The following is a 68,293-nucleotide window of genomic DNA, read 5'->3' as shown; positions in this document are numbered from 1 at the left end:
AAAAAAACCAACAAACTAGTAAGTTCCGTGGCCTAAAGTTTAAAACATTATAATGTTGTAGATTTTGGGGGCAGAAACTTCTGTGCTGTTTCAAAAACAAATTTCATTTGAGTGGGGTAAGAAATAATGAGGAAAAAACATGATTTAAGTACAGGGGATGAAGATTAAATATTTATATATCCAGAAATCAGTTCTTGCTGTTTTTTGACATATATTTACATCTTTTCAATTAGTGCATTAAAACTGATTTTAAATTTGGTTAGCCAAAGATTTGCCAAAGATCTGAAAGAGCTATTTCTGTCAGAGTAACCATGTATTTTGAAAAAGTCTAGATCACTGTGATTGAGGGACAACGCTACGACCTATGCATTTCCATCAGACTCGCTCATCTGGATTTGTCACACTGAACTTGCTGCTCATACTAATGTTTTAGTCTTAAAACAAAGTGATAGACTTAAGAGAGCGCCTCAGTGGGCCACAAATACAAGCTTCATACCCGTATAAAAACCTGTATAAGCACCTTTACTATTTGTCGTTTTATTTTTGCCAGCTACACTCTAGAGCTTTTATCTGTATCTGCTGTTTGATGGATAATAGGTAGGATAGTACACCGGAAAAATCTGTGAAATATCGCAAAGTGCTGCTTTAAATGTTACTGGATAGTCTTCAGCACCTGGAGTCATATTTCCATTAGAAGTCAGAGTTTCTGGTTTTCTGCTTTTCTGTTTGGGGAGACTGGATTGTTCTTTCCTAATGAACGGATGGATCTTAAAGATTTCAAGGCTCCCAAATGTAGCAAAATAATTGAATTTCTGAAGTCAGGGAATAGGCAAGATACCCTTCTTGGTATCTGACTGAAGTTGTTTGTTTGGGTTTTTTAAATTTTGTTTTTGGTTGGGTGTTTTTTTTTTGTTTTGTTTTTGTTTTTTTTTTTTTTAAATCAACAGTGTTCTACAGCATTTGAGGTAGACTACCCCCTTGTAAAGTGCCTACAGACTTGGTTTTTTTTGTACATTTAGTGAAGTTCAGCTCTTTCTCTAGAGGATTTGTCAAGACCTGCTTAAGTTGTGAAGCTGTAGTGGTAACTCATTAGTTAACACATTCAACCAAACCTTTTCTTGTTTGTTTTGTTTAGATATAACTTGGGATTGATGATGGAAACCTGAGTAGTAGAATGAATATGGTGAAGTCAATCGTGCTGAGTGTTGATTTTTATAGAAACGTTTTCTTTGTATAGAAGTATTTCTCCTGGGAGCCCTTGAAATTACACTTTTACTGCTGGTAAGTAATGTCAACTGTCTCAAGCCAAAAGTTAATGAGGACTGAAACTGTAAAACCAGAATGTTATTGTTACTTATTCTGATACAATTTTAAATACCTTTGTTTCTACAGAGGTCAATGACTAAAGCTTTTACCTTCAGAAGACATAGCTGGTGATCAAGACAGTGAATAAAGTCTGTCATTGCCAGGGCTCATAGTATTCCACCTAGCAGCCAGCGAATAGGACAGTTTGCTTTGTCTAGATTAAGGTCTGATTTCTCTGAAGCCAATTATATTCAGTCTTTAGAATAAGTGCTGCAAATTTTTGAAGAATTGTGTTTGGCTTAATAGATCTATTTATCTGTACTGCTCCTGCTGTATTTGCTTTGATCTTGGAAAAAAATACTTTACTCTGGAACATATAAGTCAACTAAAAGAACAGTATACAAAGAGTCTGCTTGTTTGTGATGCTTTGCCCCAAAGCTTATTTCTTATAAGAAATGTTTTACTTGCCGCAATGAGCGTGAGTGAAGTTCCCACCTATACTTGGAGAATGTGGTATTTATCCAGAAGAAACATTTACCCTTTAATTACACACCTTGGTGGTAAGTCATAAAGATGCAAGTCGCCTTTTTGTTCTGGTAAAACTAAAAGCCAACAAAACTCTAGAAACTGCTACTCTGATCTCCTAAAATAGGATCCGGGCTGTGGAAATGTGGTTTAACTGGGCAGCTTTTTCAGGCTAGTGTTAATTTGAAAAAGATACTAAATCATGTCCTTCGTTCCTAAGTTGTTGATTTCTAGTTACAGAAGTTTTGCATTTTTACAAAAGATCTTTGAATAGATCCGTTACAGGTCTGGCCCATTAAGGATTTTCCTGTGCTTGACTAGCACTCATAGAAATTGTTTTGAATTCCATCACGTGTCAGTCACTGACCAGAGCTCTTCCCATGTGGTCAAAATGCTCCTACTGAAGAGGCAGCTAACCTCTGTGTTCCCACCGAGTTACATACCTACTGAGGAAGGAGAGCTTCAAAGACTCTGCTTGCCGTGCCAACTATCCTAAAAGTGATGTCAGAACTGGGTGGCGCAGCTGAGGTTAGCGTTGAGAGGAACCCTTTTGCTTCTAAGTCCGTCCATGTTCAGCCCTGGCCCACTGGGGCGAGGGGGGAGAAACAAAACCTGTGAGCTGTGCAGTGCGCTACTGCAAAATGAGTTGGTTATATTCCCAAGACTGCTGGACAGCTGTGCCTGCCATAAAATTAAGCACCACAAGTGATGCTGAATTGCTGTAGTCTTAGGAGGGAGACGAAGCATTAAATGGGACATGGCATCTGAATGATCTCTTTCTCCCTAGGCTTTTGCAGCAGCTCAGAGAAAGAGGTATTAGTGAGATGCTTTGGGAAAGTGCAAAAACATTGTATAACGTACCCGTTCTGTGGCTACATTAAATTATTTTAGACACTGGTTCTGTTGATCCATTTTCTTCAGTACTAAGAGGATTTCACTTAAGGAGTTCAGTTCATACAGAAAGCAGAAAGAGATTTCATCTTGTACATCCGACACTTACCTTATGAGCGTGGTTTGTAAGGGGAAGTGATGCCTACTAGACCAACTGACATATTTGGAGAGAGGGAGGTAAATGTCATGTTTAGTGCTCTTGGTTCAGATGTAAGACGTTTCCTCTCCACACAAACCTTGCCTTGCTTATGTATTGACAATACAGGGCTGCTGCTATGAACTGGTAGCTTATAGACTTTTCAGTAACGTTGCCAGTAGTAGCTTTCTTATTTTAAAGTAGATTTTAAATAGCACTTCCTATAGTAATTGAGGAGGAAAATGCCATTTGTATGGATTGAATGCTTAATATATGTAGTGTCTAGGAGATGTAGGAATAAGGCAGAATTCCCTGAGGTGAATGTGTTCAGTACATTAAAAAAACCACAACAACCTCAAAAAGAGGACCATTCACAAAATGAAAAAACTGAGAAAGTCAGAAATGCTTTAGCAGGCCTCGGGATCTATATATGTGTGTGTATATATATATATATATATTATTTTTTTTTTTTACTATACTCAAAACTGTTTTCCACCGTGGCAGGTACAATATCAAGTGTGTGTGTGTATACACACATATTTATTTATTTAGTCCCATGTTTTCTGTTGCCTCTAATTTCAAAGAATTTTAAACGGTATAGAATGTCAGCTACCAAACTGCAGTAGTATTAGTATTTTTACCAGAACTATGATCAAATGAATGTTTTCACTAATTCTTTTGTTACACATTTTAATTGACAACAAAATTGTGCTGTCAGTACTCTTAAAATACTGTATTTAAGTTCTTTTCCACTTGGCTGGAGCATTCAGAGATTTCTAAATTTTTTCTGCACTGATACTAGCTCTCATTATATCTTACAGTTCATGGCTCGAAGAAAAAACCGAGTATCACTCTGTGCCAGACTGTTGTGGTTCACTGAAAAAGACTCTAAAAGACTGGGAACAACACAAAAAGAAATCTCTAATCTGTTAAATGTTCCGTGAAGCCTGCAGCTCCAGTCATGAGCTGAAGCACTAAAGCACAGGTTATAGTACAACCTGAGATCTTAAAGATGCTATGTTGATTAATCAGATCAAAATGTGCATAGTGGTAGAGGACAGAAAGGAAACCATATGTATAAAATGAGGTAATTTTTTTTTCTTAATTAGCTACACAAATGCTAGATTTTTCACTATTTTACCTGCATGGAGGAGTTACACTGAATGGGCTTAACACCTGAAATACTTAAGTCAGACGGTCAGGTGATAGAAATGGCTGCAAGTAATAGGGCAAAAATAGGGCTGATTTTTGGCTAGAAGCACCAGTTTTCTTTTTCTAGAGAGGAGCAAGCTGCTTAGATTTGCACACCTTGGCCATGGTCCTGCTGTTAACTTCTAACCAGTTCAGCTGCTGAAAGTGCACATGCTGATTTTAGTGAGGTCTAAATTAATGCCTCAGCTGATGTAGTGACATATCTTTAAGTATGTATCTGTGCTTCTGAGGGTTTTCAGGTGGTGCTGCACTTTGGGCTTTTGGGATCCTTGGTCAAGACTTCTAATGATTCAGAACTTCCAGTGCTCTCCTGGGAAAAAATGTTGTCTTGGTGCTCCCCAGTCTGTCATCCAGCCTACTGTGGGAAGGAGGCAGGGTGATCCTCTCTGCGGCCTGGGAGTAGCTTTGTCCTATGCAGGAATTCATTTAACGGGAACGCTTTGGATTGTGCTGCTGCATCTTAACATTTTGCTAATGTGTTGAGGGCCTCTGGGGTGTACTGGTGAGGGAAGGGAGCAGCAAAGGTCAGAGTAATTGGCCAGTCAGGAGAGGAACATGTACCCTTGAGGAGACTTGAAGCAGCAGTCTGCAGGCATCACCAAGGCACCTACAAAAGCCAGAAGGGATTTCTCCTGTTTCAACTGGTTGACGTGCCAGATCCTTTGGGGCTGTTCTTTTCACCTCTTTCCTCATTTATTCAAACCCTGTAAGTCCGTGTGGTGAAGAGCATGGAAGTGCTGAGACCTCGAAAGATGGACATCATTGCTTTCCCCTGTGGGAGTAGCTGGACTAAGATCTGAGCAGTCTCACCAAGATCTTAGAGGATGGCTCCCATCCATAGCCGCTGCCCACTGTGAACTGTTTCCAGACAGGGAAGGGTTCTTCTGTGGTTCCCTGGATTGGTGGCCTCCCTGTCCTTTGCATGGATGTCAGGTTTGGAGATGTTAAGCATGTTTCTGTGATAAACAGGACAGAAAATAATATGGAGGTATCCAAGCTGATGCCTGGAACGGTGTGAACTTTCTTATAAATGTAACCCCTCTAGGGTCAACTTGAGTTTGAGTATTTTGAAGTATTATTTAAATCTTGCTTTTCCGAAGTATGAAGCGAACCACTTAATCTTGCAATTTTGGAAAAGCTTTTCCTAAACCATTGTCATTTTGCTGTATTTCAGTACTCTGTCATTACTTCGAATGGAATTGAGTGGAACATAGCTTTGTCCAATGTTTCAGTCACCTAAGAATGTAGCAGCTTAGCCTGGAAAGCAGTGTCCTGTAGTGACAGGATGGAAGGAGGTTGAACAGACACATTTCCTTTTATATAAAAACATCTAAACCAAACATCTAAACCATGTGACTTCTTTGAGAATTGTTGAAGATCTGTATCCCTCTGCTTGAATTTCTTTATCAGCTGCCAGGAAGACTGGACTGTAATGGACCCAGATTCTGACTGGGTTTGCAAAGGATCTGAGCTGGAGGATATTTATTTATTTAGTTAGTTAGTTATATTTTTTTTTTGTAGTCTATTTCACTGCTTTCCTATGTTTAGGCTTGTATTCTGTTGCAATCAATCTTGATGCAAGTTAAACATCACAAGTCTGAAAAATCTTAAATGGATTATTTCTATAGATTTTTAATTTTTGTAGCTGAAGGCTACAAAGTCTTATTGGGCATTTTAGGGAGCTATACTGATTTTTACTTTTTTTTTCTCCACTGAATTTTTTGGCTATGCTTTGCAGTTTCTGCATTGAAGTACTTAGTCCTTTTCACTAATGTAATTACATATAAAGTAAGATACTTCTGGCATTCCATTTCTAGATTTTTCAAAATCTCCAAATCTCTGAGAGTTTTTTTGGGTGCAGCTGTTGCTAGCTGCTTTTTCCTGTCTCTTCAAATGATACTGATATCTTAAGGTGCTGATTAATGATGCAGTGCAAGCCCAAAGGTTGCCATACCTGAAGAAAGTGTCTGATGCCCAGTTCTGAAAGTTTGAAAGCACATCAAGTCAGTTTTTTGACAGCAGGGCTCTGGGCAGAGGCAGATCTGACACCAAGATTTTGCTTCTGCTACCTAGCTACCAGAGTGTGTATAAAGAATTCATATAAATTCATTTATTCATATATTTACATAGTCATGTATTTATACAAATTCGTGTTATAAAGAGATCAGAAGATACTCTGCAATGCCGTAATACCATATACTAATGGCCAGCTAAAAGGGGAGTGGAGACCATTGCTACTGCCAGTCTTTGCAAAAACTCTGGTATTGTTTTCTCTCCCACCTTTTATTTCACTTGGGTGTTGCTGCTTGTTCTTTGCGATGTGACCTTTCTGAGACAGCAGCTATTGGATGCTAAATGCTTATACAGTGCCTAACAAACTGATCTGGTTAGTGCCTTCAACCGGGATTATTTATAATTTAGCTTTCTGTAGTATTTTTACCCATTTGAGTAGAACAGAATTTCCTATTCTATCCATTCCATCCCCATTTCAGAAAACAATATGGATAACTCCTTCCTCTTTCCCTCTTGCTGACCTGCGGACTCAGCCTGGAGAAGGCTGTCTTGAACAGACATAAATAGTTAGGAAGGATGTATTTCTTTGGCTGTGGGTTGCACAAGAGAGCGGAATCTGCAGGAAACAAAATTATTTATTCTACTAGGGAAGAAAATGCGAAACTCTTGTATTTTAGTGAAAACAAATATCAGTGTGAGGTGTAAGGATGTGTTCATTCCCAGTGAGGAATCACTCTCAGAATATATGCTTAATTTTCTGTTTCCATTTTAAAATGCGTTCCTTGAGTATAGAAGAAAAGAAGAGAAAAATGTTCAAAAGCTGTGGTTTTATTTTTGAGCTCAGACGCAGGGGACGTTAATACGATATTGATGGCCACCAGGAGGAGCTCACGATACAGCCTGCAGCGTCTGGTTCCTGCCTCGCAGCTTTGTCGGAGTCTCACCAAAGAAGGAACTTAAGTCCAAAGCCCCTTAAAGCTGCCAGTGCTGGCATTTGACACAGGAATGCACAAAATAAAACTACATCTGGAAAAGGCAAAGCCAACCAAAGGGCAGGTGGGACAACTTGCCATGGGCAGATGCTGGGAGGTTAGAGAACGTGATCATCTGTCGTGCTGCGAATGGCATCGTTTGTACAGGCAATCCCAGCTTCAAACTTTGCTTCCAAAATCTCTGTTTTTCCTGTGGTAAAAAAAGGAAGCCAAAGTGGCATAAAGACCAGCTGACAACCAGAAGGGAGGAGTGCTCACATGGTACAGTGCTTTTAAAAGTTTTAGTAAAGCTCTTTATAGGTGGGTCAGTAACTCCACTCCGCTCACTAATTTGGAGGTTCCCATCTATCCAAGGGCAGCAAAACAAATTTGTAAGCAAAAAGCTGATAGTTTTTGTTGTGATTGATTGATGCATTGAGATGCTTGATTTCAGAAAGCACAAAACTTCATCTTGCAGTGGCTAAGTTTCCTCTTTCCAGGACAAAGCAGGACCGAGCGACCAGCATTGAAATTGCTGAGGAAATTATTTTTAACAACTTCCTGCAAAATGCCAGGATGAATGAGAAGAACCCACTGTCACATCTGTTCTGCTCTTTGTCTATTTCTGTACTCATTTTAAAATCCAGTATTTAACATTGCCTCAAGACTAACCAGTTCCCGTTTCACTGAGGCAAGAGACTAACGTCTGTAACCCAGTGACTGTGAGCACCTTTCTTCTTGCTAAATTAAATTAATACTGAACAGAGTCTTTTTATCATGGCCATGTTCTTATCAGACCATCTCCCTTTATATTCCTTCCTTCCCCAGCCATTGTGGAAACAGACATCCTGCCCAAGGCATCGAAATCCACAATCTGCTGCTTCTTCTATGGAGCCTCTGGATTTTTGCCAAGAGCCCCTTGAGATGGTCCCAGATGTGATTGCTTTTTCTGTGCTACCCTGAAAATATCCGGTAAAAACAAAGGGCTGCACTCACCACAGTTACAGCTTTGGAGGCCAGCACTTCCTTTCCTGTCAGGGATGTACAGTGGGAGATGTTAGTCATGATGTACCCCAGAGTAACCATGACAAAAATGGCAGGGTCACAGTCAAAGGGATGTTCCTACAATAGAATAAAGCCAACCTTTTTATTGCATCTCTCAGCTGTTCCTTGAGTTTACTTCCAGTTCCCATGAATCCAGGAGATGTGTATGGGATGTCTTTCCCACAGCATTCCTCTGTGGGGAAAATGCAGATTCCTTGCACCTAGATTCTATGTGAAAGGAGATGAGGTTTTGACACTGTTTTTCTTCAGGGGAAAAATGCAAACAAGACTATTTTTATTTCAAAGTAACTTGGTCTTAGATAGTAAAACAGCCAATGCCTTAAAATAAAACCAAAATGACTTTTGACTGACTCAATAACGTTTTCGGGAGAAGATTGGAGGAGAGAGGACAGAAGTGGAAATATCAACTTGTGACAGTTTTTGTGGCTTGGGTTTGTGCTACTTTGGTAGGCTTGGAAATTTTTAGTAGTCCTGTCTATCAGAAACACAACATTGTAGTCCTGGCTGTTACTGGAAGTGGTTGAAGGAGCCCATGAGGAATCATGGGCATGAAAGCATAGCAAGTGCACCTGGCTGCTGGGTTTCCTTGTGTAAAGTCTTGTGACCTTTTCCTTTTTTCTTGTTGCTTAGATTGTCCCTGCAGCTTCCCTGCTTTGAAGTAAGCTGCCAAACTGCTAGAGTTCCCATAACCTAAGAGTGCACTTGTCTCCATGTGTTTTTTGTGCATGCAATAAAACATTCAGAAGGATTTTAGCTCCTTCATCAATTTTTAGGCATTTGCCCATTGAGGGAGGACAGATGGGAATCCAATGAGATCTCTTGCGTGAGTCTGTACTTATTGGTTAAAGGCTTTACTTTGGTGTCACAGCAAAGAAAAACTTCAAATGTCTCTTTATTGGGATCCATCTTGCAATCTGTCTGCCACTGAAATGAAGAGATTGGAGGGAAGTGAAAAGAAGAGAAGAAAACAAGATGGATCTCGATGAAATCCACACAGATCATATCTCAATCACTCTAAGAAGACATGTCGTGTTCAGTTGGGCTGAAGAATTGTTACCATTGAAGGCACTTTATTGCTACTTTAAATCAGGAAAAACCTCTGCTCTGTAACTTATTTTTCCAACAGAAAGTAATTCAAGAAAGTTGATGTTGCACTTGTCCTTCGGAGTTTGCAGTGTCTTCTGGAAGAACGTTTATGTAGAACTTGAAATGATTACAACTTTTCAGGATTGCAGTTAATTAGGTTACTCTCCCCGACGTCTCCTCACCAGTCTGCAGATAAATCCAGCCAGTTTTCCGAGATCCAGCTCACGGCTGTCCGCAGGGCCATGCAGTAAGTTTGTGTCGTGTGTGGGCATGTTGAATATGGCCTTCATGTTTATTTCCAGAAACAGAAGTGTATCTCTGTGGTATCTGTTTTTGTCAAATATTGACTTTCTTTCAGCAGTGTTAGAGGTAAGGAATATCTCTGGTAAAATCAGGTCACGGGGATTGCATGGCATTTCTATGGCCGGAGCACAATTTTGTTAGTTTGTTTTTTAAGTAAATTGGGGCAGAGATGACTTTTGAAGCATCCCTTCATAGGAGGCAGGAACATTGCTTTGACAAAACATGGGGGCTGATACTCACTCCTTTGTATGCAAGACTGATAAAGCAGAGTGCTTCAGTGATTGATGATCTGAGACCCATTTTAAATGGTGTCTGCCTTTTTGTTCTTACTCTTCAGAAATATCCTGACCTTGCAGACTTACAGACAGGCTTTTCTTAACAATACGTGCAATGTCAGCACCAGCCAGAAACATATCACCCTGTGTAAGAAAATGTCCTGAAATAAAAGGCCGGAGGTGGCTTGTAAAGCATCAGCAAGCTTGAGTCCAGAGCACGACGAAAACTTTTGTAGGAGATGAAAATACAAGAACTAGATAAGATGGTCCCTGAAAAACTAGTGATAACAATTAAATGGATATGCAACCAAGAAGGATGTAAGTATATTCATGCCTTTTGCCAGCACAGTGGTAACACAAAACCAGACTACAATGGTTCCATGTGGCAGGGGCTCAACTTTATTTTGTGTCACAAGTAAGATTGCCTAGCCTGGTGTTTCGAGTAACACGCTGTAAAATCCATTAGGTGAGCCACCATCCCCCTACCCTTCACATCAGCCTACAGCATATCTCTTAAGGAGACATTTTCATTTGAAGTAATTTACTGCTGAGGATGTCCCATAGCAATCGATCATCTTTCTGACAGCTAACACCTCTCACTGCTTCGGCACTGGTGTGAAGTGTTGGGTTTTGATCTACAGGCCTGGCTCCTTGCAGCTGTAAGTGACTGTAGATGCTTACTGGTGCAAATACTTAACACAGGCAAAGGTAAATGGAGCTGGTTACAGAGATTTTCTATGTAAAGTAGGAAAACTCATGCTGATAATTGTGGCAAATTTGAGTAATTTGACTGTAAGAGGGACAAAATTTGGGATATTTGTTAATTAACTACTTACAGAAACTTTCTTTCCAATAGGAGGGAGAACATTTCAAGGAATGGTTGTGCATTTAAAAATCAGTGTATTGTAGTGCCATGTCAGAGAATATATATTTTATAAAGCAGGAGCTGGAGTACCTTGTCTTTAGGCTTCTGCCTGCAGGCAGCTGCTGCCCTGCTGGTGGTGATCTGGTTCACGTGCTGGCGCTGTGCTGTTTGCTGTGTTTCCAGAGTGAAAGTGAACTCCAGTGACGTTTCTGGCCGTGAGTTAAGTTTGTGGACAGGTAGGGGAGAGCCCATGTCTGCTGATGGGAAGGGTGAGTCTCAAAGGGCTGACCCTTCACTTGATGAATTCCTCCTTATCCAGGCTCCTCTCATCGTCTTGTCCTCTTCGTGGAGGTCCTGGGTCTGGGACTGCCACTGACTGCACAAGGGGTAGCAGTGCAAAGCAGAGAAATGCCTCAGGGGCCTGGCAGCCCCCAGCTTCTGGGGTGCAAGTGTGTATGTGGCTTGGTCCAAGCAAACCAAGCCTTTCATCTTCTTGTAACCAAATACTGTGAGGGGCATTTTGTGTCTGTGTGCTTCCTTCCCTGCAAATGGTAGGAGAAAGGACATCTCCCAGCGAACGTTAGCAATGATTTGTGTCTTTATAGAGCTGAACTGTGTGGGCCACCGAGTGCACTGTGGCCACAGAACTATTGATTATGCTGAATTTCTCTTTGTTCCTTTGTTTTGGAGACTTTAATACTAAAGGCAAGTATCTGTCTGATAACTCTCGGAATTGTAACTGCTTTATCCCATAGGAAAGAAAACAAATGGGCCCCCTCTGCCTATTTATTCTTGAGTACTTCTGCCAAGGCTTCCATGAGGAAACCAAACATGTGAGTGGGAGCTCTTGTCCCATCTTTCATGCACTTATGTTCCCCAAACCACAGCAAAAGAGAGACATGCCATTGCCTAGCGTCATAGAAGCAATGCTGTGCTAAAGACACCAAAAGCAGCTGACTGCAGCGCACGGACCTCTGCCTGCATCCCCGGGTCCCCAGCTTGGCAACCTGATAGTTGGCTGCGGTTATTTCATTTCTAGGAAAGAGGCTGGTGCTATTGACCCTGAGCTATTATTTGCCTAATGAAATACAGGGAACCGAGGGGTGGGAGCTAGATGTGAGGATCTGCGGCTTGGTGTCTTTCCTCCCTCTCCTTCCCTGAAAGAGTTTTGCAAGAATGCCTCAGCACTGCCAGGACACAGATGCCAATGGCTGGTAACAACGTCCCTGCTCCAAGGGTGTCATATCCTGAAATGCTCTGCGTTGCTCTCTGCAGCCTTTACAGATTGAAAAAACCACACAGCTGGAGCCATCCTGCCTGACAGAGGGAGCTATGGTCTCAATACTCCAAGGAACTTTGCAGCAAGACAATGTTTTGCCAGATGCCCTCAGCCATTCATTAATGGTCCTAGGCAGCCCCTGGTGTCTGGGGCATTGCCTGTTATGCTGAGCCTGGCTGTCACCTCGGCTTTCTGGCCCAAGCAGAGCATCCTGTCCATTTTGACAGTCCCGTGCAGCTCAGAGCATTGCACTTTAACAGGCCCCAGGAAGGTATGGCCCTGCTCGTATCCTGCCTGCCTTCTCCCCAGGATGCTGCATGGGCTCAGCTGGGAGAGCAAACTGACCTCAGCCTGCGCTGCTGGACCAGGTGGACTCTGTCAGACCTGCCTGCTCCAGCAGCTTCTGCCACGGAAGGCAGAGGGAGGCAGGCCATGTATCAAAGAGATTTCTAGATAGCATGGGGTCTTTTTCTGTCAGAAGACCCAATTCAATTTGCAGATCACAAAGAAAATGCTGTGTGCCTTATTAGTGAGCTGCAATCTGTTCCTTCTCCACCCCCCCCAGTTATATTCCTCACTGGGGATTTATTGTTCCTTTTCAATCTGATGTTTCAATCTTCCATGTCGCTGCCTTTGCCCCTCTTGTTTCCCTTTCCAGAGCTGCTGCTCATACTTTTGTGTCTCCTGCCCTTGCCAGCTGGAGTGAGATACTTGCGTGATGCTGGACTCAGAAGTGCCTTTAACTGCCTGCCACTGCCAGCTGCCAAAAAAAAAAAAAGAGAGGAGGTGCCCTGTAAACACAGCAAATGAGAATACTGCTGCAAGGCTGCACAGGTCCTGCCCTTTCCGCAGCACTCCTGTGGCCAGGCGTTAAAAACACAAGCTGGCAAGCACAGGCTCTGTGGTTTTCAGGAGACATCACAGACCTGGGAGACCCTTGTATCTGTGCTTGCCTGACAACTGACATCAAAGGGAAACAAGGAAGGAGAACGTACATATTTGCATTGCTGTTGCACGCACAGAGCTTGGCCGAGGTCTGTGCTATCTTCATGCTCAACAAGTTCTTGCTCTGAAGAACCTACAGCAAACCAGGAAGAAAAATGGCCCCTGGCTGCTTGCTTTGCGGAGATAAATAGTTGGTGGCAGCTGAAAACAAAGCCTTTGGTGACAAGGCCATATTTCCCTGTAGGTAGAAGCAATCTGGGAGAAAGGACTGAGACATACTGCATTTGAAGAGCTCCCAGAAAAGCCTGACAATTACAATATTTTGGGACATGTACCCTTATATCAATAACCTAAATAGTTATGCCCAAGAAGGCCAGCAATGTGGTACAGCAGGGACATACTGTTTGTGCTCAAGTGCCAAATCTACACCCTTCCTCTGTGCTCCAATGTCTTCGGCGTGTGCTGTACACCAAGTCCTTTCTCCCCTACATAGGGATGCGTTTCCTGTGGTTTGTCCTCTGGTGCCTATTTTTCAGTTTTTCCTGCTGAGGGGACACAAGTCTCCAGTGATGCCATCAGCTGGAAGCAAGCGAGCGGCCGCGGCGGGCCCGCGTCTCCCCAAGCTTGTCCGTATTGGCTCGGCAGCCCCGGCGGCGCGTGCCAGGCGTTGTGCAGCTGCAGGGCTCGGCGCCAGCGGCGAGGTCTCTGCCTGCACCGCAGAATGCCTGATTCAGCAGCAAAATCCCCGAGCTGCCTCCAAGCCCTCCTGGAAAAACCATCTGCAGTCATCCTGCTTGGGTGGGAACATCCAGTGCTGGACGTGTCTTCCAGCTCTCCCCATCTGCTGTGCGACGTGCAGCTCCCCGGGGAGCCTTTGGGCTTCACCTTGAGTATCTTGGGCTCCTCGCTGCTTGAGGGCATGAATGAAGCGCAAGAGTTTCTGTTGCTCTTTCCTTCCTTCCTTGTCCTGAAGGCCTAACCCAAAGCCCACTGAAACCTGTGGAAAGAATCACATTGGCTTTCCTGTGTTTTGGGACTGAAATTGCTGCTTGCTCCTGCATCAGCTGCACATCTGTAGTGTTCTGCTAGTGCCTTTTAAAACTAGATTTCCTAGGATAAAACAAAAAGAATATAGGGGAGGAGGGGGCGGGGGGGAAGGCACAATAAACCTCTTCCTTCATCTAAAACAACAGTAATTGGCTGTGGAGGGATGTTATGGGATTACCTGAATGCATGGCCTGGTATCCTCTGTACCTGGCACTGAGTGGCCACAAAAGCATCTCAAGTAGAACCAGTTAAATGCATCTGGGATAATCTCTTAGTACTGTTCCTACTGTCTTCTCTGTGATATGGAGGATATGTTGCATTTTCTTTCTGGAGCTACTTTATGGAAGTACAGCAAGAGCCCTGATGTGTTTTGTGTGTCTGCACAGCTCCACAGTGTTTGGCACATTGGTCTGGGGCTGAATGAAATGCACCGTTTCATCTGGAATGGAAACTTTTTTCCCCAGCTTTTTTGCACTAAACTCGTGTTAGGCTGCCTGGCAGGTGGCAGCCAAAGCAACACCAGGAAAGGAGGCAGCGGCTGTTTGACAACCTCAGCCACAATGGGTGAGTCCGGCGAGTGACACTGATCATCACCTCCCTCTTTGTTTGTCCCTGTGGCTCTCCAGGGCTCAGCACTTATGGGCCAGGTCAGCTGTAAGCAGGGACCATGCTGGACTGGCACCTCATGCTGGTTGTGGTGAGGTCTAGGGGAATGCTCAGCATCACCGCTGGTTGGAAGCAAGCACTCAGTGGCCCAGAGGTCCAAATCTGAACAGGGCTGAGGAGTATTCCTGACAGCTAGCTAACTTATCCCGGCTTATCGTGCTTCAGTCTCAAGCTTTGACAGCCCAAACTGTGGCCAGAGGCCTTGTGTCCCTGAAAATCCATCTTTGGATGGCAGGGGAGGCCCATGGGGTTCACTGGCACTGTGACAGAGAATGAGGGCTTGGCCTTGGCTGTGCAGTTGCTCTCCTTGGAAGTGTTTTTTCGGTCTCTGAAAGCAGTGCCTCAGCTGGTGCAGATTGTGCTGGTCCCAGTGACATGTGGAGGCTGTTACGTGCTTACATCAATCACAGCATGCCAGTTTATTTTCTCTCTACTTAGCTGTTTTGCAATGCCTTCCCAATTCAATTGCTAATATTTTTCGTAATTACATTTGAGCAGCTGCATTGGTCTGGAATTTGTACAGACGTCCTGAATTTTGCAGTGTTCTCACTCACACAGGGCACCTCTCACAAACCACTCACTCTTCGGAGAGGACCCTGCAAGCCAGCCAGCACTGCTGATAGTGACAGAGCAGTGAGCTTCCTCAGGTAAACATCCTCCTCCTCCTCCTGCCTCGTCTGCTGGGGACAGAAGCGAGCAGAGGTTTGAATTGCTAGTGCCAGCATAGCAAGTACCCCCAAGATGGAGCTGTGTGGAAAGGATAGAGGCCAGGGATATTCTGGCCAGTATTGTTTTAAGGCACCCAGGAGAGGAGCTGAATTCAGATCTTCCATGTTCAGGATGGCAGCTCCTTGGTGCTGGCCATAGCGACCTCAAATCCCAGTGCCTCACATGGCTACATCCCCATCTTGCAGCAGGAGGTCCTTCTTTCCTCTCTCTATGTGTACACTGTGTCCTTGCTGAGCCACAGCGAGAAGGAAAAAAAACACGTGGTGTTCCTTCCTTTGAGCGGCCGTCAGCAGAGCCTTGTTGGGCTGCCCTGGTCCGGTGCTTGATGCTGTGCACAAAGGAAACGTCTTGCTGAGACGCCCCACTGTGCTCAGATTTGCCTCTGAAGCAGGAGACGCAGTGACCTCTATTTCAACATGAATAATCACAATTGTAGCTCCTACTCGTCCAGCGATGCAGGTCTTTATTAGACCTGACTGGGGTCTGTAACCTCTGCTGGCTGCAGGTTCTCCCAGCTGCCGGCATGCTGTGTGAAGTGCTGTTTGTATTTCCTTCTATTCATGCTAACCTTACCTGCCACGAATGATGCAATCTTCCTGACAAGAAGAGATCATAGGGAGGTTCAAAGTCTAGCATGGAAAAAAGAGCGGGGGGGGGGGGGGGGGCATGGAAAAAAAAGGGCAAAACACAGAATTTTGAAGGCTGAAGGTCATTTGGGCATGGGGCTCAGGGGACATAAGAGACATTCTGGAGCTTCCAGGTTGGAAGGGAATATCCACCTCGTGCCTTTCACTTGCCTGGAGCTAACTGTGCTTAAGCCATCACAGCCGACAGCTCTGTTGAGTCCATGGACTTCAGAGAAACCTGAAGTGAAGTGAACCTCTAAGGGCTGGTGGAGCCCTGGTTACTGGAGAGGGAGAGGTGGCAAGGACATCACCAAAGGCAAGCACAAGCTCATTTGTCCAGGGAGACATGAGGCTGAGATACTGCAGGTCTCAGGAGTGAATGACAGCTGTAAGCAGTCACTTGGGACATTCAGGGTGGACACCGGAAGAAGCTTCTCCCCAGGAGGGTGATGCAGCACTGGAACAGGTTACCAGGAGAGGTCAGGGGCTCTCTGACCTTGAGGGTTTTTAGACATGGTTAGACAAAGCCTTGGCTAGTCTGAGCTAGTGTTGGCAACAGTCCTGCGTCTTTTGAGAGGCAGGACCAGAGGCACCCAAAAGTCCTCCCCAGCAGATACTTCTACAACTGTACTTACATTAAAATTGAATAAACATGCACTTGTGTTGACTTAACCTTCCCAGTGAGCATGTTGATCTGGTTTTGTTGACACACTCATTCCTAGAATCTGGTTCTCACTAAATACGAGTGAAAATGGGAGGCTGCCTCCATGTTACCTGAAAAAACACACAAGTTGGGTTTTTGGTTAGTTTCTGGTGCCATCCTTCAGGCTCTGGGAAAGCTGACAGGGGCTGCACACTCATCCCTGTAATGACACGGTGCCAAATGTCACCTCATAGCAAGCTTGACAGATGCAGTTACTGGGATAAGATGACTCCTTGTGATCAGGAATATAATGGCCTTTCTGCACGTATTTCTGCGATGTCTTGGCACTTCAGCTTCTGCTGCAGGTAAAACAGGCTGCAGCTAGTGGAGGCTTGTGCCAGATGTTCACTCCTTCACTTCTTCTAAACCATGAGATGTAATAATGTGTTTCTGCTCCATTGCAGGCACAAATCAGGACCTTTGAGGGTGCACAACTGGAGATACTCCTCTGAGATCAGGGGTTAAAGCTCTGCCCAAGCTGCTCTCAGCATGGCGCACGCTCCCCTCCCCTCCCATAACTGCCACCCTTAACCAAATCTTCTCCCAGTCCCATGCCTCACCAAGACCCTTGTCTGGCAGCTGCCAGCCCAGCCCAGACCCACGGCTGGGCTAGAGAGGCCCTGTAAGTGCTGGCAGGGATGAGCATAAGTCCCAACCAGAGAGGTTGCTGTCTTTTTACAAGGCACTGCTCTGTGTTACCTGGGATGGGCCACCAGAAACTCTGGCCATGCATTCCTGTATGGTCTCACGGGGGATGAGGTAGCGGTTCTGGTCAGAGAACTTTCTGCCTCACTTCCCTCCATCCCAGGCTTGGGGAATGGTGAGCAATTAATCTGAAACTCTGCATAGTAAAATATAAATCCTCCACAGCCTGAGAAATTCTGGATAAGAGCCAGAAAGGGTTAAGAAGGAAACATGTTCCCTCCAGCATAATTGTGTATTTGGCTTATATTTTAATAAATGAGGAACAGCTGAGCAAAGAGGCCAAAAGGAGAGAGTCCCCCCACCCTGAGGTACGTTCAAGGCAGAGTTTGGGCTGCGAGTCGGACACTGGAGTGGGCATTTAGCACAAAACACCAAGGATTAACTGTGAATTAGACAGCTACGTAGACAGTGAGTAGCAATCAGAGTGAGTGGCTAATGGAGGTGTGAAGGGTTGTTTTTTTCAAAGAATGTTTAAATTTTCCTTTCAATTCCCCGAAGGCAGGAAGAGAAGGAACAAAGCTAGGCACTGTGGTCGAGCCTGAGGGGAGCTGGAGGCCTGGGGCGATAAATCAGCAGTGAGATTAAGGGGAAAACTAATGTAATAGATGAGACAATACAAAAGCAGGAGTTTTACTACTGCAGTCAGCTCTGAAAGGATTCAGTTCCAGATGCTTAAAGTGGGGGTGGATCAGGAACCCCCATCAGATGGGGCCCAGCATCTGGTAACATCTGACAATAGCAGAAGCAGAGGAGGGTTTCCTCTGCACCGGGAAGGGGTTTCTCCTGGAGAGAGCTGCTTCCATAGCAAGATAAAACAACCTGCATTAATGGAGAATTTCCTCTTTGTGAGGAAAGCTGATGATAACCATGGGCATTTTGGCGTTTCCCTCTGTTCAGGAAATGTGTCTTGTTCTTGCAAGACATTTCTGGGAAAGCTTTGGGATTGGTTTGCTGCTCAAAAGCAAAAGCACGAGGTGGTTCTGAATGATGGTGCCATTGACCTAACACTGATGGGTATATCGGTCTTGATAAAGCCCCCCCACACAGACGGACAGCCCCAGGGACAAGTGGCAGTTTAGCACCCCCATGTTCCTCAGGGAGTGGCTTGAAGCTGTTAAACTTGGTTCTGATAAATCTTTAAGAAGCGGCTGAGAAGCAGCTCACAGGCGGGGCAAAAGGTAAAACAAAGACCTGGTTCATGGAGGAATTTCTCCTGCAGGAGCAAGGGCTGTTGGGTGTTGGGCACCGACCAGCTCCAGGTCAAAGGCAGGCTAACCCTCAGACCACAGCACTGATGCAGCATGACAAATTGCTAGAAGGAGGGGGGATGTTGCTCTATTACAGGATTTTTTTATTTTTTTTTTAATTTGAAACAGTTAAGAAGAATTCTCATTTGGGAAAATTTTGGCTGTACTTTGGTATGGCATTAGACTTCTCTGTTGGGTCTCTTCTGCTAGAAGTGTTTAGATTTATTTTTGTTTGTGTTCTGTCTTACGCAGCTAAGAAAACAGTTTCAAATAGGACAAATTGTCTTGTTCCAGGGAGGAGGTCTGGTCTGGAGAGTGAAAACAGCTTGCTACTTGGAGAGCCATCTACAAAAGAAAAAGCTCTAAGGACAGTTCCCTACACTGTGCCCCAGAAGAGATATTGGAGAGCCAAGACATTGGCCTTGGGAAGCACTGCTATGTGAGACAGTCTTCTGGTTAAGAGGCCTTTTTTTTTTCCCTAGGAATTCTGTGCCCCCGTGCCTGTCCTCTGGGTGCTGGCCCTTTGGGTACGATGGGCAGAGAGGCCCTTCTCCTGCTTGTAAGAAAGGGAAATTGTGTTAGTTCATTTCACAGGGCTGCTGGTGCACCTTTTTGATGTAGTATTTAATAGCTGGTGCTGTAGAAGAAGAATTGAGTCTATTTTAATCGTGTGCGTCTCTCCCATATTTGTGGGTTTTTTTTGTGTCACTGGCAACGTGAAAGGAAGAAGTGCCCATGAAAGACTCAATGTTCCCGCACAGCAAATCAGTGCTGGATGCACAGAAGCGTGGGTTTCTTGTGGCAGTTGGATGGAGAGCTACACTCGAATGCTTAGAAAAGTGAGATGACATCATGTGATCTATATATCTCGTGAAAATGAATCAGCGCTACTATTGTTAAAACTTCTCCACTTGTAATGGCTGCTGTGGCAGACTGGTTGTAATGAAGAATTTTAAACTCAGTGCAAGATATAAATCCTGGTAGGAAGCAACTTTAAAAGCAACAGGAATTTTGCATCTTGAAAACCAGACTCAGTTTAGGCCAATTTCTAGCCAAAGAGTGGATTCAACACTTCTAGGTTCTCAATTAAAAGGTCATCATCACATCATCAAGAGATCCAGACTCACCACATCATCAGTCTGTTTTCCAGAAAAAGTCACTCTTGTCCAAAGGACAACTGGAAATGCCTAAATGAGATTGTAAAATTGGTACATGTGACCTGAGCCAAAACCCATTTTTCTGTCAAGGCTTAAAAAAAAAAAAAAATTGTTAAGAAAGAAGTGTTAGGAAATGGCAAACTTTTGGTAGACAACTCATGAGATTAAATTTATGAAGCTCTGTAGAAAGAGGAGCTGGTGGAAATTATTCTTGCATTTACACCTAAGGTAATCACTCTGGATTTATGACTATATCTCGGGCTGCAAGCCTGAGTCTGATTTATTAACTACTGTCCCTTTCAGTGTCTTATCCAGGGTGGTAAACCAGCTGTAGAAAGCTGAAAAGAAGTTACGCTGCATGTCTTGTCTTTTCAGCCTGTTTCTTGTGTTCATTTTGGTCTATAAACAAACATCTCTCTTACGTCTCCTAAGTAGATTTTCTGATCGAGTTCCCGGAACAGACCACCACCAGTCTCATTAAAGTTTATTTATGCTACTTTCATGCATGAATAAAAAAGCTCCCATTCACTGCTGATTTTATTTAGTTAGATCCTATGCCTTGCAGTGGACATTGAATTGGAGTGACATTTTTACCACTAAAAAAAAAAAAAGTGGGACTGTGGAGAACAGTTTGATGCCTGCATCTTTTGCAGTATGAAAGGCAAGGGGTTAACCTGTTCTTGGCTGTATGGTATTGATTGAGGCCCATGCAAAGAAAACACAGCTGTAAATACTTAGGAGTATTCCCTAGTAGCTGTTTTTTCCTGGGTTTTGGGTTTTTTTTTTGAGTAGGTCATTGAAGTGGGACTCTGGAGGTATGATCTGTTTCCCAGGGATGCCATGCGCTTGCTGTGTGATAGGAGGAGGAAGGTCACTAGTTACTCTAGGTCTCAGCTCCCCAGCTGAGAACGATGCTTTCTCTCTCCTCTGCTTTTTCCAACTTGCTTGTTTGTATCGCTAGCTTTTCAGCAGAGTAACATCTACTCTGCCTGTGCGCTGACCACGATGGGTCCCGCTCTCAGCTGTGGCCTCTAGACACCGCTACGGATAACAAATGTGATTTTTTCCCTTTACATTTCTCTCATTTGACTCCATCCATGCTACAGTGCCTGTGAGGTAAGAGTAACAGCTAAAAATTAGGAAAAAAAAAAAACCAGCAGTAGAGTTGAAGAACAAGGGAGTAAAGATCCAGCAGGTGTGAAAAGTTGTGAAATGGATTTGTTTTTCTCCAGTCCTGCTGGATGATGATCTCCTGCAAAGGTACCGTATTTTGGAACCAGAAGGATTTGAGCCTGTCCTTTAAGTCAAAAGGGTGAACAAAAAGCAGCTTTGTGTGTTTCCTTTGTGCTAAGCACAGTGTGAATATTCTTAAGCATTGCCACACGGATTAACATCTCTGCATTTTAATGTGCCTGGTGCTGGAATGTAGCTGGAAAGCGGAGCAGGCAGGAATGGTCTCTCCAGGCAATGGGCTCTGCTAGGTGTCTCTTTGAAGTGCTATTCAATAGCTTTCTGTTACTCTTTCTTTTTTTTTTTTTTTCCCTCTTCCTCTCCCCCCTCTCCTTTTTCAACAGCTTCTGGAACAAATTCTGATAGATTTCATGTTTCTAAAATTTACTGGACTGGACAGTTTTATCTCCAAATACTTTTGCATGGCAGTAGTATATTTTAAAAAAACCAAACAACCAAACATGTGGACAGAAGTATGGAGTTTGGTATTTACTTTGGATCATTAACCTGGTCTGTAAATTTGATTTGATCGCTCCTTTTTTTGTTCCTCCCCTCCCTTTGTGTAATTTCAGAGCCCATGAAGAGACGCTGTCGTTTGCTGCTTCGGGATCCTAGCAAGAAATGCGAGTCTGATGGATTGTAAATGCACCTGCTTTGTTTAAAACCCAGCCAAACAGATAAGTGCCCTTTTAATTATCTCACCAATAGCATTTTAGACATATTCGTGCACAAAACCGATATGTCTTCAGTTTGGATTCAGTTTGGTGAACCCTCGGTGTTTCACCATTGCAAATGAATGTTTTGCAGTTCTTTTGGCTGAGAAATCCTAGACCATATCGCTATTTCATGTGAGCTAATTAATTAGTGTCTGACAGAACTGCAGCTGATGGCTCAGGAAGCTCCTGGGGGTCTTCCTCACCCCTCCAGAGCCGAGTCTCCAAGCTTTGGGACTCTGAGAAGCAGCTCTGTGGGACCAGACAAGGCTGATATGACCCATCTGAGCCTTAAGGAGTCCTCTGGGACTCATTAGAGGTTTATTAACTAAACTTGGCTCGTTTGATTGAGAAGATGCTTGTTCAGGCTTGGCGTGATCTCAGAGAAGCCAGCTCACGCTGCTGGCAGGAAAGAGGGCTTTCTGCATGTGCTATTCATACGTATGTGGAGAAAATTATAATCTCCGCTTCCTCCTGCTGCTTTCCAGGAGGGAAAATAGCCAGGGATGGGGGAGAGAAGCCCTTAGTTTATACAGGGCATCCCAAGAGGTATCCTAGGGGAGTGGTAACAAGAATTGTCCCCTCAAATTTATGGGGACACTTATGTCTATGGATGGAAAAATACAGGCTGTCAAGAAAACTTCTGGCTGCTTAGATCTGCTTCTATAGGTGGCTGCTGCCTGCTCTTGGACACACCACTGCAATTATTAAATAATTTAAGAAATCCATAAAATGTGGTCTCATGTAGAGTGTAACTTTGCAGAAGTATACAGCCATGAGGCTGGGGCAAATATTGACTACACCTGCAATTTGTAGTGTTAAATAACAAAAAAACCAAACCTGGTAAAGCTGTGTGTGTGAGCATTGGAGGGGGATGTGTGGCAGGAGGAGAGACAGGAGCCAAATTACTCCAGACCTGTCTTATCTACGCTACCAGGATTAATTATCATTGTAAAATTTCTACTTTGTTGTTAGGAAAGCTACAAACAGGTTTGCTACAGCAAATTAGGCTCTATTAACTGATGTGAATTCATCTTACCTACCTGAGCAGAAGGTGAGTTTTTTTGGGGAAGGAGCCAGCCTAGGACTGAGTGAGAGACTGGAGAGAGAAGACAGTAAAGTAGGAGGTTACTGTGGCACGAGAGAACTGGATCTAGATCAACTCGTGTCATCCCCGGGGTGTCTGAAGTTCCCTGTTTTCTAGGAAAATCTCTTGACTCCTGCTGTTGTTACTAAGAAAGTCTTTATACTAATAGAAGAAATTATATGTCTGATATTAATGATTATGCTCTTTCTTACAATTGTAAACACTATTTATTCTTGACTCTTCAATAGTCTGATAGCAAAAAGTCTTGACAGTATGTTAAGAAACACTGATAAAATGAAGCCCTAGTGAGAAAATCAGGATTTGTTCATCCTGCAAGGATGGACAGGAAGTTAAAAAAGCTTAAATAATCTGTGTACCCCAACTAACAGAGCTCTTTGCTCCTCCAAAAAAAAAAAAAACCAAACCAAAAAGAAAACAAAAGAAAAAAAAAACAAACCGAAAACCTCAGAGATCCTTAAGGTCTTGATTTTTAGGTTTGCAACGTGAAATCTGCTTTCTGCCAGCATGCTGATATCAATGTTCTGTCAAATTATGTCCAACTAAATTAACCCTAACCTGGCCAGTTCCAGTCTAGACATCAAAGTTGCTTTTGGAAATCATACCCTGAAGTATGGCACACCACTTCTAATGCTCTGTGCTCACTGGCAGAAGAAGCAGAAAACACTAACAGTCCCTCTCTGGAGCTGTGCTGATGTGAGAGGTGATGTTGAGTGCATTATATGCACTTGTAGTTTCGTTTGTGCATCCAGCATCTGAGGAGAACAGATTCAAATAATCTTGACAGGCTTCTGCAAAAAATATTTTCCAGAAAAGACAACCCCTGAATCCTTAACTCTTTCCTCGTCTTACAGGTGAGCCTTGAGGACACTTGAGAGACTGTAGCTCCTGAACACATGAGCTTGCCCTGGGATTAGACGAAGAGCCATGGGGAAAAACAAGAAAGAAGAAGAGGCCGTCTTTCTGAGGAAAAAGATAACTTTGCTGAGGGCCTTCTCGCTCCTCATCGGCAGCATGGTTGGCAGCGGCATCTTTATCTCCCCAAAAGGAGTACTGAAGAACTCTGGCAGCGTGGGTTTCTCCCTTGTTGTCTGGTTTGCCTGTGGGCTCCTCTCGATGTTTGGTGAGTGGTGGTGAGCTTTGTCAGCCTTTGTTTAAGCACCTGGGAGGTGAGGGGAACCAGCACATTTTTATATGTAAAAAGATGGGAGCAGAATAGACCAAAATTTCCCTGTTCTTACTGCAACAGAAACAAAGGTTTAACAAGCCAGGGGTGAGAGGAGTGACCCCCTTAAGGGGGGGTGAGGGGGTCTTTAGTTCAGATTATTCCCCTGTGATGACTGAGAAAATACCAGTGCTTACAGTCTGTGAATATGAAATTATGTGTGAGTCCAAGGCAGAGGAGTGACAATGACTGCAGATGGAGAAAGTACAGTCTCTGCCAGGAAAGCTGGGAGAAAATGAGAGGATTCACTCTCTAAGGTGGAAGGGAGATGCAGGCATCTAAAAGGCACTTGTGAGTATGAGGGCTACGCACTGCTTTTCACAGGCACTGTGAAAAGAGCAAGAAGTGACAGTCTCAACATGCCTTAAAGGATCCCCATTCTGAGGACAGAGAGGCACCAGAGCAGATTGCCTGGGGAGCTGCAAGGTACCCACCAGCCAGGCGTGGGCGGGTGGGTGTCTGTCAGAAATGGTTTGGATATGTCTGATGCTGCCTCGGTGCAAGGAGATGGAGCAGATCAGTTCAGCCCTGCTTTCTGTGCATTACCCTTGGCTCAGTTTCTGGCATTTCAATATCAGCTTTTTCTCACAAAAGGTTGACTTTTTGATAGCAGTTTCATTCTAGTTCTTCCGAAATAACATGGCTCTCAAAGTTACAATGGGTAAAACCATTGACGCCTTTTCATTTCCTTCATTAATTGTATAAAAGCACCATCTCAGAAATGCTCTGAAGGTGCTGTTAGGACAACTGCAAGATTTCTCAGATCTGGAGAGAAATCTGGAGTTTATTTCGGTGAATGATGTTAAAATTCTTCTTCTGTCGTAACTTACAAAAAAAAAAAAAAAAAAGAGAAACACTCCACGTGGAAAGGAACACCTTGGCACTGTACATGTAAGTTTAGAAACAGGGACATTGAATTGTTAATATGGCAACAATTGTAATTCTTTTTCTTAGCATAATACGTACCAATATTTCACGTTGCTGCATATGCTGTTAGGCACAGGTCTCCTTTACTGTACATGCGGGATGCAGCTTTCGCTTAAAGAAAATCTTAAAACATAATGTGAACACAATGTTTCTTTCAACTGAACAGAGCAATAAATAACGCATGTCCTGGTCACGTAGCTCAAGCTCTGCACTTGGAAAGGTTTTTCTCTCTGTTGCATCCTTTGATAGCCTCTTCTGGAAGGGCCTTGGGAGCCTCTTTACCAAGTTATTGTATTTTGTAGCCAAGTTTATCAGCTTGTTCTTCCCTTTTATCAGCTTGATGACCTTCCCTGATAATTTCTCTGACACTTTTTTTTTGCAGTATGCTAGAAAGGCCTGCTTTCTTTTATGCTTTTATGCTTTTTTTCCTTTCAAGTATGGCATTTATATGAGTTCCATAGCATGAGTTCAGCAAAGCACTTAAATGCACGCTTGAAGCACGTAAAGAGACCCACCGGAATAACTGAGAGGAGGTATCTGCCTATGTTCAAGACTTTGAACAAGGATTTTGCACAAATTTGCCAACAGAGAAGCAGGAAACATTGAGGTTCTCAGCGTTGGTGTGACCTGAATATGGCACAATCGCCACGGGACTGGGAGGCATAGCTGTATCACCACTGGGTTCCTCTACGCTCTCTTTCCACCGCCACCTGAGCCAGGCAAAGTAGTAGATAGCATGGTTAGAGATGGTCTTACCCGACAGGGTCACATCCCAACAGTGCTCGGCCCCTTTGCAAGGAGAGTTGTGCTCAAAGAAATGAAGTGTTTTATGACTTCTTTTGGTGAACAAAGGATGTTTAACCTAGCAAGTGAATCCAGTGTAGGCAGGGCTTAAGATTTGTACTTAGACATGTCCAAATGGCATGATGAATTTCTTCATAGAAAAAACACAGATGGGATTTTCTTGGCACAGATGGAGGCATAAAGGTTTCTATCCATTTGTGTGAAACTTTTAAGCTGTCTTCCCCGGCACACCCCTCCCAGGGTTTCTTGTTGTGCCCCGGCGCAGGAGTAGGGGTGCGCACAGGTGCTTGTGAAGGCAGGAGCGGGCAGTCTCCAGGTCTGTTGGTGCACTTGTATGTGAACGCATGAGAAGAGACTGACTGAGCCTCTCACGTGGATGTTTCCCTTCCTCTGCACCATCGGGGCTGTGTTTTCTTCTGGTGGCAGGTCTTCCCTCTCAGAGGAGATGCCCTTCCAGGTCCTCTGTCTGGTGTCTTCGAATGAAGGAAGGGATTTATGTGAAGATGCAAGATAAGGACACAGGAATGTGGTCTGTGATCAAAAACGTGATTGAAATAACCAGTTTGGCCATCACCTGCCAGATGAGCTACTGTAACTGCCTTGTAAGCAGCGTTATGCCAGTCTAACTGCGATGAGAAACGAGAGGACCCAAACCTCCAGGACGTTTTTCAAAGGAAACCTCTTGTAGTTTCATGCAACATTTCTTTCACACACCTTTCCTTGTAACTTCCATGGAAAAGTTGTATCATTAATCAGAAAACAGAGAATTTCTTTCACTCTGACAGAAAAGTCAACATCAAAACACTGTAGCACACAAAAATAGGGAAAAGAGTGGCCTTTTTCTTCCTCTAATTTGCTACTTATTTTAAACACATTCATTCAATCCCTGAAAAGTTGTACAGAAAAGAGAAAAAACATGGGATGATTTACTCGGTTCATTTCTACCTGAACTTTTCCAGGTGCCTTGTGTTATGCAGAGCTTGGAACAAGAATCACCAAGTCTGGAGGACATTATATCTACATTTTGGAGACACTAGGGCCTCTGCCAAGTTTCTTATTCCTGTGGGCAGAGTTTTTTGCTATCAGGTAAGAGATTTTGTTTGTTTGCCTTTTGATGGATGCTGTGACGATTTAAAAACCCAAAACCTACAAGTGCCAGGTAACAATCTAGGCAGTTAGCAAAGGAAAGAGTAGAAACAATCTGAACAACTTTGAAATATTTTCAGTGATAAAAGGAAGGAGGCAATGTGATTTGTACTTGAAGAATATTTGTCTTCTCCCCTGGCAGCTGGTGTCCTCCAAGAGCCGTGGTATTTTTCAGAGACTGACAATAGATGTCAGATTTATTTCAGATGTTCTCTTTTTAGTGTGAAACTTCTTCAGATTCTCCTGTGGAGAGAACTTTCTGGCTTAGCCCTGAGTCAAATAATATTTTAGAATTTTGTTAATTTATTCTTTTTTAACTTTAAAAGGAAACCCCTCCCCTCCCAATAACCTGCATCCTTCACGTAAACTGGGATGAAGCAGGACATATGAAGCACGCTGCATTGCTCAGTATGATTAATCTCAACTTTGGCTTTCAAGTTGGGAATAAATCTTCTTGCAGCGCGTGATTGCAATGCATTTACTGAGAAAAACTACGAAAAAGACCCTATGGGACCACACCATTGGCATGGGAGAGCAGGATTAAGCTGAATGGGGAAACTTCCCCCACCTCCTGAGTATTGTGCAGTTTTTCATCATGCCATTTTCTGGCCGTTCGCAGACTACAGTTTGTACTCAGTTCCACCCCCCCCCCACCCCAGGCCTGCCAACAGTGCTGTGGTTTCTCTGGCGTTTGGACGCTACATGCTGGAGCCGTTTTTTGCCCCCTGTGCAGCCCCTGTCCCTGCCGTGAAGCTCGTGTCTCTCCTGGGGTACTGTAAGTACTAGCTGTCACGGGACTGCCAATCTTGGGGCCTCTCTGGCCCAGACCGAGGGTGCTTACAGGGGGTTATCTTCTGGCAACACCGTGGGGTTGGGGTCCCCTTGGCCACCCAAAACTTCCTGATCCTAGGCACTGGTTTGGGACCACTATGTTCTCCAAGAAGGGGAATGGGCCCCCCTGTTGACCAGCTGGAGCCCTAGGTCAAAGGATTGTGCCAAGTATGGAGGGTAGAAACTGTTCACGTACAACTATGCAAATGCCGCCTGGTTTGAGGGTGTAAGGGTCTAGGTTTTGGTCTAGATTTTGGACTCCTCGTCTGGTGCACCCAGCTCACAAAATTGTCCTGCCTGCTCTGGGCTGGTGTGTGCTGGCACAGGGTCCACTGTGAAGGGGGCTGCTGAGACATCCCTGCAAACTCACACCTTCCCCCCAGGCAGGCATGGATCACCCAACAGGAACCAGGCTCCTGGTCACTCTTAGGAGCATAATTCAGCTTCCCCTTCAAGCATTGTACACTAGGTCACACCTGTAATATTTTCCGACGTCTCTCCCTGAGCATCCTCTCTGTAAAGATGCAGCTTTGTTCCCAGCGTTCTCAGAGCAGGGAGAGCTGCTGTATTTTTTTCCTGTGTGTGTCGAGCGTGGGCTATAGATGTAGCAGTGTGGTCTCCTCTCTAGACATGGTCCTCACCCTCAATTCCTGGAGTGTCACCTGGAGTGCCCGGCTGCAGACAGCTCTCTCCATCATCAAACTCCTGGCGCTCATGCTCATCATCGTGCCAGGGATGATGCTGCTGGCACAGGGTAAGTGCGCTGCTGCTGCGTAGCTGAGGGAGGGTGCTCGACATGCCCACCTGCCATGGCTTTTATTGGTCCCTAATGACAAGCGTGGCACTCCTTTAGCTGGCAGAAGCTTTCTCTGCCTGCGTGCTGGACATGAACCAGCTGGGATCTGAGACTGGGGTCATTGGCATTGAGCTGCATCATTGCACCCGGCCCCCCATCAGGGCTGATGCACCCAGCTCAGCTGTGCTTTCTCCAAAACTGAGTCTCCCTTCGGTGTCTGAGGCTGTGTGAGCCTACCCAGGGTCGTACAGGCTCCTTCCTCTGTGGATGGTCTTTCTTCAGCGTCAGACTCGCCAGTTTGCAGTGTGGCTTGAAATCCTTCCAAAGCAGCACAAATTTGATGGACATCAGGGATGTGTGACAGCATCCCATGGTGACCTGAGCCAGTCACAGCTATGTAATGAGTTACCAGCCCTCAGCTGAGCCCTGGCAACTGCATCTCTAATTTTTTTGTGACTTAAGTGAATGTTTTTTACCTCCTAATTGAGATGGGCAGTAACTTTGTAAACTTACAAAGGACTCATGGAGGATTGTACTCGCATCCAGAGTGAGGGAAAAAAAAACCCCAAACTTACCAGTAGTATCTTCTGGGAATGATACAAGAGTATTGGCTTTAATCCAAGCCTCAGTTTATAGAAAAGCCGAAGGCATTCCCACTCAAGGGATGAAGCCTGCTCCCTCTTCACGCTATTACCTTCCTCTGCAAAGAAAACAACAAAGGCAGTAGAGGCTCCACGTTTGTATTTCTTTCTGATGTCTGGAGCTGGGTCCTTTGAACGTGCAGAGATCCCCTCCAGCTGGCAGCACTTCTGAACGGAAGGACTGCCCTGCAGCAAGAAATTCTGAGCCATTATTGTTAGGAATGCCTTCAAATGACAATCTGGAGCTCTGGCACCTGTCCTTCAGTGAGGAAGATAAGTGCTGGTGACATCTGGACGGAGAATTTGCCAAGAGACCCCAATATGACAGGTTGTATTTAATGTGACTCATGGGGGACCGTAAATCACTCATTATGGTATTGTAGACAATAAATCCTTTTTATGCACCATCACTTATCAGCAATCATTTTAGAACATAAAAAGACTACCCCAACAGGCCTACTCCCATATTTTGGTTCAGTTTTCTTCAAATCTATTTCTTTGACCTGGTTTTTTTTTCTGTTTAAAAATAAGATTTGTGCTTTTAAATCAGTTTGTGTGATTCCCCTGCCTTGTTCTACTTTTTCTGGTACTACTCTTCTCCTTTTCTCTGCCATTACCTTCCCTTTGGATCAAGTTTGTTTTAGAGTCTTGCTAGGCCAACGTTTCAAACCCAAATGCCCAAATCTCATCACAGAACTCCTTCCAGAGGCACCTCCATAGAAGGGGCCTCACTTTCTCCATGTGCTCCGTGCCATTTCATCCCTTTCCTGGCAAAGCCCAACTAGTCAAGCTCTGCACCTTTCGCTTTTAAAGAGACTTTGATGTGGGGAACTGAATATAGATGTGGAACCCAAACTTTGGGCCACCCGGATTGGAAAATGTTGGAAGTACACCTCCTTTTGACTGTGTTTTCTATTGATCTTCCTTTGAACGAGAGGCCATTAGGTGTTTCTCCTTCCTCTAGGTTTTTCTGGAGTTTGATAAAATATGGTTCATATATGAAATCCTGACTTTAATTCTTTTTTGTTGTTGTTATTTTAAGCCGACAACTTTTAGGAAAATTGAAGGAGATGGTAAAATGAGATCTCTGTCTAAGCCACCTCTGCTTTTTAAATTTTTTTTTGCTTTGCCCTCTGTGTCCTCAGTTCCTCCTTCTGCGGACAAGCCTCAGGGGCAGTGGGCAGGGACCACGTGCAGAGCAGGGGTCCAGGTTGGCAGTCCCTGCTCCTGCTCCTTTCTCTGTCCCAGTTCCCATGTTCTGGCCAGCATGGGGCTGGGGTCAGTGCGCCGGCAGCGGGATCAGGAGGGAGCACAGTGAGAGCTGAATTAGCCGCTTTGCTGGCTGCACCACATCAAAGAGGAGTCTGCATCCAGCTGCTTAGGGGACTTGGCGGGGGGGTAACTAAAAGCGCGGTGGGGGGTGGGGGGGTCAATCCAATGAATTAATTTGGGGCCTAAAGAAAGGACAGGCCAACTTGGGTCCTCTTGCCTCCACGATCTCCTGTTCCCACAGCAGGCTCTGTCTGAAACAAAACAAGCCACCACTGTTGCCCTTCCTGAAATGTCTCCCATAGTTGGATTGGGGATGGATTTGTTCTGTCACTATTTGTGAGGTAACCACATTAGCACAGCACTGAAAATTAAAGCAATGAAACAAATCTTCCTGGCTCCAAGGAAGTCACAAACACGTCCAGGTCTGGGCAAGAGGTACAAGAGGTGTTATCTCGTGGGAAGGAAGCCCATCCCTGACATTTCTCTGCTCCGTGTCTGTTGTTTCTTCTGCAGGCCACACCGAAAACTTCCAGGATGCTTTTGACAAACAGTCGCTGGTTCTGGATAAGCTGCCTCTGGCTTTTTACGCAGGCATGTTCGCATATTCAGGCTGGTAGGTGTGATGGGAGGGCACTTCATGGGTGGCAGACTGGTACCTGAGACCTGGCTCAAACCTTCTCCTTGTCTCTTCCCACCATGCAGGTTTCAGACCAGTTTTGTGCGTGAAGAGTTGGTCAGACCTGAACGGTAAGGCTGGAAAGAAGGCGTCTTGGGTTACCAGCCTCTGGGGTACCTCAGCTTTCCCAAATACAGTATGGGAGGAAATAAGTTTGGGGGTTCACCCAACCAACACCAGCTGCAATCTTCAGTAATGCTGTGCAAAACAAGGAAAAACATCTCATTCTTGCGTATGTCTCTTCCTATTTCTTGTAGAAATATCCCCCTGGCTGTCATTGTGTCCGTGATCACGGTAATTGTGGGGTACATGCTCACCAACGTCTCCTATTACACGGTCCTGGGAACACAAGACGTTCTGGCTTCTCCTGCTGTGGCTGTGGTGAGTCATCACTCCTACTGTTATCTTTCTTCAGTAGGGTCAGCTTACGCTGAAGGGGTGGTCATGGCAAATGTTTCAGAGATGATTTTCCTATAAATCCTTTGTCACTTTGTCATTTCTCTGGATTACTGGGCAACAGTAACAGCTTTTAGTCTTGCCCAAGAGATAATGAAAGGTAAACTGCAGATGACAATAGAAAAGGCAAGATGTATGAGTTATAGTTTACTCCTTCAATGGAGGAAGCTTTTTTTAATTTTGAATTTGATGTTGTCTAGACATCACCACACATTCCTAAAGTCACTCTTGCTTTTCCTCCAGAGCTTTGTGCAGCGAGCTTTCAAAAGCCTGATCTCTGTGGTCCCTGTCCTTGTTGCACTGTCCTGCTTTGGAACCATGAATGGAGGAATCTTCACGTTTTCAAGGTCATGTGCCTAAGAATGTGTTACTCTTTTGGCTTACTGAATTGGAGGGAAACACCAGTGACCGGTGCAACTGCCTACCCACGTGATAGCATTTTAGCCACTCTCGTGGGAAAAATAAGGCCTTTGGCTCCCAGGATGTCAACTACAGCATGACCTCTGTTGGCTAAGAGTCTGCCCTTTCTATTTCTGGCCAGGTTCAGGCTTTGGTATCCAGGGCTGGTCACAAACAAAGATTTTGATCTTCTCCCATCACCCTTCAGTTTAAATCTGCAGTTTAAAGCGAAATATCAATGTTTCTGGTGAACTAGAGGCTTTGTTGACATTGGCAGCTGCTCAGTGAGATTGAGAGATCTTTCGCTGGGTTCACCCAGCTGCTCTGCTGCAGGGCACCTGCTCCCTCTGTTGTGAGAATCTATGGCCAAAGGCAAAATCTCCCTCGAGGACTTTGCTTTGAGGTCTGTGAAATGTTATCAGGGATGGGCTATTCCTAAAGCAATAGTCGAGGCTCTTGTAGCAATAAGAAAAGCTTTGTTCCATGGAAAAATTATCTTGCCAGCTTCACTGGCTACTACATTGCATGTCCTCATGGGAGCCTTGAAATTGGAGAGGACGGGAGAGCTCATGGAGAAGCACGTCATGCTGGTCCCAAGGAGCTGAGCGAACTCTCTGGTGCTGGTTCTGTTTCACAGCTTCGATTGCAAACGGAAAACTCAGTTGATATGAAAGGGTTGTTTCATAGCACGAAAGCTAATGCGTTATTTGATCCACTACCCTGAAGTCCTGTATTAAATACAGGTGCGGAGAATCCTCCCCGTTAGCTCCTCTAGATAGTGGTTTTCTTTCAGGATAAGAAGTCCCCAGACAGCACAGAGGTTCTGCGTGTCCCTATCACCTTTCTCTCCCCGATCCTGGCACCCTTAACATAATCACTGCAGAAAGGCCATATAAACAGCGATGGGGCCTCCCTGGCTGCTGGCCAGCCACACCCCTGCAAAACCACAGAGACAGCAATAAAACCAGTTTTACACTCATGCCCCAGCTGCTTTGGGCCCTGCTCCAGCCCAGCTGATGCTCTGGCATGGTTTGTTTGTGGATATTAAGTTTATAAAATTGGATGCAGTGATTTCTCCCTAATTGCCCTTTCATGAGTCAAAGGAGGGATGAAGGCAAGGAGCTCTCTGCTGTCATTTTGTAGCTGGTCTTGTGCTTAGCTGGCCTCTAGGCAGCACACCAAACTATATTTCCAACAGCTGGCCAGAGGATTAAAAATACTCTGTTTGAAGAAATTGCACTTTAAAAAAAATTAAGATAGAGAGCGAGGTAGAGAGAGATATATATTATGAATACAGGCGTCAAGACTGACAATTCCCTTTTATAAACTCACCAGCCTCTCTTTTATAAAGAATTGAAGTTTGTGACTCCTCCACTTCTTACTGGAAAGATTAACCCCTTCTCTAATGGCAAGAAACTTTCTTGCTTCTGTTTCCAGCCTGAACTTGTTCATGGTCACTTTGGACTTGCCCAAAGCTCTCTGCTAACGGGCCACCCAAGGTGATGCTGCCAGTGGTCCTGCTGATAGGCTCTGTGCTGCGTTGAACTAAGTGGTCCTGAGAGAGCTATGGGAATTCAACATTGAGTTTTTCTTCAAAATGCCCCAAAATTGCGGCTAAAGGCAGAACTGTGACCTTGAATAGCAGACCTGTGCTGTGGTGGTGGGGGGCGGGGGGGTTGCTCTGTGGCCTCACGTCAGTCCAGCGAACCGATCTCATTTCTAGTCTGGATGTGGGATGCTAAAGCATAGGGCTCCCCGTCTTTTCCTAGGACTCTGTTTGTGGCTTCCAGGGAAGGACAGTGGCCTCCTCTCTTCTCCATGATCCACATTCGAAGGCATACACCCCTTCCTGCTGTTATGTTAATGGTAAGGAGATTTGACTGTGTGACATGCCCTGTTAGAATGGTTAGGGTTGGAAGGGACCTTCAAAGGTCATGTAGTCCAACCCCCCTGCAAGGAGCAGGGACATCCCCGACTAGGTCAGGTTGCTCAGAGCCTCATCCAGCCTGGCCTTGAACGTTTCCAGAGATGGGGCCTCCACCACCTTTCTGGGCAACCTGTTCCAGTGTTCTATAACTCGCATCGTAAAAAATTTTTTCCTAATTTCTAATCTAAATCTACCCCCCTCTATTTTAAAACCATTACCTCTCGTCCTATCGCAACAGGCCCTACTAAACAGCCTTTCCCCATCTTTCTTGTAGGCCCCCTTGAGGTACTGGAAGACCGCTATCAGGTCTCCCCGGAGCCTCCTCTTCTCCAGGCTGAACAGCCCCAACTCTCTCAGCCTGTCCTCATAAGAGGACATCTTCGTGGCCCTCCTCTGGACCTTCTCCAACTGGTCCATGTCCTTCTTGTGTTGGGGGCTCCAGAACTGGACACAGTACTCCAGGTGGGGTCTCACCAGGGCAGAGTAGAGGGGGAGAATCACCTCCCTCGACCTGCTGGCCTGTTCTTCCAGTCCTGGCTCGCTTGCTGTTGTAGTTCAACCCTGATCGGGACCAGACTACACAGTCTCTCTCTCACTCCCCCTACCTTCCGAGAGAACAGGGAGAGAAAATATAAGAAAAACGGCTCGAGGTTTGAGATAAGGACAGGGAGAAATCCTTAAAGTTACCGTCACGGGCAAAACAGACTCGACTTGGGGAAAACTATTCATTTATTACTACAAATAGCAGGATAATGAGACAGAGAACAAGATAACCTCCCCCCACCCCTCCCTCTTCCCAGGCTTAACATTATCTCTACCACCTTCTCCTCCTGAGCGGCACAGGGGGGAAGAGGGAATGGGGGTTGTGGTCAGTTCATCATATGTTGTTTCACGCTGCTGCTTCATGGTCGGGGGAAGAACTCCTCACATTCCTCCCCTGCTCCGTTGTGGGGTCCCACCCCTACGCCACAGTCCTTCGTGGAACTGCTCCGGCGTGGGTCATCTCTTCCACGAGGTGCAGTCCCTTCAGAACAGCTGTCCCAGCGGGCCCTCCACGGGCCACAGCCACTTTCAGGCATCCACCTCCCCTGGTACGGGGTCCTTCACGGGCTCCAAGTGGATCTCTGCTCCTCCGTGGACCTCCATGGGCTGCAGGGGGACAACCTGCTCCACCATGGTCATCACCACAGGCTGCAGGGGAATCTTGGCCAGGAGCCGCATTACTCCTCCCCCTCCTTCTTCACTGACCTTGGCGTCTGCAGCCGTTCCTCACAACAGGCTGGTAGATGTCTCTCAGGATCTTTTTTTACGTCTTATTCACTTCTCATCTCCTTTTCACTTCTTGCAGCCGGGCTGGACCGAGTCGGGCCCAGTCGGCTGCCTGGCGAGAGGCCAGAGGGTGAGGCCTGCAAGGCCCATGAGGCCTGCGCCTCCCCCTCTCCGCCTCTGCCCCCGCTCAGCTTCTTCACATCTTCTCTTCTCTCCCTTTTTTTTCTTTTTTTTCCCCTTCTTAAATACGTTATTGCAGAGGCATTATCACGGAACATTCTGCTACCAATCGGCTCGGCCCTGGCCAGCAGCAGGTCCGCCCTAGGCCCGGCCGAGTCCCCTGAACAAAGGGGAGCGACTTCTAGCAGTTTCCTACAGAAGCTACCACCTTAGGCCCCCCCTCACTAACAAAACCACGACACTTGCAAAGCGTGGAGAAGCTGAGGAGTTTTAAAGGGTGTTGAGTCAGCCTCTGAAAAATAAAGAAGGTGGAACACTGGAAATAGCTGCAAAGTATTAAGTCCCCTTGTGCCACCAGTGGTAACCAAATCCACTATCTCAAAGTCCCTGCCTTATAGCCTTGGACACCTTTTAAAAACACTGTCGCTACCATCTGCTGCAGTTGCTGCTTGGTATTGTCCCATGAAACCACTTCTGCGAGGCTTTAGCTATTAGAAAAATACTGAAATTCCCAGATGTGGTAGAAATGCAGGGAATGAGTATTTGCAGAGATACTCTTAGTTTCGGTTTGTTTTGGTTTTTTCCCAGCAATGGTTCAGCTCCATCCTAACTGTGCTGCAGTGCCTCTTGCTGCTTGGTGGACCTGCTAAAAACTTAGTGGGTGTCGTGGTAGGTAGCATTTGTACCGCCAGCACTGGCTTTTGGATCATGCATGTTTTAATTGCCCTGCCTAGGACATAAAGCATCAAAGATGCTGTTGATCTTGAAAGGATTGCTCCTTTCTGTCACACATCATAATAGCTCATTTAGGCCTTTTGCCTTCAGCCTGTGACACTGTTTTGTAAAGCTCTCTGACCTCTGAAATGTTGGGGCCGTGAAATAGCTGCCTGTAGATTGCAAGGGGGCTGGAGGAGGTGATCCATATTACCCTTTCTAGTCTGAGGACCGTAGTGAGGCTTTAATGACTGTATTTCCTCTTCACAATGCTCAGTTCCCTTTGGTTACTGCCATGGTGTGTATCGGAGATATCTACCATCTACTGAACTTCTTCAGCTTTTCCCGATGGCTCTTCATAGGATTAGCCACCCTCGGGCTCATTGTCCATCGCCACCGCCACCCAGAACTGCACAGCCCATTCAAGGTAACGAATGGCACATATTTAATGGCCGGGCTTGTAATTTCTCTCTCTTATTTGGTAATTATTAGAGCATTGCGTGGCCATGGTTGCCTTTAGGCTCTAAGATGTCTCAATCCCTATAGCTCAGGAAGGCATGTGGGGAGCTCCTGAAATTGGTTGATGTGCCCAGACAGCCAGATGTGGTAAATCCTATAAAGCCAGTTCTACATGGTGTCACTGGTCACATCTGTAAGACGGCAGCCTGCTCCAGGGGACAAAGTTTCAGGTTGGGAACTGGGAGATGTGCAGAAGGCAGTTCCACACTCGTCTCTTGTAGGCTGCAAGGAGGGACCGTTGTCTGGATATTACTTCAGTGTCTCAGCTCTGGCTGCGAAGCAGGAGGGTGTCAGGCCTGGGAAAAGAGCATGGCTGGAGGGATCCTGGGAGCAAACCTGACTTAAGGGGAATGATCTGCTGGCACAAAAAAAAAAAATTGTATAGTGCAAAGCAGCAAAGCAAAGACTGCTGCAGGCCCTGAGAATGCACGCAGTGCGTGCCTGCGTACCACAAAGCATTTTTTTTCAGCAGCCAGATAATAGCAGGTAACAGACAGGGCAGTGAGTGTCCCCATAGAGAAGGACCTTCCTTCTTGCGTGCTAGGGAGAGAAGAGAGCGGCTTTGTGAGCCTACAGCCGTGCGTGACCTTTGTGGGCCACCCGTTGTACCAAGAGCCCAGGCATCAGGTGGGGTTTGAGGAGTTGCCTGACACATTCTACATCCAGACCTTTTCCATGCTGGTTTCCAGCTAATACTACTGGTGCACGCATTGTTTTCCTGTTGCTGGTGGGACGAGTTTGGAGGAGAACGCAGGATTTACTGCGCTGGCACTGCCCTGCATGTACACCTGCAAAGCTCTAGCATGTTCAGAACAGTGGTCATAAGCAGTGAGAGGCATTAAAAGTGAAAGGGAAAGAGGGAAGCAAGGAGATTCAAGAGGATTTCTCAAGGGGAAGTTGAAGGATGCCTTGTCCCTTCATGCCTTTCCCTAGCCTCCAGCTGGGCTCCTCCAGTGGCCCTTTTCACACCGCTGGGTGCTGGGGTGTAGTTGGTCTCCTCGTCTCAGTTGGAGAAGCTGGAGCTGGTGCTGGTGCTGGAGCAACTTCTTTGCATTTGGGGCACCTTTCCCGCTGCCAGAGAAGGTGCAGAAGGCGTTTGGCCAGAGTGGTGCTTGAGATATTGCACAGGTTGTTCCTCTTTCTGGTTGCGCTTGCACAGTACCTCCAGCCAACTCCTGGGGAGGAGAGGAGACCTTCAAGGCCACAGGCACCAGGCAGCCAATCAAGGAGAAACTCAGGGGACAGAAATGCATCCCGCAGCTCCCAGGGCTCCTTCCCGAGCCATGTGAGGCCAAATGTGTAGCTTGGGGTGATTTTTCTTCTTGGTCTTTGCTGGAGGCAGCATGTTTAGCAGAGACCTTGAAGCTTCCCAGTTTGTTGGCTGGCTGCACTCATGTAGTCACCCAGAACCAGATTTTAAATAAGTTTTGTCTTTTTCTCTTAAACCAAGCTTCCTGGGGTGAAGTTTTTTAGTGGATAGCACTGGAGGTGTTTTCAGTTGCTGAGATTTTGCCCCATTTTGATTTAGATAGAGATTTAGACTTTTAACGGTTCCTAAAGGCAGGTTAAGTGAGGGAGGGAAATGCTGGGCTTTTGGTCAGCTTGGCTGATGTTTTTCCCCCCTCTCCCCGGTTTTTACAACCACTTCAATCGCGACGCCCGGTGATCTGCAGGCGGCGCGGGCATGTGCTGCGCTCTAGTGGCCAGGGAGAGGTCGTCTCCTGCCACCAGCTTATGGACAATAAACCATAAAATACATGTGATTGTGCTGGTACATCTTGCTTCCTGTAGCATTTTGAGTTAAAAATGGTCAGGCAACACCGGTAAGAGGAGGAAATGATCCTCTCACACACCTCTTAAGGTGACGGGTGGCATAAGCACGGGTACGTAGGAGAGGCTGGCAGGGGATGCTCGGGCTGGAAAGACAGAGCATGTAAGTTTAGTGGCTGGATGGCTGCCATTGCTAGAGCAACTGATCCCTTCCAGCTCAGCATGGTCAGCATCCAAAATAGGATCTCTGTAACCGGAAAAGAGATTGTCACCCTAGGTGAGACCAGTGGCTCCTTCATTCTGACAGCTATGGCGAAGAGTAGCTTGGCTGAGATTGGATCCAAAGACTGAGGTGGCACAGGTGGCAAGTAGGTACACGTGCACGTGCTTCCAGAGAGCAGTGGTGTATAGGCTTATATTAGGAGGTATGAGTCAATTTTGGTTCTATGCATCCTACTTGATCACAACTGATTGCCCAGAAACAGTGTGCAGGACAGCTGTATGATTTTTCTCATCTTCTTTAAGATGGAGTGTGTCGGCATGTATGGAGGCTGACTTGCCGCAGCCATCAGTTTTGCTTGAGAATCGTCTGTGCTTTTTCTCCCAGGTTCCCCTGTTTGTTCCTGTCTCTTTTACCATCATCTGCCTCTTCACCGTGGCAATGTCCTTCTACTCAGACCCTGTGAACATTAGCATCGGATGCACCATGGTTTTAAGCGGTTTTCCAGTGTACTACCTCATAATCCATAGGCAAATGTCAAATTGTTGCCGTAGCCCCTTTTGTAAGTATGCAATTTGAGTTTGTCTTCTGGACCTAAACATGCTGGGGGTGGGCATTGTTGGTTTGTTCCCAGTGCTCACCTCTAACGCAAATTGCTCCATGACCAACAGACCTCATGAAACCTAAATCACGACCCCTGCCACCCCTTCAATGGCTTTCTGAAGACACAGCCTCTGCAGCCGAAGAGACGAGGGGTAGGCTGTGCTGTGGTTGGGTGGCAGCCACGCATGGGTTGTGTCCACCTGGCTTGTGAATATACTGATAAACCAGCCTGACTCGTTGCTTTAAAAAAGACAGGTCTACCTGTCCTGAGGTCTACCAACGGGGTAACAGAGAGGGTCGGTTTTGCACCCCAGCCTTGGTTCCTACTAAACTTTATCATATCTTTGGGATCACCACCTACCTCTCAGTCAAATTTGGCTGACACGGAGCAACAAGATCAAGAGTTAGGATGGAGAGAGACTGACAGCTGGACACGGTAACCCTGCACACAAACGTATCTGCTCAAAGGCTGGGGGGAGGACTGGTAGGAGAAGGTGCTGCTTGAGGGCTATCTGGTGAAGAGGCCAGGATGGTTTTGGGCACAGATATGGGTGTGTAAATGAAATACACCTCCACTCCAAGCAATGTCTAGCAAAAGCCTGGTTTTGAGTTTAGTTTATAATTTTAGTCTTGAATCTTGTTTTCTTTTGATTTGATGTTAGGCTGAGGTGTATCAGTAATCAGTGAATAGAAAAAAACATACAGCAAGAAAGGAAACAGATACAGTGATTACTAATGTAAAGTGCTCCAGCCATCAATGCCGATGCTCTGATTTTCAGTCATATCTCAAGACTTCCTCTGAACTAAACTTTCTTCTTCTTTTTTTTTTTCCCCTTTCAGATTATCTTACACACAAACTACAGTTACTGCTGGAAGTAGTCCAACAAGAAATCAAGACTTACTGAGAAGACCGTCAGAACTCACAGGAGAAGATAAAATCTACCTACTCCATTTCTGATACCTTTGATCCTACCAAAAGCAAGCCATGCTCTTATTCTTTTAATCACTGCAAATGAGGATGAGCCTGAGCCAAAACCTTGCTGCAAGTGTTCCTAAGCTTGCCAATCGGGATTGGGATGAGTGTGTCACATCTGTTTCTGCCCTCTTCTTTTTTAGCAGAACAACCTAGTTCTCTACATTAAGCTTGCTTTGCCTGCAGTGTCTTCAAACCCAAGATCCTACTTTGCAGCCTAGTCCAGTCCTCAGTAAAATAGTGTGTAGGGTTTTTTTTTTTTTAAAAAAAAAACAACACAAGAATTTATTTTTTTTTAATTTCCTAACTTGCCAAATAGAGGAAGGGAGCATGTTGAACAACTTAGAGTCCAATACATGGAAGTTAAATGCAGGTTTCAAACTGAAGCCTTGCAGTAGCCATGCTGTGGACAAGTATTATGAAGGGAAACGGGTGGGGAGAAAAAGTTAGAAATAAGGTAGGTGAATTGGAAAGGAGGAGGCAGGGGGATAAAACTTGATTCATCAGAAAGTGCAGATTCGGGTTAATGAGAAGATATTTTAAAAATCTTTGAAATTCAAATATTAACAAAGTAAGATCAGAACATTTTGATTTGTTGTATAAGCAGAATAAGTTTATTTTGCTTTGAAATAATGTTTCAATCTTGAATTTTACTTTTCTGAAATGACACTTCAAAACATACAAACACATTTTAAAAATCAGCTAAATATCAACAAGAATATGACGAAATAGATCCTGATCCCTCCCCCAGCTCCCCAGTCCCACCCCTCACATGGTACTACCAGCGAAGTCGAAAATTCAGATTTTGGCCCAACTCCAGTGAAATACAATTTCTCCTTTAGTTAGACAAGACCACTGATGAGACATGGGCAGGTTCCTGAGTAAGTGCGTCTTTCGATGCTGTAAGAAGACATGAAAGATTTCATGTTAGAGATTTAACTTCACATCTGCGGTCAATGACTTGCTGAATTGATATCTAAATGCTCATTTGAACTATTGACATAAGAAAGGTTTCTGTTATTGCATTACTTTGGTTTACATTATTAACGTGACAACGGTATGTCCAGATACAACAGCAACTAGCACTTTCAAATCACTTTATTGTTAATCTTTTCCTGAAAGATGGGAAGTGGCACGCTGAGACTCCTCTAATGACTGCTGGGGAGAGAAAGAGCAGAATGTGGAGCATGTTTAGTCTTTTCTATCAAGCACTTATGTACTTAGAGTACAACCAAAGTACCATTCACCAACCCAATGTAATCTACTAAAATTTGTAAAATTCACCATTCAAGATCTGGAAATAAATAAGTTGGGTTTTTTTTCCCAAAGCAACTGAGAATTACTATTCTTGTTATGTCTGCTTCCCATTCCTGTGCTAAATGAAGTTGGGAGAGCACCAGCGTGGTTGCAGGGCTCATTTTCCCCCTCCCGCAGTTTAATTTACAAGCTACTGAATATTGTCCAACAGGAAATCCAGTCTTGCTGGAAAAACCATCATAAATGACGGGAGAAGGTACCGGCTTTAAATAATAGTGTGGTTTGAAGTGAGAGCTAAAAACGCTTCCAGGCTCCCAGGCAGGGGTCTGTCCCACCTCGAGCTGAACCTTCCCACGGCCCCCCCGCTGCTGGGCCCCAGTGTGGGAACCAATGTGTGGAAGACCTTGCAGAACCAGGTGAGGCCCATCACCCCAAGGTAGCCCAAGTCCACCCCCGTTAGGTACTGGTTTGGGGGATTTTACACCTCTTGAGGTGGAAGCACGAGGGGCTGCCAGCCTGGTGCCATGCTACAGGACCCTCTGTGAGCACAGCGTGCCCACGCTGTAGCTTCAGCACTCGCGCATCGAACCTTGGAGCAGTCTGAAACTATGAGAAAGCTGCTGTGTGTCTGCAGATAGACACACAGAAAGGGTGAAACACCAATTTTTTTTTTTATCTGTTTCCTCTGAAGGGAAAATGAGAACAAGAATTTAAGTTCCTGGGGAAAAAAAACAAGTAATCCTACCTGCTGGCCCATGGTTTCTTTATACATGATAAATCATTTGACATATGCAGGGAAATCACACTTGGGTGCCTCTGCTGACTGTGCAGGAAAATGATCTTGCAGAGCTATAAATAGGATGTCTACTCCAAGACCTGTCAGACAGACATAATCCTGCAATTACGTTGACAGTAGAAATCAGAGGTTCAACAGCTCCAAAGATGACATTGCAATTAAAAGTGATAAAAAGAAAAAAATTATGATGTTCAGAAGACATCCATTTACAGTAAGCTCAAGTTTCCAGTTTGTGACAAGTTGTTTGTTTTTAACAGAGGATGGTATGCTGCTCCTAGCAAAGCTATGTAAATATTTTCTACCAAGCCAGAATGTTTTTCCTAGAGCTGATATCTCGTGCCTACCAAAGCTCTTGGCTTCAGTTCAGAAAAGTATTTTACTAGAGAATTCATATATGCAAAAATGAACCTGCGAGACCTGTTCCTATAAATTTCATCAGTCAAAGGGAAGACTAAAAGTTGTGCAACTGTGGAGCTGAGAGCCAGATACTATATGGGAGGTCAAAAGCCGGTCAAAAAAGGCCAAATGGGGAAGAAACAAAGTTCAACTTCATAATCACATTTGTGGGATTTTTTAATACTATGTCTATAAAATACACTCAGAGTGCAGCCTTTCCAGAAAATAAAACAGAGATTTATGTGTTTTGGCCAGTACTGATCTGGTATGACTAGATCATTAGGAAATAAAAATGTTCTGGGCAATTCAACTGAACATAATTTGTGTAACAAAAAAAAAAAAATTGCATCTGAACAAGTTTATGTAGTTACTACTAGTTGACTTGTCGTTAAGCTTTATGCTTCACAGCTCCGCTGGGAAATGCTGTCAGCCTTTTAGATGGAAAGACTGGAGGTCAGATTGGAAAGCTCCTAACCCTTCCCTGATTTCCACAGGGAAAAATAGAGCGGATGCTCAGACTTTAAGGTAAAGGAATACGACTACTTGGCATAGCGCAGAGCTCTGCGTGGGCTGACTGAGCCTGCCCTGTGGGGCTCTGTGCTTGGTTTGCACTGGTTCGGGTCACTCCGTGCGGTGCTGTGTACTGCAGCTCCCCTGAACAGTGCAATAACCAACATGGAGAGCGTGCTGACAGATGCTCCTGCTTTCTGCTTTGAGATTTGGGGTTTGCTTTGCAAGGCAATGCCAGCTTCTGGCTTTCAGTGAGTGATGTTCTGCAGAAGCTGCTCCCAGCAGGAATCTTGAAAGGAGAAGGTCCTGAATATCCCCAGCCACTGGAAGGATGGGAGGAATCGGTGCAAGGTAAGTGCTGGTGTGCAACAACAGGAACTGAGTAGTAGGGATAAGCTATGCCGGTTCATAGTGATGTTGATTTTGCTGATGCATCTGCCAAAAATACCAGCTGTGCCTGGCCATTCTGCTCATGGCTGGCAGATGCGCATGCGTATGGTGCAACACCCAGAAGGAAAAAGTTACTCGGCTCAGTTTCCTAAGGGTCAGTGGCTAGCGGAAAGGCATCCGTCACATCCTGCGGAGAGAGACTCAAAGAGAGACAGCAAGGTACAGACGGGTGGTTGGGAGTTCACGAGGAGCTCTCACAGGCCAGTCGTGTTTTATTTCCAAAGGTCTTATTGCACCTGAGGGGCCTTTCCCATGCAGAGCAAGGGTTCAGAGGGCTCGTCTGACTGGCGGGCGTGTGGCTGATGCCTTCAGCTCCTGGTCTGGTGGCTGGGCAGCCTGACAGCAGGACTGTGAGTAGGGGAGCCGGCATGTGCCGGGCTCTGACAGCTTTCCTGGGGTGCTGCTGAGCTGGGAGGGAGGGAGATGGAGGAAGCTGGGGATTTCATGGTTTGTGGGCTTGGCTTTAAGGTCTGCTGGAAGGATACCTGCTTGCAGTTAGTCATATCTTAAGCTGTGTTTCTGTCTTCATTAATTCACCCTTTCTTCTGCTTGAGGAGGAAGTGTGTAAGAGAAAAGGTGACATGAGGTTGCTTTTTATGTATAAAATTTCCTCTGTATAAAGCTACTCCTGTGGAGATATAAAAAGCAAACTTACAGGGTATCACAGTTACACAAGACCAGATAGCGAAATCTTCAGCAAAAGGTGAAGGACATTACTTGTCTTGCTGGTGAAATATCGCTATCTGCTTTAGTAAGTGTTTCACCTCTGTTTCTTTCTAGTGGGGTTAGCTGGTGGGTGGAAAGTCCCTGCAAGGAGCAGAAATGCTGGCAAGTGAAAGTGAAAGTAGGGCACAACAGGACATTTTGGAAAACTGATAGGGTTAGGGCAGACTGGAGTGAGCCCTGGATCTTGGCAGGGGAGCTGGCAGGGGTTAGCATCCATCTATGAAGTGGGGAGAGAAGGAACAGGGATGGGGTGAGCAATGGAGAAAAGCTGCCTGGAAACGTCATCCCACCCCACTCCCCCGTTTTCGTCCCCATTTCCCCTCTGCTCCCTCAAATCCCACACTTGATATCCACAAACTTCAAATTCTTCTGCTGCAGCAGCAGCAGCAGGAACACATTGGCTGTGTGGACAGGAGAGAAGGGACAGTTGCATCCAAAAAAAGCTCCCAGGATTGCTGTATCTCATGAATCTCCTGCAACACGATTTGAGAGAAAATAAATTGGGAGCATTTTTCTAGGAATAGGCCTGGCTGGTGTTATTGGGTACAAAGAGCAACCATGGTCTGAAGACAGCAGTGGAACAAGCTAAGGCTGCAAGGGAGATTCGGGTCCTTCCTCGCTCTTTGTTATAGCAGTCCAGGGGCTGCCAAGCCTTTGTTCATGGACACTTATTCTGTAACCAGCTCTATAAGGGAGCTGCTCTTATAATGCTTTCCTCTGATTAGCCTGCTCTGAATACCCGTGGTCCCTGCCAAAGCATGAAGGGTGTCAGAGCCAGATAAATAATCATTTGCAGTCTCTGTTTGAATACTGTGTTCAAATTCTTTGGGCAGCTCTGAGTAGGTCAGCCACAGACCCTTGTGTATTGGTTTTGTGTAGTGGGGAGGGCTATGGTGGCAGCGTCTGCAAGAAGCTGCTAGAAGTTTCCCCTTTGTCTGGTGGACTCGGCCAGGCCTAGGGCAGACCCACCCGTTGGCAAGGGCCAAGCCAATTGCTGACGGAATATTGCTTGATAATGACTCTGAGATAATGTATTTTAGAAGGGGAAAAACAGAAGAAAAAAAAAAAAGAAGAGAAGATGTGAAGAAGCACAAGTGGGGGCAGAGAGGGGGAGGTGCGAGCCTTGTGGGCCTTTGCAGCCCTCACCCTCTGGCCTCCCGCCGGGCAGCCGACTGGGCCTGACTCAGCCTGGCCTGGCCAAGAGAAGTGAAGAGAGGAGATGAGATGTGAAAAGAACCTGAGAGTTGTCTGCCTGAGCCTGTTGTGAGGAATTTCTTGCAAGAGGAATGGCTGCAGGCGCCAAGCTCAGTGAAGAAGGAGGGGGAGGAGTAATGCGGCTTTTGGCTGAGATTCCCCTGCAGCCCATGGTGAAGACCATAGTGAAGCAGGCTGTCCCCCTGCAGCCCATGGAGGTCCACAGAGGAGCAGAGACCCACCTGCAGCCTGTGGAGGACCCCACGCCGGGGCAGGTGGATGCCTGAAGGAGGCTGTGGCCCATGGAGGGCCTGCTGGGACAGCCAGCTCCTGAGGGACTGCACCCCATGGAAAAATGACCTGCACTGGAGCAGTTCACGAAGGACTGTGGCCTGTGGGAGAGGTCCCATGCTGTAGCAGGGGAGGAATGAGAGGAGTTCTTCCCCCAAGGAGGAAGGAGCGGTGGAAAATGACATGTGATGAACTGATCGTAACACCCATTCTTTGTTCCCCCCTGTGCCACTTGAGGGGAGGAAGGAGGTAGAGATAATTGAAATGAAGCTAAGCCTGGGAAGAGGAAGAGTTGGTTTTGTTCTCTTGCTCATTATCTTGCTTTGGTTTTAATAATAAACAAATAGTTTTTCCCAAATTGGGACTGTTTTGCCTGTAATGGTAACTTTAATGTTCTCTCCCTGTCCTTATCTCAAACCTTGAGCTTTTTCTTATGTTATTTCTCCCCTATTCCCTCAGAGGATGGGGAGAGTGAGTGAGAGACTGTGTAGCTTGGTCCAGAGCAGGACTAAACTACAACACCTTGCAAACTCTACAGCAGGCATATGGTCAGGTCTCAGCTGTACATATGTGCCCTGCAATGAGATAACATTGTAGGACCAGCGAAGTGATGAGATGCATAGAAAAACGTTGGTTGGGTCCAAAACCAACACATTCAATGGAGGCTGAAGCACAGCAGCAAGCAAAGTAAAATCCTCTGGATTTCAGCTTTTTCTCTTTGTAGGTGTGCTGTGTCTCCAGGGTAGAGCACAGAGCAGAAACTTTATTGGTAAGTGATTCCCACATGCCAAGGAATTTAACCTTGCATGGCTGCCAGGTGCTCACCCAGCTGCTCTCTCCGTCCTCCTCCTCAGCAGCACAGGAGGAGAAAATAAGATGGACAAGTTCACAAGTTGAGATAAAGACAGGAAGATCACTGGGTAAAACAGATTTGACTTGGGGAAAGTTAATTTATTGCCAGTTAAATAGATTTGTATGGTGAGGGACAAAACCAAAAATTAGAACAACACCTTCCCCCCACTCCCCTTCTTCCCAGGCTCAACTTCACTCCTTCATTTCTGACTTTTCTACTTCCCCGTTGCCCCCCCATTCCCAAGCAATGCAGAGGGGATGGGGAATGGGCGTTGACCTCAGTCCATAAAAGTCGCCCTCTGCCCCTCCATCGTCCTCAAAAACTTCCCAGGCTCCAGGATGGCTCCTTTCCCACAGCCTGCAGTCCTTCAGGATAAGCCTGTTCTGACATGGGCTCCTCTCCACGGACTGCAGCTTCCTTCAGCGCATGTCCACATGCTGCATCATGGGATCCTCCATGGGCTGCAGTGTGGATATCTGCTCCAACATGGCCCTCCACAGGTTGCAGGGGGACAATCTGCTTCACCATGGTCTTCTCTATGGGCTGCAGGGTAATCTGGAGCACCTTCTCCCCCTCCTTCTTCACTGACCTGGGTGTCTGCAGGGCTGCTTCTCTCACATTTCTCCTCACTTCTCACTGCTGGGCAGCTTTCTTGGAGGTGCTACCAGCTTGGCTGATGGGGTCAGCTGTGTCCTACAGTGGCTCTGTTGAGCTGGCTGCGTCTGGCATGGGGCACCTCCTGGTCTCTTCTCACAGAGGCCACCCCTGCAGCCACATGCTGCCAGCACCTGAGCACCTGCACTCGGTACAGTACCTGTGAGCAGCAGCTTTGCTTTTCTGAACACCAAAAGAGGGACGATGCTATCAGTGCCTTCTGAAGGCATTCTAACTTCTGCAGCTGATCAAGCACTGCCTAGAAGCCAAATCTTACTACTGTTAGCTGAGTGGCACCACTGGCCTTCACATAATGAGCTGAGTTTATTGTGTCAAGTTGTATTTTCTTACAACGTGTATTTTAGAAGAATATATTTTAGACAAAAACAGTGACCTGAGCATAAGCCAGAGAGGTCAGGTTCACTTCTGTGATGCTTACCATGCCACATAAATGTACAAACATCAGTGCCTCTGTTCTGGGCCAAACATGCACTTCCCAGCTGGAAGGGTCTCCTTTTCTGAAAAGTTATAGACTTGTGACCAGACTAGGGGTATCACATAGCTTGACAGCTTTGGAAAAGACTCATATTTTAATCTGTATTTCCCTTCTGACATTAGGGCCGAGGAAGCAACCAGCTGTCAGTCAGCTCTCCTGCACCTGTGGTGTCTTCTGACTCATCCGTCTGGTCCTGAAATGGAGTACGGCTGGTACTGGCTCGATGATTCCGGGCAGTGGATTGAATATGGGGAAGAGGTAAGATCCATCTGCTGTTGATGCCAAAAGCTCTTGTTAAGCCATCTTCAGAGAGTTATTTAGGGCACGTTATTCTGCCGCTGGTATGTTTCACATGCAGTGCTGGGTATCCTTGCAGCGCTGCTCTGATGCCCTGGTGGGTTTGTCATATTAATTGTCCCTCAAAGCAGTCCTGCTACTCTGTGAAAGCTTTCAAAGGACTGGCTTTGAAAGTGGATGCATTTTTGAGAGATGACGGACATCTTTTGGCTGAAGCTGACCACACAGACTGAAGGCTGCTTTATTGCTCTTTTTACATGCAGCTGTCCTCTGTGGGATTCCCCTCCGTTGCTGAAGAACAAAATGCTTGAAGCCTTAGAGGTTTAGTTCAAAATGATATCCCATGATAGTGGCCTGGGCAAACACTGGTATTTTCCCACAGTGTCATCTAAACCAAAGACTGGTTTCTCACAGGTATAATTTCCTTGTTCTTTCTATAGCATCCAGATCACTGCTCTGCCGTGGTAACATCTGCAGTTCTGGAGAAGGAATTTCTAGACAACCATACAGGCATTGTGGTGTTCACGGCTGGTTCTCAAAAGTATGCGTTAAACTTCAAAGGTGAAGTATCTCCTTGGTTTAAGTTCATTACACAGTGTAGCTGGTTCTAAGGTAGCCTCCTTCAAGCAGAGTTGCCACCCTATGTCCGAGTTTCTTTGAACAGGTCTTTTTCCCCCTGTAAGTCTTCTCCAAGCACAACTTGAGCAGTATGTACATTTCTCTGCACTTTTGAGATGCCTCGCTTGAGCTTCTAGACTTGTGCACCCATAGTCAAAAACACTCTGACAATATCATATATTCAGAGGAAGAGCTGAGAATAAACACTTTGTGACATCCAGCTTATGCATTTGGGCTTGTACAACCAAAGAGGAGAAATAAGAAAGAAGAAGAAAAAAAAAAAAACCCAAATCACTGAAAAGTCAAATAGTGAAGAACAGAGCCCATGGTAGACATCTTGCAAGTTGGTTATGGGGACAGAAAGCACACAGTGCAGCAAAGGAAAATTTAGGGCTGGTTGCACAGAGAAAGAATGAGAAAATTAGAAATGCTTTTCTGTTTCTAATTTATTTACCCATCTTAAAATTCCTGTTAGTATTCCAAATTCTAGATCTATTTTCTGGCATGAGTAAACAGAGTGGCATTTAAAGGAGGAAACAATGGATAATTAGCCATGTCACACAGCGTGTGCTCTGTGATATTGTTACAGGACCAAGAAGAGAGGACAGACTTTCCTCTTAGCACCACGTAACAATCCTACACTACTGGAAAAGCCAAATTTATGGCCTCCATCGTACTGAAAACTCTTCCTTGCTGTAGGCGTGACATCAGATGTGGTTTTCTCTGGCCGATGGCCTGAATATGAATGCATAGGCAGGTGCAGTTGGTTATTGGTTGTCTTTCAGCTTCACAACCTATGCAAGCAGGTTGTTGACCTTGCTGATCTCCAAGCAGAAGTAGCACAAGTGGAAATGGTTTCAAACTATGGAGAAGGGTGAGCGTGGTAGAGAAAGCACCACCATGCGATATTCAGGGCTACCTCCTTTTTTATTTTTTCTAAACACATAAGATTGTGTGCCTGGACAATAAATTATCTAATTATTGAGTCATTGTGTTTTTCTTTCAAGACATGGTCCAAACAAATTTGATCTATGAAACTCAAAGAAAAGTTGCCCGACTGCCAAAATTTCTGTCCTCTCAAGGTGGACAACACAGAAGGTAATATGCATTCATTATTTAATAATGTGTCTAGATGACAGCACCTTTCTGCTAAAAAGTTCCTCCTACCTGCTTAGATTTCTTAAATTCATTTTTAGATACCTTTTGCTGACAGGTTTAGTGGCAAATTTTGCAGTGACAGTATTTGTGTATTATGCAGCACTTCTGTGGAGTGTGCTGGAGGGATGTTTGGTGACAGTCTGTGGCAGCTGTGCGAGACGCCTAGAGTAGATTTGTTCACTCTGCGAGAGCAAGGCCACATAGGGCCGACACAACTGTGCCAGGAATTTTTATTCTTGATTTATGCCCCAACAATACTAAACTGTGCACAGAGTAGGAGCAAGGGACTGCCAGTCCCAAGAACTGCAGAGCAGAGAGATGCCATCCCCTGGGAAGCTAAGGATAAAATAAAACACAGAATCAAATCTCCCTAAATGAAGTGAGCTCGATACTCTATCTTAACTACTTTTTTTTAAAGGAAGTTCAGCTTGACAGAATTTGAGCATGTCTGCTGAAAAATGAGTTGTTACTGCTTTTTTTTTAAGAAAAAAATCCAGCCTTCTCTGCTTCAGAAACTCACCAGCAAACTTCACCATTTGAAGCCAAGGATTCAATTTAAGGGTTAGTTCAACCAAGGATGGGTTGATTCAAAAAAAACCTTAGCTCCTGAATGGATGCTAATGTTCCCATTGCCCGCATTAAAACATGCATGCCGGGAGGGCTTTAGTGCTGGAAGTTGTTGAGCGCAGACCGGTGTAGTAGTGCCTGCAGGGCACAACTGTCCACCAATTTAGAGATGAGGAGCCACATGGAGGGAGAGGGCTCATGCCTCAGTTTCTCAAAGGCTGAAGCAGTATGTGTGTAGAATTAGCAGGAGCAGTTGTATCAACCACCCAGCTAGGAGTGTATTATTTCTCATTTGAAGCTCTCCTACCAGTGCCTTGACCTGCCAAGAGATGCATTAGTGCCACTAGAATGTGTGTGGAAATCTCAACTGGAAAAGGCAATAGCAGTTATGTGGGTTGTAAAACAAAAATCAAAATCCAGGGATACCTGAAGGCTACCATAAAGCCAGCAACTGGATCCTCTGGAAGGGGGATTCAGTTAGGAGTATTATGGACTGACTTGCTCCTTCTTCTTTTCTTCAGACTAAGTATAACTCTATCATATTTTGTCTGTCCTGCACAATGGGACCAATCTGCATTGCCTGATACTGGATTCAAGGTAGGTCTTTCCAGCTCTCCAATGGGTAGGGCGAACTGTGTCTTATTTTTCCAAGAACATGACCCAAAGCACTTGAGATGTTCCTAGCTTTTAAACATGTCTTACAAAATAAATAACTATAGGGTGAAACAAGACTGACAGTTTCACATTCAGAATAGACCCGTGTCTTCTGGGAGGCTCTCTGAAACCCACTATATACCACAGAGGATAAGAAAGGCCCTTTTGGCCAATACTGGTCTGACCTGTCCTTTGCACTCTCCTGAGGCACCTGTTCCTCTGATAACCTGGACAAATTGCATCTTAAGGGGGGTTTGTAGTATTTCCTCCATCGATTGAGGCAAAAGTGTTATTTGCTGTGGTAAAACTGGGACTTAGCCCTGTAGGGAAGGAGCTGGGAGGAGCTAGGGTGTCAAATTAAGGTGAAGCTGATATTCACTCTTCTCCAGCCTTGAATACTGCTGTGCATTTCATCTTTAGGTTACTCTGAAGTAAAAATCATCTAGATGTGAAGGAGTGTCCATGGAGGGAACTTCGTGTGGGATTGCATTCATTTCCCTCAGTCAGTGCCTGTGCTTCGGCACGTGGAGTGGTGGTGAAGGTCTGGAGATGATAGTTAACTGGAAAGACAGGAGAATCTTGTGATTTTAATGGCAGGGCTTTTCTTCTGATAGGAGAGGTTGATGTCCTTTGGCAGGACAAGGAGTTGTTACTGTCAGTAATACCTTTTTTTTGGTGTTTTTAAAATTTTCAGTTGGTAAAGCTCAGCTACACTTCCAGTGAATTTGGAAAAATTAAGAGGTTGTTTGAGAAGACGATGAAAGATTGTTGCATTCACAAACTGAAGAGGATCCAGAACCCAACACTTTGGCAAATTTTTCAGTGGTTTGTATCTATTTTATTTTATTATCCTGATGGTAGAAGTAGACTGGTGTTTCCTGATCTGTTGTCCTCCACAGTCTGCGCTAGGAGTTCCCAAATCCAGCAACCCAGCAGAGGTGAGACTGCCCTGTATCTGCGTGCCTGGGTCTGGCTGGTAGTGAGGTTTAGTGCTCGTTCCCAGCAGGCACACGGGCGCAAACACAAGCATACCCGCAAAGCGTATGAATACGCATACAGCTGGCCCCAAAACCTGATGCAGACAGCACATATGCAACCATAAGCAGCAGCAAAAGCCTCATCCTGTTCCCTTCCTGTGGCTGATTGGGATGAAAGCCTGTTAGTGGAACATACATGCATGTGTCAGTCCTTTCAGGAGCTGCTCTTAGACACTCAGTCTACCCACGTACTGGCTCCTGAGTCCGCTCATCTCCAGTTACATTCTGCATAGACACACATACATGCAAATGGGTCTCTGTAGACTTCATGGCATCTTCAGCGGTTGGCCTGAACCTCTTGGTCCCTCCAGTAAGCAAGCTCAGACCTTCAGGTCTCTCCAGCATCTGGCTCAGACTTTGACTGCTATGATATCTGGCTCCCAGGCCAGCTAGCCTCCTCACTGGCTATTCAGCCTTATATTGGCTAGCGACCAGACCCTCACTTGCTGCAGTGGCTGGTGCTGTGGACATATAGCTCCTGTGACCCAAGATCCCACTACATTTACTCTAGCCAGACCCCCAGACATGCGCATGCACGCAGGCTTGGAGAGTCCATCACACCCGTAAGAGTTAGAAATGGAGTTTAATGAAAAGATAGGGCAGCCTACAGGCACAGGGCATGGCCTGACAAGCCCACTGACTGGCTAGTTTCCTGTTTATACACAACTGGTCCTTTTTACTCCCTTATCCATCTATTTTCCCATGTTTGTTTCTCCTCAGACCATCTTGATCCCTCCCTTCTCTGACCTACAGTTCCTCTGTTAAATATCCCACTATAAGTCCTGTGCAATCCTCAAACGCTCTTCCCTGCTGTCCCATAACGAGACCCACTGTCTCATAGGTGGTGCCCCACTTCTGTCCATGAGCTGCTCCAGAGCCTTTCCATTGCTCATGATGCTGGGTGTCCCCTGGTCCCTGGGGCTCACGTTCCCCTGGGAGGGGCCAGGGCTGGGACTTCTCTCTCTGTAATGAAGTTATTTGGATTGTCTCTGTGCTCTTTTTATCACGTAACCTAACAGGTTGTATGTGGGGTTCTTATAGAATCATAGAATGGTTAGGGTTGGAAGGGACCTTTAAAGGTCATCTAGTCCAACCGCCCTGCAAGGAGCAGGCACATCTTCAGCTAGATCAGAAGGTTGCTCAGAAATGAGACAAATTATGCTATATTCATCTGAGTAATCCTATGAGTTCAAGTTAAGATTAAACACATCAGCCTCTTGAAAGCTAACATACTCGCATTCAAAGACTGCAAAATTCAGGAGAGAGGATTTCTAATGCATGAAACTGGATTTGGAATTTATCTTTTCTATTGTTCCTGCTAGTGTTAGTAAAAATGAAAGTACTTTTCCTTCACTGTGACTGAGCTGTGGTATCTCAAATTCATTCTTTTTACTTCTTAGTGTCTTCCACATGGGATTTTTAAAAAATCAGGAATTTTTATGTGATAAAGGTAGGGGTAGAGATTATACAGTCTTCACTGTGGCTTCATACAGCTCAGTTTTATAACCATATTTATGCATTCAAGATTTATATAACCTGGGAACTGACCAATTCCCAGTTGAAAGATGTTTGTCTCTTTACTCTCTCAAGTGGTATGAAGTTGTGGGTGACAGAGTCCATAGCGATGCTGAGAACTTTTTGTTTTGCTGGAAGGAGCCAGCTGTGCAGCAGGGTACCAATAGAAGAGCAAAGCAGGCAGCAACCCCACTGTGAGTGGTTTGTGTCACTGTTCCTTCATGACCCAAAAGTAAGAGGAGTTGGGTTGGGAAATTGTCCTTGCTTGAACCAGGGTTTAATGTGGCCTAATTTTTTTTTTTTTTTTTGTCCCTAGGCAAAAGGAGCAGATGAAAAAACTCAATAAATTTAAATCGGTGGATGAGCGGCTCCTCTTCCATGGGACGAGTTCGTTCAATGTGCCTGCCATCTGTGAGCAGAACTTCGACTGGAGGATCTGTGGAAGTCAAGGGACAACGTATGGAAAAGGTACAAGTGCAGAGTTGTGGGTTCAGGGACTGTAGCAGCATGGGCTGCAGAACCCGGCCAGGCCGGTGGGTGGGTGCGAGGTGACTGACTGTCCCTGACCCCCACACTCCTGCCATTAGAGCACTGTCATCTGTGTGCTTCTGCATCACTGTGGGCAGCATCAGCAGCAATCCACTTTCAAGAGGGGCTAAAAACATCCTTCTTGGCCTCAGGTACCTGCTGTTCAGCAAAGCTCTTGGACAGGTGGGACTGGGAGGTTGATGGTGAAATATGGCTAGAGTCCCGTGATACTTTAAAATAAGCTGATGTGTCAACATCTGGCGAGGATGCGTGTAGAGGTACTTGGATTGTCGAACTGCTGGTTGTCAAAGTGCCAGTAGTGGATCGTTGTTCCTCGGTTGATGTGTTGTCTTACCTGTGGCTTTTTCTGGTCCCTAGGAAGCTACTTTGCCAGAGATGCCAGCTATTCTCATGCATACTGTTCCGCTCACAGAGGTTACTACAGAATGTTTGTAGCTCACGTTCTTGTTGGAGACTTTGTTCAGGGAAAATCTAAATACCGTCGCCCTCCACCCAGGCCTGGCAATTCAAACAGACTTTACGACAGTTGCGTGGATGACCCAACGGACCCTTCCATCTTTGTCATCTTTGAGAAGCACCAGATTTACCCTGCCTATGTCTTGAAGTACTGCAACAAGGCCCATGTATGATCCTGGCAGAAGCTGTTTTGAATAAATTACACTTCAGTACACCTTTTAAAAATGTTTGTTTGATTTTAGTAGTAACTTTAGAACATTTTGTAACACAGTGAGCCAATATCAATCCCCTGAAGGATTTTTGGGCATAGTTTTCTGGTAGGGGCTATTCTTTTGCAAGTAGAATGTGCTTAACTTTAATGTCCACCTTATCTGTAGCCGGGGATGGGGATGTACCTACCTTGCGTAACCTGCTAATCAAAGCAGTAGTGCTTGACCCACTGGTACAGCCACTTAGGGATGATTCCTGCCTGTGATGGTGACAATGTGCCAAAGGGAGACTGGGTGGGGAATGCAGAAGGAGGAAAAATGCAAGTACCTACATTACGGTGCACAAGACAGGAATCACGGCCTGCCCTTCCGGTAAATGGAAGGAAGCTCCTATATGCTGGAGGATTTGTAATTAATGCTGCCAATCAACTCTGCTTCATTTCCTGGTCATGTTGCTGACAGCTCTTCTCACCTTGTTCTTCTATGTCAAGTCTTCCTGTCCCTGTGACACCCTGTCCTTGCTCTGTCGCTGCTGGGTTTATGTCGAGAGAAGCAGGGATATTGCAGCTGCTGAAGTTAGATCCCCACCACACCATGACACTAACAGCAAGGAAGTCCACAGTGAGCAGAATAACAGAACGTGGTGGTGTCCTACCGGGACTGCAGAGCCAGTGTTTGCAGCAGTGAACAATGAGGCAAAGGGGCTTTGTGAACCAGCAGCCACCCCACTTCCCATCCTGCAGACTGAAGTTGGTGGTGGCTGTTTTGAATTGTCCTGCTGCCGCCTGGCACTTCTCACACCCAGTGGTGCGCGCTCCGACTGGGATGGATGGAGGAAAGCTTGGACAATGGACGTTGTACTTGAAACTTTGTGGATGGTGGGATGACATTCAGGATGAAACAAAAATTAATGGTTTATTGTAAAACAGTTTTTCTGTATAAGCTGTTGTAGTTCAGCAAAGTAGTCACAAGTGGCTCATTCGTCTGTGCTGTCAGTGGGAGGAACCAAGACTATGGATGTGTGCAGGATCTCATCAGCTTTCCTGAAGTCTGCTTTCTTCAGGCACAGTCAGTGTCCTTAGAAAATGTCAGAAATGCAGCTGACTGCAATGAATCCTTGAGCTGACATATCTAGCCACTTCCATGTCCCATCTCTTCTTGCAGGAAGCTGAAGCCTAAAGGTTTTCCTTTTGCAAATTAGTGATCTAATCTTGTCAGCTACAGGTGAGCTTACCGTGCAGTCAGGAAGTAACGGTGAAAGTCATTTAAATGGACTTTTTCCTGAATAGATAATATTTTTTTAACTGAAAAAACCCCCAAAAATAAATGGCAGCAGGTTATCTGCCACACATCTTTCTCAATAAGGAAAGTGGTGTACAAGAGTTAATTGCTTTCCTCTGCTATCAATACCACCACACTGGAAAACTGCAGTGATTTTGGAGAGCTCTTTGTCTAGGATTTGTCAGCTGTCATAGATCTGCATCCTTTGCTTTCCGCAAACGTGAATCTGGGCATTATTTGTACAAATAATAACAAATTCTGTTTTAAGCTGTTTATTTTATAAATAAATTAGATTAAAGAGGGATCTTTTTCAATTTATGGACTTGCTGCCTGGCTGTGGCACCCTGTGGGTGTCATGCACGGGGAGCCTTCCCCCTGCAATCACCTTCCCCTTGCTGCCTCCAAGCTGCAGACTCGTGAGGATGGGAAGGGACTGAATATTGACCATTTATGGTTACCCTGCCTTGGTCCTTGCAACATTGCATAAATTTGCTCCAGGACTTCATTAGCTTACGGAGGGGTTGCGTGTGCAGCCTTTGGGCAGGACAGGGGCTGGGAGATGAAGGGTTTGAGGAGAGTTTCACTATTAGAGAAAATGCTCTGTGGAATGATGCCCTTGTACAAACCATCTTACCCCATTCTTCTCTGCCATGACAGAAGAAACCATCCATCATGTGGTAGAAAGCTGTTTCCAGCAAGATGGTCCTCAAGGTATGATTGCCAGCCTCCTTGGGTGCAGGAGAAAGTAAGCAAGAGCCCACTGTTCTGGTTCTGGCTAAGACAGAGTTAACATTCACCTGAGCTGGGAGAGGAGCTGGAGCTGGTGGCACCTGTGGCTGGGGACACAGCTGGTATAGTTTACTAATTAGCCAACAGCTGGGGTAAATTTACTCAAATTAGCCAAAGGGCTAATCCAGCCCATGTGACATCTGCTCAGTATATCAGTGAGGAGGGTGCTGAGGGGAGCCTCCTGCTACTTGGGAGGAAACTGGGCATTGGGATTTGCCGTGAGCTATAGTACTGTATTGTTTTCCATCTCTGTTTTGTTTTCTTCTGTTATTTCTCTTAAACTTTTTTTTTGGTGTGTGTTTCATCTCAATCCATGAGTTTTGCTGCTTTTTTTTTTACCACTTCTCCTCTCTGTCCCACTGCAGGGTGAGGGGAGTGAGCGAGACACTGCATAGCTTGGTCCTGAGTGGGGCCGAACTATGACACCCGCTGAGGGGCAGGTCAGTCACTGAAAAAGGTGTTTGTGTTGGTCTGAGAAAGAGGAAACCAGGCAGAGAGGAGAGGACAGGTGCAAACATGAAGAGTTTGGAAGTAATGGAGATTTTTTCAACAAGTAAAAACTACTTCGGGTTAAGGGAGAGTTCACACAACCTTCAGCAATTAGGGGCCAGGTATTATATTGAGAAGATCAGGCAGGGGGCTGTTGTGCTGTGCCATGGGATTGCTGAGGTGTGGCTGCTGTTGGCTTTGTGGGTGTTGGAGGACCAGCTCTGAAGCAGAAGTGCCCCTTGAGGAGCCCATGCTATTTCAGGGTAACTGTATGCAACTCTCAGTTTGTGTCACTGCCAAAAGGAGCATCTCTCCTCCAGGTGTGTGCTGCTGCTGTTTTCGCACTGCCACTCACTGCTAGTGACTGTACTAAGATGGGGAGGATCAGATGCAGAGCGTTTACCTACTTGAAAACTGACCTAACCAAAAACCCCACAAAACTCAAACCCAAAATACAGTGCTTAGCAAGAACTGTTCCCAGTTCTGCTTGTGCCAACATTGATAAAGAAGGAGAGGGCTGCAGCATAAATTTTCACTGGTGTAAGAAGATACTGAACCCCTAGCACAAGCAGAGCTTTGAACAGTAAAAGATTTGGGAATATTTTGGTCAGTGAGGCACTGAGAGTAGAAACCACTAGTAAAAGTGAAAAGCAAATTATTCTGTGAATAATTTCCTCATGGGAGTTTTGTTTGGGGTTATACATTTGCTAAAACTTCTTCCAGACCCGAACCTCCTGCTGCCTCTGGAGTACCTGTGTGCCTGAGGCTGTGAACAGAAAGCATTGCTCAGCACCCGTTTAGAGCAGAATTGCTTGCAAACCATCAGCAACACATTTCATTGGCGGCAGGCGCTAAGTGTGAATCTGATCTGTGGGCATTTTTTTTTTTTTTTTTTTTCCCCTGAAACAAATGTTTGAAGAGCTCCCTACCCTGTTGAGAAAGGATTAAATGACTTCTGACTCAAAAGCACGGGACTGACAGTTTCAGAGTCACAGAGACAGTGGTGGAAAAGGTCTGACTTGAGGAATGGTGTGAGTACCCAAACTGATTTCTGTGGTGTTTGCTGCCTTCTGTGCCAGCCGGGTAGGTGTCCATGTGGGCTTCTCCTGCAGCCTCCACGGTTCACCGAGCTCCTCCTGCCCAAGGGTAGGGAGTAAGGCTGCCCTCAACATGAGATGAAATGATCAGTTGGTGTGTTGGTTAATTACTTTTCCGGCTTTTAAATATATTCCCTGTTAGGAGGGTGCTGTGGGAGAACTTCATCTGGGCTGCCATGGGGAGTTGTTTTGGAAGCGTAGCAGCTGTGGGAGACTGGAGGGAGGGGTCTCTGCAGAGAGGCCAGCTGCCCCTGCAAGAGTCCCCAAATGCAAAAGTGTTAGCTCAAGTGATCTTTTCAATTTAATGCATTTCTAATTTATTTTCTTGTGGTGCTCTTAGGACTTCACAGTGTCCCTGGTTTTAATGCTGTTGGTTACATATTCATGCACCTGTTCTAGACTTTCTGTTAAATAACACCTCAGCAAGTTTTCAGACTTTCTTTCAATTTACTAGTGCCAAATTTGACTTTTCAGCATTTTTAAGAATCCTTTTAAACAATTTTGACAGAATTTATTACAGGATGATTAAACTGTAGAAACATAATGCTTGATTGAACATGCTGAATAGCATGTTATTTTCCAAAACATTTAAACTCCTAAAAATCAACCTGAGCCCCATAACCTCGCGCTACCGCTGTATGGGTGCCAGGTGAAGAAAACACAGATATTGTTCTTGGCATTATGTGCTCAACAATTGCATTATTTAACAAGACTGTTTCTGGATCGAGGGAATAATTATTAAGAATCAGTGTGTAGCTATGGTAATCATGATGGGGGCTGAGAGTTTGGGAGAGGGCAAGGGTCCTCAGCAAGGGAGAAAGATCTGTAGGAATCAGACTTCCACTGCTCAGGGAACAACTTTTTCTAATTGTTCCTTTTCTTTTGCAGTCCTATTTCTTTTAATGAAGCCTATTGTCTGGTGTGATGAGTCCCAGACACTATTTCCCAAAACAACTCGAACTGCCTTTCCAAGATTACTTTTACATCTAGCTTACAAATAGCAGCAACAGGAAAGGCTGACCTGGTTGTTATCCATCTGTTCTTAATAAGCTTAGATTTTCCTTCCAGATGCTTTAGTGAAATGTCAGAGGACCCATTAATCAGTACGCCAGAGCTCAACCTGTAAATACTTGGGAAGTGTCTGCACATGATATCCCCACCACTGGAGGAGGCTGTGTCTTTACCCATTCCCAAAGAGAAGCTTTGTTTCACTGAGTGATCTCTGAATCATTTTTCTTGAGCTGTATCTTCAGCTTTGGTCTCCTTCATTTTCCCTTTACTAAGTCCAAAGGAGATGTTAGAAGTCACATTGGTCTCTGCTTTCTTAAACACCCTGTACGCTCTTTCATTCTTGCTTCCTGCAGACGCTTTCTGACTGTGTTTTGCAGGTAGCCTCTTGCATCTTCCAGTTTGTTTTCCTTTTGAAAGTTCCTGTAGGTTTAGGAATTATTTTTTTTTAACCTATACTCTGTGGCAATGTCTCTCAAGCTGTGATCTGTTCTTCTGTCCTGAAAGCCAGCTGATCTTTATTTTGCCTCTCTGCTCAAGCAGGCTCTTCTAAGCATCTTTTTTGCATTCTTTTTCCTCTTTGATCCTCATACAATCTGACCTTATATTAACAACTACACAACCTCTCTCTTCACAGAACTTATTTGACTGGAAGTCCTCACATCTATCATAACAGCTTAAAAAATGCTTTCCTTTTCCTGTTTTTTCACACTGAGCAACTCAAGTTCCTTACTAACAGAATCCTCTCTTCTCCTTTCTCTAGTATGATCTGACATGCGATTAGTTTCAGTGCATGAAACTGTAGGTTATGAACCAAACCTAAACTTTGTGCCAGCACTATCAAAAATACATTTTTTCCCATCAGGAGGTACTCCAATTGCTGCTGGTTTTATATAGTCTGAGTAACTCCATGATGCGTCCGGCTCACTGGCCTTTCTTTTCTTTCTCAGATCGAGCTTTGGATTTGTTTTCTTTTTTTTTTTTTTTTTTTTTTTCCCCCTCTCCCTCAACTTCCAGTTCTACTTGCTCCTGTTAACATGTGGTGTCTAGGCCATTTCCTCAATCGGAAATGTAACTAACAGGACTCATAAGTAAAGCAAAAACTTCATTATGTAGCAACTAGGAAGGCCATTTGCAGGACACATCTCTGTCTGAACGCCATCAACTGAGACAAAAATGAACAGAATCCTCTAACGACTCTGAGTTCATGAAGACTGTGAAAGCTGTTGCTCATTGCAGTGGGAAACATAAGGGACATGGTAGCCAGGTGATCTAGGCTTTGTTGAGGAATCACGGGAAACTCAGAAGTATTGACTTCTATAGGTGAAACATCAATAATAACCAAATAATACTATTGCTACATAATCAGGGTCAGGCATCTGCTCAGTGCATGTACCATGGACTGGCATACCCACAGGGCAGAAAAAGGCATGTCTAGGTTCAACCACCGGCAAAAAAGAAAAACTAAAACCTTTTAGGACTTGTTCTCTTCCCTGAGGATTTGGAAACCAGACAGTTTTCTGGGCTGTGAAATGATGACAGCAGTCCAGGAATGTAGGCCTCATGTAGGCCCGTGACCAGCAGAAGTGGCTGTCCTCACCAGAGGAAACGTATGTTTTTAAAAGCACTTGCTAGAAGATTAATTGTGTAAATTGGGGAGGGAGGGGAGATGCTGCTTATGTATGACAGAGCATGAAATGTGGGAAATACATAAAATTTACCATTCTTTTGTTTATCTTTGTGATTTTTATTGCTGGAGTTATTAGAGACCTCTCCAGTTAAAAGACTGGAGAAATAAAGTCATGGTATTCAACATAGAAAAACGAGAGGATAACTATTAGGAGGATCACTTGAGACTAATACTAATAAAGACCACGTAGGTCTTGGTGCATGTGGCACTACGACCAAGGGAGAAGTTGTGAAGGAGGAAGCGCTACGGAGTAGAGCTGGATTTGCTGAGGCCGTGTAGGAGGAGAGCTGCATGAGAGACAGCCCTTCACAAGCAGTGCCTTTCGTGCCTGTTTCGAGTCTTTCCTCACTGCCGCCCCATGGCACACGTGCATTATGACGTACTCAACAGCTTCTCATAATTTTACTTAAAACACTCTCGAACCTGTGAGGTTGAGGTCTGAATGCTGTTTATTTTCTTGGTCAAACCAGAGACTTTCAAAATTGCTTTAATCTAAACAATTTTTATGCTGTGTATGCATCTGTGAGGGGACTGCTCTTTTCTTTTGGAAATCCTAATAACACTGATGAGGAACAACAGCAAAACATGACCTTTTCGAGAGCTGTAGTGATGTTCTCCACTCCTACATGGAAGGGCTGAGGAGAAGGTGGTGAGCACCACAGCCTGCGGAGATGGACAGGGCTCTGGGGATATGCCACCGCACCAGACCTCATCTGTGCATGCTGTGATAAGGAGGAAGCAGCAGCTGGGAGAAAGTAGAGGCAGAGTCCAGCAAACAGCTTCTGGTGGGAGGTGGGTAGGGCTGGGATGGGCCTCTCCAGTGGGAAACTCCAAGTCGTAGGCAATTACCCCTGGTTAGCAAATAAAATGCTGTTCTCAGGCCCTTTAAGCCAAAACTGTCTTCTGATGTTTTCCCCTCCTTTTGCTAGTCTCCGAACCACTGTGCTGCCACTGTAACCTCCACACAGGTGGAGGAGGCATTTTAGGCTGACCAGAAAGGCATTCTTCAGTTTCAAGCAGTTTCTTGGCAGCATGGGATCAACTTCAAAGATGAAACCTCTGTTTGCTTGATGTTTAATGCAGGTGGGATGTCACTGGTGCTGCTACGCAGTGTGTCCTGGGAGAAAGCTTGCAGAAAGGGGCACAAGAGGGATGGGAAGCATTTTGTGGGTTGTAAGTGGTCAGTGCTACAGCAGCACGAAGGGGAGGATGGGAAGAAGGGGATCCTTCACTGAGCAGGCTCAAGGACATGTGCAGATGTTGGTGCAAGGAAGGATACAGCCCCAGCCTAAGCAGAGGGAGAGGGAAGGGGTGGGAGGTGAGGGTGGATTTGGGAGCTCCTGTGCATCACTGTACCATGTGGTGGGGCTCAGGACCCATGCTGTGCCAGGTCTCTTGATCTTTTAGTCAGGATTACTCCAAGAAAAAAGTGCTCCTTGAAATAGGGAAAAAACAGGTGTCAGTCTGTTCTTCAGCTGACAGGTAGGTCTTCAGACGTGTGCAGAGTCATTGCAATTGACAATGACAACAAAAATAGCACAGAATAAAGGAGGGGAAAAAATTAGGAGTACCCCAAAAAGAAGGTTACCAAAACTTTCATGCTTTGCTGCACGTGCCAGGAGGCGGAGGTGTTCAAGGCATGCTGCAAGACTGCTCCTTTCCTCACAGCCAACATGCCGCAGTGCCAAAACAGGTCCTTTTCATTCTGCGTGTCTTCACGTTTTCTTTCAAGCTATTGCCCTGGAGGAACCTGCACATGCAGGAGATGAGGCAGATCTGCCGGTGGCCCCAGCTGTGCGGGGTGGTGGAAGGGGGGCTGGGTGCGCTGGTATGTTGCAGCCTTCTGTTGCTGGGTCCCTGGGTGGCAATGCCTGTCCAGCTCTGGGGGCCTGCTGAGAGCCCTGTGGGCCAGACAGCCTGGGAAGAGCCAGCCTGGCTCTGGACCCCTTCTGTGGGGAGGGCTGGCCAAGTGCAGGGAGCTGTAGGCTTCTCTGGGGGAGGACAGTGTAGGATCATGTGGCATTGGGGTATGTTGAGAGGATGGTGGGAGACCTGAGGGTGGTTGTGATGAGGTGTGGGGCTGAGGGAGAATCATAGAATCATAGAATAGTTAGGGTTGGAAGAGACCTTTAAAGGTCATCTACTCTGATCCCCCTGCAAAGAGCAGGGACATCTTCAGCTAGATCAGGTTGCTCAGAGCCTCATCCAACCTGGCTTTGCATGTTTCCAGGGATGGGGCATCCACCGCCTTTCTGGGCAACCTGTTCCAGTGTTCTACCACTCTCAATGTAAAAAAATTTTTCCTTGTGTCCCTCAAGAGCGAGGAGGGATCAGATAAGTCCAGCGCTAACTGTCAGCCGCCCATAGGATCTGCTGGGTCCTCTTCTTCATGAGCGTCTGCACCACAACCATGTCAGTGCCCCCTCTCCCAAAAAGTCATGGTTTAATCACAGCTGCTGAGCACTAAGTGCAGATTAGTGCAGATTTTGACCCACAGCAGGAAGAGCTGGAGGAGGATTTAAGAGACGAGTGTGCTGCAGAGCACACTGAAAGCGTGCAGACTTATTGCAAATGCTTTTGGGGCTGCCAGGAACTGATCTACCTTTCTTAATGCCCATAGACATCTTTCTGTTGATCACTGATGCCCACTCCATGGGCAGGATGGAAAGCTGCAGGTATTGGTTGGATGGGCACAATCATTAAGTTGAGTATGGGAAGCAGGTGAGCTTCTCCCCCTCATGCCCAGCACCCTATGCCAATCTCTCCCTGTTGTCTCTTTCCCATGAAGTGTAAGAAAGGCTGTGGCGTACCAGGACAAGAGGTACATCTAGCTCCAGAGCCCATCTGCATCGCTGGATGACAGAGGTACCCAAAGGAAATTATAAGCTCAAGGCAGGTATGTAGTGATACTCTCCCTAAATGCTCTCTCTGCCTCCAGCAATTTTTGGCTTGGGGATCTCTTGTATTAGAGTTGGTATCTACATACATACTAACTCTGGATGCCTTCTTCTTTCAGTAATTATTTAATCACTTTTTAAATCTGTATAAACTTTTAGCATCCACAACATCTTGTGGCAAGTATTCTCATAGCTGAACTGAGTGTTGCTTGAAGGAGGCTTTCCTTTTCCTTGCTTTGAATTTAGTACCCGCCAGCTTTATTTATTACATGTGACACAGGTATTCTCCCAGTGCTTTCTTGATCACCTTGCACACTTCCATCATTTTTGCTGGTTTTCCTCAATGCTCCCAGGAAATCCAGCTCTGAAAGCAGGCTGGGGAATTTGTTGAAAACTCATTTTAATTTGAAAATTCTGTGTATGTGAGAAAGGTTCTTCAGCAGAAGTATGCAGAAAGCGAACAAGTCCCTGAAAGCCACCTGCTTTTCCTATCAAGGCCCCAAGGAACCACTCCGGAGCCTAGTACCTCCTCCTTCCAGGGAGCTTCTATTCCCTCCTCCCAGGGCGGGCAGAGGAGGGTGAAGCGCTGCAGGGAATGAGGTGGACGGCACTGTGCAAGGGTGGTGGAGGGAGGTGGCTTGCACAGTAATCAGACTGCACTGCAGCCACCAGTGGTCCTCGGTCTGGGACACAGAGAGAAAAGATGGACAGGAGAGAACCCCTCCAATCTGCAGTGGTGCAGGGACTGGCAAAGGCAGCAGAGAGACCCTGCTGTAGCTCAGAGATGAGTCCGTGACCCAACTGGTTTAAATCACTATCTTTTCCCCATGACTTGTATAGGTGCTACGTCCAACTCTGTGAAGTGTGTGACACTGCTGTGGCCCAAAGCCCATTGCTAACAAACATTCCTCTCCTTTGTAGCATCCAGAACAAGGTGCTGCCCCTATAACTTCTGCAGATGTGGAGCCTTGGTGTCAACTCCTCAGGATGGTACTTCTGAATTTCAAGTTGGTTCACAGAAATATGAGGTAGATTTCAAAAGTAAAAGATCTGTATGCTTACTGCTTGACATACTTATGGGGAAGCTAACTTTCATGCAGCTTCTTTTCCAAAGTGGTGTTGAAAATACTTTTCTGCTTGGATGTAGGAGCAATAAGGGAGCCTTATCATGGAACACAAGCAGCCTCTCTTAGCACACTAAGAAGGGGAAAGTGAAGGAAGTGAAACCTAAAATAGAGAAAATGGAAGCAGTTTTTGCAGACTAATCAAAGCTGGGAGTGGCTCTGGTCTGAACAGAGACATCTTAATGTAATGTCTCCATCTCCTTGGTGTTACACCATGCTGAGCTAAGGCTGTAAATATGGGAATCTTTTTTATGTATTTACAATTGGGAAATCAATGGCTGAAATAAGGATGCAAGTATGTATTTTTTTACAATGAGGGTGGTAGAACACTGGAATAGGTTTTTCAGAGATGTGGTGGATGCCCCATTTCTGGAAACGTTCAAGGCCAGGTTGGATGAGGCTCTGAGCAACCTGATCTAGTCGAAGATGTCCCTGCTTCTTGCAGGGGGGTTGGACTAAATGACCTTTAAAGGTTCCTTCCAACCCTAACCATTCTATGATTCTATGTTGAAGAGAATGGTAGTGATTCATCATTAATATATTGTCCCTCTTGTGCATACACTGCGTAGGTGGTTGTTGCAGTCATTGTCATTTGACTGTCTGAATCCAGTTTGCCATGGTGCACAGTGAACATGACGTGCTGGTGACTCTGCTTTTTGTTCTATATGAATGTGCCATACAGCTAGGGCCTTTCCAAGCAGAAAAAAACTCAACAAACTGCTGTGGCCATTGCCTTAGTGGAGGGGAACAGGGAAGAAGAAAGGTCCGAGGCACAACAGCTTAAGCTAATTGTGAACTATATTTGAGTTTCTATGGTATTCATACATTCTGCACAAAGCTTGAAAAGTGATTCTGCACAGTGATGATTGTTCATGATACATCATATTTTAAGGATGCTGTAAGCTGTGGAGGGCAGCCTTGGATAAAGATGTTATAAAGTGTGTATGTCTTATGCCTAGAGAAGGTGACATGCATTGCCATATAGTATCTTCTAAACCAGTCTGAGGGAACAAGAGGTAGGTAGGATGTTCCCTTCTCCTGTCTGGAGCTGGAGAAAGAGCCTGGCTTTGCTGGTGGCCTTCTTCAACATCTGGAAAAAGAGAGAGATTTGTCCAGGATCTCTGCAAGGTAAGTAAGCAGGCTAGTGAATTAGTGCACAGACGGTGACCGTGCACCATCTTGGTAGCTCCTTCTGGGTTTTATCTTCTCATAGCTCTGCTCCATTACTGTGCTTTTGTGAGTGTGTGGAGTTTTTATCCTTACATCTTCCCCAGTGATAAGGCCGAGTCTGAGTCATCTGACACAATCTAGGCACGTCACTGCGTGGGGGCTGGTGAAGCCAGCGTTCACCAGAGAGGCTGCCAGACTCTCAGGGTGTCTGCACGCAGCAGTTTCTGGGCTTCCCTAGCCTCTGAGGCATGGTCCTTCGCTGAGCTACCAGGACCTTGTCTGGTGTGGGTAACGCCAGCCAGGTTGTGGGGAGCGGCAAGAATTACCCCAAGCGTCTCTGGCAAACAGCGAAACAGTGAGAGTGCCTGGGACAGGGAGGCACTACATCACACTGGTAGCAAACAGAAAAGATGTAGTGTGGGTAAAGCAGAATCTGGATCCCTAGAGAAGGGCTATGTAGTTCAGAGAGACCTGGTTTTGTGATAGAGATCACACTACTATAGATGGAACAAAAAGTACACTGGGTATCACCGTGCTTTGGCCGCTTGGAGTGAGGCACAGTCAAAAAGATGTCCGCAAACCTCCTCAAAACTTTCCTGGGCAGCACTTCAAGCGCCTGTGAATGCTTGCCCTGTCTCACCATGAGGTCAGAGAGGAGAAGGGTCTCCTCTTTCAGGAGCTAGTGCTGGTTGGAAGCCAGGTCAGCAACCCCTGAGTCCCACTGGCTTTGGAGACAGAATCTATGTGAAGGGGAGAAAACATGAAATCAAGTGATGGTGATAATCAGCTCCTCAGTCAGCTGCTACAACACAAAATGTTTGCACAATTCCCTTCTTACTGACAGTGAAATGCCTGCAGCTGAAATGGCAGGGAGCAGAGGAGGAGCTGGGTGCAGGAGCAGCACAAGCGAGGCTGATCCCACTGTGTTGCACAATGACATCTTCTCTCCTGGGCAGCATTCCCAGATGGCAAAAACCTCCTTTCCCATTCGTGGTGCATTTGTCTTTTCTTTCAAGAAGTAGCCCAGAGAAATCTGAATCCTCAGACTGTGATAAAAATCTGCAGATGTCCCAGCGCTGCAACGAGGGGCAGTAGGAAACGGGACAAGGAAAGGTATGGGATGTTATGCTCATTATTTTCCTGCCCGTGGAAAATAATGTCTGTATATTGTACCCTCTCCTGCTTCAGGATGACTCATTTATCTGCTGATGTAGACTTCATGCAGGTAGGCTGGGCGGTGGGTTTGACGGTGTTGGCAGGCTGTCACTGTGGCAGGCATGCTGCAAGGGGAGCACACCAAGGAGAGATCCCAGCAGGCTGGAGGCTGCCAGGGCAGTTTCCCACTTTCTGCTGATGAGAAGTTACATGGCTGAGGGTGTTCAAATAAATCTGACAGAGATAGAAAAACTCGGCTGTAATGGAGTTTCTAGGGTGGTGTTTTATATTCTTCTATAAAGACTGATAGTAGTGACAATGTGAAATGGCAGGTCCAACTCAGATGTGCATACCTGTATAGCCTGGGGAAAACCTACTTTTTTTTTTAAATTTTTTTGCCACACAGCCTGCTAGTGAGCTGGGAAGCTCAGGGAATAAGGCTAACATCCTGGTTTGTGAATGCTGTAGTCTGGAGCAGGAGGAAGAATGGGACTGGAAGAGTGGAGATATTTGTGCAGTGTTGTTGGAACAGGGGTGAGCAGAGTCTTGCAACAGTCAGGGGAAATAAGAGAAATGGGAAGAAATTGAATGTTCTGGTTGGAGCAAAAGGCAGATGTTGATAATCTGACATGGTTTTGGTGAGCTTTTCCTTCTCGGATTCCTCTGCCAATAGGTTGAATTACATAGTCCTGCCCTGCAATTCAGGAAAAGGACAGTTTTAATAGTTTTGGTTTTGGGTTTTTTTTTTTGTTTTTTTTTTTTT

The 68,293-nt window shown here is 45.6% G+C and overlaps 2 protein-coding genes and 1 pseudogene across 2 annotated transcripts; all 3 read left to right on the top strand.

Annotated features, from left to right (window-relative positions):
• Nucleotides 1-23,657: 23,657 nt before the first annotated feature.
• Nucleotides 23,658-41,461, top strand: LOC104487581 (cystine/glutamate transporter). Its single transcript, XM_086740159.1, has 12 exons — nucleotides 23,658-23,922; nucleotides 26,715-26,841; nucleotides 27,561-27,676; nucleotides 28,361-28,486; nucleotides 30,955-31,054; nucleotides 31,144-31,188; nucleotides 31,375-31,498; nucleotides 31,817-31,920; nucleotides 33,742-33,838; nucleotides 36,340-36,489; nucleotides 38,959-39,133; nucleotides 40,015-41,461. Exons 1-12 carry the CDS (start codon nucleotides 23,727-23,729, stop codon nucleotides 40,077-40,079), a joined length of 1,425 nt encoding a protein of 474 aa, XP_086596285.1. The 5' UTR covers nucleotides 23,658-23,726; the 3' UTR covers nucleotides 40,080-41,461.
• Nucleotides 41,462-46,469: 5,008 nt separating this feature from the next.
• On the top strand, nucleotides 46,470-54,835 carry PARP12 (poly(ADP-ribose) polymerase family member 12). The gene is made up of 8 exons (XM_086740158.1): nucleotides 46,470-46,536; nucleotides 47,893-48,028; nucleotides 48,508-48,628; nucleotides 49,693-49,783; nucleotides 50,932-51,007; nucleotides 51,759-51,889; nucleotides 53,933-54,084; nucleotides 54,523-54,835. Exons 2-8 carry the CDS (start codon nucleotides 47,969-47,971, stop codon nucleotides 54,792-54,794), a joined length of 903 nt encoding a protein of 300 aa, XP_086596284.1. The 5' UTR covers nucleotides 46,470-46,536; nucleotides 47,893-47,968; the 3' UTR covers nucleotides 54,795-54,835.
• Nucleotides 54,836-67,564: 12,729 nt separating this feature from the next.
• LOC147602130 (protein mono-ADP-ribosyltransferase PARP12-like) overlaps nucleotides 67,565-68,293 on the top strand; it is a 5,372-nt pseudogene continuing 4,643 nt past the window's right edge.

This window comes from Chlamydotis macqueenii, chromosome 1 (assembly GCF_036417535.1).
Source record: "Chlamydotis macqueenii isolate bChlMac1 chromosome 1, bChlMac1.mat, whole genome shotgun sequence".
Classification (NCBI taxonomy): Eukaryota; Metazoa; Chordata; class Aves; order Otidiformes; family Otididae; genus Chlamydotis; species Chlamydotis macqueenii.
Note: the sequence above shows the minus strand (reverse complement) of the source record. Positions and strands in the feature narration are given on the sequence as shown.

Coding starts and splice junctions, on each gene's coding strand:
- PARP12 (XM_086740158.1), top strand. CDS start 47,969: ATGGAGTACGGCTGGTACTGGCTCGATGATTCCGGGCAGTGGATTGAA. Junction 49,784..50,931: donor CAAGGTGGACAACACAGAAG/GTAATATGCATT, acceptor TCTTTTCTTCAG/ACTAAGTATAACTCTATCAT. Junction 51,008..51,758: donor TGCCTGATACTGGATTCAAG/GTAGGTCTTTCC, acceptor TAAAATTTTCAG/TTGGTAAAGCTCAGCTACAC.
- LOC104487581 (XM_086740159.1), top strand. CDS start 23,727: ATGGGGAAAAACAAGAAAGAAGAAGAGGCCGTCTTTCTGAGGAAAAAG. Junction 26,842..27,560: donor GCAGAGTTTTTTGCTATCAG/GTAAGAGATTTT, acceptor CCCCCACCCCAG/GCCTGCCAACAGTGCTGTGG. Junction 39,134..40,014: donor TTGTTGCCGTAGCCCCTTTT/GTAAGTATGCAA, acceptor TTCCCCTTTCAG/ATTATCTTACACACAAACTA.